A 72,089-nucleotide genomic window follows, 5' to 3' on the forward strand; every position below is an offset into this window, starting at 1 on the left:
TATAAGGGAAAAAATACAGTACCTGCCAATAGGAAGTGTTTTAAAAATGAGTAAAAATGTCTAGAAACAGGTTTAATAATTATATATTTGGTTTACTGTCATTTTATAATAGGAATACTAGATACATTTGAGTATATTCTTGATATTTTTCACTTGCTGTCATTTTTCACAGTGCATGATTGGCTGATTGATTACTTTTGGAGTAAGAGGTTAATGTGTGTGTGTGTGTGTGTGTGTGTGTGTGTGCGCGATGTGAAATGGAGAGTACCACTTTGTACCCATCTTTTCTGCTATTAGCTTCGGCTTCATCATAACGCTGAATTGGGTCCATGTTTATAGACAATAAATGAATGAATCTTCATGATAATTTTTTTCTTGGTTTCTCTCTTTCTACTTCAGGTTTCATTCAGAGAGCTGATCCATGATAGAAGCAATGCCGGTCCTCTCAGCAGGTGCAGGTAAAACACACACACACACACACACACACACACACACACACACACACACACACACACACACACACTCTTTAGCATGCAAATAATTATGATCCAAATCATCTATATGAAATCTTCAGCGCATGTAACATGTTAGATCTCTCAACAAATTTTTTTTTTCCATCAGGAATCCTTTTAACTTCTCATCTCATCTCATTATCTCTAGCCGCTTTATCTTGTTCTACAGGGTCGCAGGCAAGCTGGAGCCTATCCCAGCTGACTACGGGCGAAAGGCGGGGTACACCCTGGACAAGTCGCCAGGTCATCACAGGGCTGACACATAGACACAGACAACCATTCACACTCACATTCACACCTACGCTCAATTTAGAGTCACCAGTTAACCTAACCTGCATGTCTTTGGACTGTGGGGGAAACTGGAGCACCCAGAGGAAACCCACGCGGACACGGGGAGAACATGCAAACTCCACACAGAAAGGCCCTCGCCGGCTACGGGGCTCAAACCCGGACCTTCTTGCTGTGAGGCGACAGCGCTAACCACTACACCTCCGTGCCGCCGCCTTTTAACTTGAAAATAAATTTCATGAACCCCATCAGAACATGTTCTTATTCCAATGATTCAAGGACTATAATACTCAGCTTGTTATTTTAATGTGTACAGTTATATTTTGGTTATTTATTGGAGCTGCAGTATGCTTTACTTCTGAACGTTAACATTATTTATAGGTTGACTTGTTTTTGCATTATTGAGGTTTGAATTAAAATCCACTGAGTTCAAGCGACGAATCAAACAAGCTAACTAGTATAGATATTTAGGCACTACCTAAAAATGGAGCTCATGATGAGTGCATGAGGAAAATATTTGCAAGGGCACAAAATCAACCTGAATAGAATAATAATATTATAGCGCCATGAATGAACCATTGAATTGCGTAGTGTTGTGTATTTCACATCAGTAAATTGCTACATTGTCTTGTCACAGTGACACCAATAATGATATTTATTTGCATCATATTTTACGAATACATATTTATTCCTTTCTTTGACTCCACATGCCATGCGGCAGAAACAACACCAGAACATTTATTATGGTGTGACTCTGCTGGGTGCCTGGTGGACAGTAGTGAACCAGCGCTTTCACTTTACATCATTACTATAGAGTTACGATTGAATATCAAACTTGATGTGGCAAACAATTGTCCGGTTACATCTGTCATGTTCACATGCATTAGCGTGCACACACAGCATCATTAGGACAATTTACCATGCACCTGTTCCTGATTAAAGCTCAATCACAGCGCATACATATAAGGACTCTCAGTAACACACAGACTTTGCAAAAGCCTTGTATTTTGTATTGCTTTTCTGGTTTTGACCCTGTTTGTGTTTTTGGACTGTGAGTATTGCATTCCCTCCAATATCCTGTCTGTGCCTCACTCAACCACTGCCTATTTTTCGACTCTGCCTTTGTCTCCGTTTTGGATCTGTTTGCTAGAGTGCTTTCAATAAAACTCTTCCTGCACTTACATCCGCTTATCGCCCTTACATGAAAGAAACTGTCAACTGCCCAACAAGCTAGTGGACTAATAAAATTGTTTTAACTAGTTTTATATGAAACTGTCGTGAATATTTTCCATAAAATGTTTTAGTAAATAATCCCATGTTATTTTTAAAAAGCAAATAAAAAAATAAGCACTGGATAAAAATCCATCTATCTTATGTAAATAAGATACAGATTTTGTTGTCCAGTGGTCAAGTGTTAATGAGATACGTTGTCTTACACTTACGATTGGGTTCCGTGTGGTGGTACACGTATGTTGCTCGTACGTATAGAAGGCATATGGTCAAGCCATCAAAAATCGGGTTGATCCATCCATTATCCATATATCCTGTGCAGGGTCATGTGCAAGCTGGAGCCTATCCCAGCTGACTATGGACGAGAGGCGGGTTACACCCTGGACAAGTCACCTGGTTATCGCAGGGCTAACACACAGAGACAATCAACCATTCACACTCACATTCACACCTACGGTCAATTTAGAGCCACCAATTAACCTAACCTGCATGTCTTTGGACTGTAGGGGAAACCGGAGCACCCGGAGGAAACCCATGCAGACATGGGGAGAACATGCAAACTCCACACAGAAAGGCCCCTGTCGGCCGCTGGGCTCGAACCCAGGGCCTTCTTGCTGTGAGGTGACAGTGCTAACCACTACCCAAAAACAGATCGATGCATTACCATATTCTCTTAAGTATGGCGCGCCACTATAAAATCTCAGTAACTTGTGGTTTCCATCACTGTCAATGTCATGTCAGTCTAACTTGTGATTTCCACCACTGTCACTGGCTATCAGAACCATTGATACAGACTGTGCTGGTACCACACACACACACACACAATAATCTGCTCTTCTCTCTTAATGTCCATTGTTCAGGGCTGCACGAGACGCTGGCCCTGCTCACCTCTCAACTGCGTCCTGATGCTAATCACAAAGAGGACATGGTCTTCCTCAGAGATGTTTTCAGTGAGAGGAGCCTGACTTACCTCATGAAGGTTTGCGTGTGTGTGTGTGTTATGTGAAATACATGATTTCCTGATGTTAAAATGTATTCAATACCGTTAAACTATACTGTAGTGTAATGTAGTGGAGAGTTGTGTAAAATTTTCCTCCTTTTGGCTTGTGTGTATGTGTGTAAGGGTCCTGATGTTATATAACAGAAGTTATTAGGCCAATATTTGCTCCTGATTTGTCTGGTGTGTGTGTGTGTGTATGTGTATGTGTGTATGACTATAGATCCATGAGAAATTGCGTCAGTATGAAAGGCAGAGCCCCACGCCGGTGCTCCACAGCGCCTCCTCTCTCGCCGAAGACGTAAGAACACATCACACACTTACACACAGTCCCTCCTTCACCCCAGCAGCACTGAGTGTGTGGATTAGATTTGCAGCACTTTGGACATGAAAACTTTTCACTGTAATTCAGTCTGAGATCAGTCACTGTTCTGTAATGGCTATAACAGGAAATGGCTGCAGACAATGTGTTTTTTTTTTCAGCCCATACACATGGAAGTATTCAAATGGAGGGAAGGACGTCATTGGATTTCATTTATTTGCATCATATTTCATGTATTGTGTTAGCCAGCTAGATAACATGAACACATTTTTCAAGAGAGAATTTTTAAACCATATTCACACATTTATAAGCGTCATTGTTTATTGTTAACTAGCTCACAAGAAAAAAACCTGACAGGATTTCTGAGAGGAATTTTAATTCACACACACACACACACACACACACACACACGAATGTGTTTATATATATATATATATATATATATATATATATATATATATATATACACACACACACAGTGGCATGCAAAAGTTTGGGCACCCCTGGTCAAAATTGCTGTTACTGTGAACAGTTAAGCAAGTTGAAGATGAAATGATCTCCAAAAGGCATAAAGTTAAAGATAACTCATTCCCTTTATATTTTAAGCAAAAACAATTTTTTTTTCATTTTCATCTTTTACATTTTCAAAATTACAAAAAAGGAAAAGGGCCCGAAGCAAAAGTTTGGGCACCCTGCATGGTTAGTACCTAGTAACACCCCCTTTGGCAAGTATCACGGCTTGTAAACACTTTTTGTAGCCAGCTAATAATCTTTCAGTTCTTACCTGGGGGATTTTCACACATTCGTCCTTGCAAAAGGCTTCCAGTTCTACAAGTTTCTTGGGCTGTCTTGCATGCACTGCTCTTTTGAGATCTATCCACAGATTTTCAAAGATGTTTAGGTCAGGGGACTGTGAGGGCCAGGGCAAAACCTTCAGCTTGTGCCTCTTGAGGTATTCCATTGGAGATTTTGAGGTGTGTTTTGGATCATCGTCTTATTGTAGGACCCGTCCTCTTTTTAACTTCAACTTTTTTACAGATGGTGTGATGCTTGCTTCTAGAATTTGCTGGTATTTATTTGAATCCATGCTTCCCTCGACCAATGAAATGTGCCCTGTGCCACTGGCTGCAACACAACCCCAAAGCATGATCGATCCACACCCATGCTTCAGAGTTGGAGAGGTGTTCTTTTCCTGGAATTTGGCACCCTTTTTTCTCCAAACATACCTTTGCACATTGTGGCCAAAAAGTTCTATTTTGATTTCATCAGTCCACAGGACTTGTTTCCAAAGTGCATCAGGCTTATTTAGATGTTCATTTGCAAACTTCAGACACTGAATTTTGTGGCTAGGATGCAGCAGGGAAGGTTTTCTTCTGATGACCTTTCTTCATCTCATCTCATTATCTCTAGCTGCTTTATCCTGTTCTACAGAGTCACAGGCAAGCTGGAGCTTATCCCAGCTGAATACGGGCGACCTTTCTTCATGAATGTCATATTTGTTCAGGTGTCACTGCATAGTAGAACAATGCACCACCACTCCAGGGTCTGCTAAATCTTTCTGAAGGTCTTTTGCAGTCAAACGGGTTTTTATTTGCCTTTCTAGCAATCCAATGAGCAGTTATTTCAGAAAGTTTTCTTCATCTTCCAGACCTCACCTTGATCGCCACTGTTTCTGTTAACTGCTGTTTCTTAATAACATTACAATCTGAGGAAACAGCTACCTGAAAACACTTTGCTACGTTATTGTAGCCTTCTCCTGCTTTGTGAGCATCAATTATTTTATTATTCAGAATGCGATGGAGTTGCTTAGAGGAGCCCATGGCTGTTGATTTTAAGGACAAGTTTGAGGAGTCAGAGAATTTATACAGCTTTGAAATCTGCATCATCTGACCTTTCCTAACGAAGAATTTGAACAAGCCACAGCTCAATAAGCAAATTAAGGTCTGGAACCTTGGTAAAAGTTACCTGCGAACTCAAATTTATTGGCGTGCCCAAACTTTCACATGATGTTCCTTTTCTTTTTTCACTCTCCAATTGTACAAAACAAAATTAATACACAAATCCTGCATAAACTGCTGAAAAGAAATGTCATCTTTACCTTTATGCCTTTTGGTGATCAGTTCATCTTCTGCTCACTTAACTATTCACAGTAACAGACATTTTCAGTAAGGGTGCCCAAACTTTTGCATGCCACTGTATATAGGGTCATTCCATACCAAATCAACAAGAGGTTATGCTCGACCATCTCAGATTTCAATGAAATTTGGAGGGCTCAGAGATACTATTAAAAGAAGTTAATCCCCAAAACTTGAGCTTCCTATCACCAATAGTTTCAGAGATACAGGCATTTGAATTTTTCGATTTTTTTTTGTTTTTTGCTCAAAACATACATATTTCAAAGTGCAATATAATCTTTATTATGCAAGATAGAAACCTAAAATTTTGCACAGAGAGACTCAATGTCTTGTACTACAAGCTTCAACTTAGAATTTCAATGATCATTGTATATTAGATGGTGATTTTAACAAGGAAATTAAAAAGACAAATTTGCATTTTTTGCATTTTTAACTCATTCTGGAAGCTTGCCTGTGGCAGTAATGCTTAAACTAAGAATGTTATTCAAATCTACACAGAAATATCTACCAATTTCAGTTTTACCAAGTCACCACTATTCCTAGTTTGTCTGTAATAGGGTTTTGAAATTCGCCGATTTCTAAAACATGCCATTTTCAGTAGCAAGAAATCCAATGTGGGATAGCAGTTAGGAACTTGTAAATTTTTTTCAGTAATCCCCAAGACCCATATTTTATATTTCCAAATTTTTGTTCTGTGTCTCTCAAGTATTTTTAAACTACAGGGGTTTAAAAAATCAATTTTCACCAAATTCGAATTTGATATATTTTCATATAACTGATATTTGAGGGTTAATAAATGCTTCAGTAAAGCTCAAGTAGGTTAGGAAACATGTTTCTTCCTCAATTTTAAATAAAATTTCAATTAATGCTCAGTATTAATTATTTGTAAATTGATTTTAATCTAAGACTGTGTAACATTAGCAATCAATGACCAGCTATTGTGTACTAGTCAACAGCCAGCCTTATCAATATCAACACAGCACAATACGTGACCTTTGATACCAGAACAGGTGGCTCATATCTTATAGTTTTAGAGTCTGTAAATTGCATACTTGTTCAGATAACATTATATTGCTTGGATTATATTAAATACATTGTAATACAGAGCACTGAGAAAATTTACCAATGTTATTAACTGAATGTGTTTCTTTGCAAGGATTGGATATTTTGAATAGTTGACTAGGGAATTTAATTGTAGTTGCTTTCAATTTGAGATCAGTATAAATGAGTTTGTTCTTAGACATCTAGAAATGGCTGAACTTCCTCCCTGTTCTATAGGAATTGGACTAAAGAAAGTTTCTGACTGCCATAAACTAACATACAACAGAAATTGTAAGTTAAATACACTCTATCAGTATAGTTTGGAGCAAATTTCATTAATTAAACAGAGAACTGAACTTGAGAACATTTCAAGCACAGACACAGTATGTCTGCATCAGACTCTAAAACTATAAGATATGAGCCACCTGTTCTGGTATCAAAGGTCACCTATTGTGCTGTGTTGATATTGATAAGGCTGGCTGTTGACTGGTACACAATAGCTGGTCATTGATTGCTAATGTTACACAGTCTTAGATTAAAATCAATTTACAAATAATTAATACTGAGCATTAATTGAAATTTTATTTAAAATTGAGGAAGAAACATGTCTCCTAACCTACTTGAGCCTTACTGAAGCATTTATTAACCCTCAAATATCAGTTATATGAAAATATATCAAAAATTCGAATTTGGTGAAAATTGATTTTTTAAACCCCTGTAGTTTAAAAATACTTGAGAGACACAGAACAAAAATTTGGAAATATAAAATATGGGTCTTGGGGATTACTGAAAAAAATTTACAAGTTCCTAACTGCTATCCCACATTGGATTTCTTGCTACTGAAAATGGCATGTTTTAGAAATCGGCGAATTTCAAAACCCTATTACAGACAAACTAGGAATAGTGGAGACTTGGTAAAACTGAAATTGGTAGATATTTCTGTGTAGATTTGAATAACATTCTTAGTTTAAGCATTACTGCCACAGGCAAGCTTCCAGAATGAGTTAAAAATGCAAAAAATGCAAATTTGTCTTTTTAATTTCCTTGTTAAAATCACCATCTAATATACAATGATCATTGAAATTCTAAGTTGAAGCTTGTAGTACAAGACATTGAGTCTCTCTGTGCAAAATTTTAGGTTTCTATCTTGCATAATAAAGATTATATTACACTTTGAAATATGTATGTTTTGAGCAAAAAACAAAAAAATCGAAAAATTCAAATGCCTGTATCTCTGAAACCGTTGGAGATAGGAAGCTCAAATTTTGGGGATTAACTTCTTTTAATAGTATCTCTGAGCTCTCCAAATTTCATTGAAATCTGAGATGGTCGAGCATAAATTTGTCAGATATTTGTTGATTTGGCATGGAATGACCCTATATATAGAAAATATATATATATATTACTGCTAAACCTACTTATCCAGCTAAGGAAAGCTAATCTAGCTGGAGTTCTGAGAGAACTTTAAGTCTTATTCATAAATGTTCATGTTCATGACTGTAGAGTTCACTGCTAGCAAGCTAATTTGTAAAGTTACACAGTAGATATCACTGCTAAAGCTAGGAAGCTAGCCTGGCTGTATTACCGAGATAATTTCTAAGTCATATTAATCAATGCTATTAAACTTCATCATATTTTTTTAAATAACTGTAAGTGCTAGTGCTAGCTAACATGATAAAACCTAGCAGGATTTCTGAGAGGATTTTTCATGAACAATCATATATTTTTAATAAATATAAGTGTTACTGCTAGCAAACATGAGGAAATCTAGCAGGATTTCTGAGAGGATTTTTAATTCACAATCATATTTTTTAAATAACTATAAGTGCTAATGCTAGCTAACATTAGGAAACCTAGCAAGATTTCTGAGAGGACTTTAAATTCATATTCATAAGTGTTTATACAGTTTTTTACTGCTTAAGTAAACTAGCTAGCTAAGAAACGCTAACGTGGTTCAGTGTCTAAGGAGTCCTATTTGTAACTTAACAAATTAATTTATGAATATTTTGTTCGCCAGATACAAAATTTCTGACTGAATGTTTCAGTCAAATTCATGAAAGTTCAGGAATGTCCCTTTTTTTGCTCGCTAGCTAACTTCAAACAACCTGACAGGATATTTGAGGGTGTTTTTTTTAATTCATGAAGGGTTAAAATATATACGGTATATAAACTGCTAAACCTACTTATCCAGCTAAGGAAAGCTAACCTAGCTGGAGTTCTGAGAGAACTTTGTCTTATTCATAAATGTTCATGTTCATGACTGTAGAGTTCACTGCTAGCAAGCTAATTTGTAAACTTACACAGTAGATATCACTGCTAAAGCTAGCTAGCTAAAGGAAGCTAGCCTGGCTGTATTACCGAGAGAATTTCTAAGTCATATTAATCAATGCTAATAAACTTCATTGCTTTTGCTCTTCAGCTAACATGAAAAAAAAAATACAACAGGATTTCTGAGGGGATTTTTAATTCATATTCACACGTTTACTGTTCTAGATCTTACTGTTAACTCTAGCTAGCTAAGAAAAGCTTCTGTGACTGGATTTCTGAGAGAAGTCATCTTAATAAATGTGTAGATTTCTCCGGTAACACTGAACTCCTCGGATTTGAAAGGAAAGCTCGCTAACAAGAGAAAATGAGACAGGATTTCTGAGGGGCTTTTTAATTCATATTCTGAAATGTTTATCACTGACATTTATCTGTCGGAGGGCGGCACGGTGGTGTAGTGGTTAGCGCTGTCGCCTCACAGCAAGAAGGTCCGGGTTCGAGCCCCGTGGCCGGCGAGGGCCTTTCTGTGCAGAGTTTGCATGTTCTCCCCGTGTCCGCGTGGGTTTCCTCCGGGTGCTCCGGTTTCCCCCACAGTCCAAAGACATGCAGGTTAGGTTAACTGGTGACTCTAAATTGAGCGTAGGTGTGAATGTGAGTGTGAATGGTTGTCTGTGTCTATGTGTCAGCCCTGTGATGACCTGGCGACTTGTCCAGGGTGTACCCCGCCTTTCGCCCGTAGTCAGCTGGGATAGGCTCCAGCTTGCCTGCGACCCTGTAGAACAGGATAAAGCGGCTAGAGATAATGAGATGAGATGAGATTTATCTGTCGTATTCATGAATGCTCACACATTTCACTTATTTTATTTTTTACTAGCTAGCTAACATGAGATGTAGGACTTTTATTGCTAGATTCCTTTTTCATTCTTAGCTAGAAATCTCCTGGGCAGATTTCTGTAAGGAGTTTTATGTCATATTCATACATATATAAATTTATGAATATTTTGCTTGCCAACTACTCACTCACTCACTCACTCACTCACTCACTCACTCCAAATCCTTGTCGCTGGCGACAATAGGGAACTCTGTCACGGCGCTTCTGGCGGTGCTGAGCAGCACGGGTTGTCAGTTGGGCCTCTGAGGTGGTTTTGCCCCATCTTAGGTTGTGACACCACTTGTCTCGGTCTGCGGTCTCCTGGAACCAGGATGAGGGGTTGATGCCATAACACTTGATGTCATCTTTGGCACAGTCTTTCCATCTTTTTAGGGGTCTGCCGCGATTTTGGGAGCCATTCTTGAGTTCTCCAAACAGAAGTTGTTTGGTAATTGCCAACTAGTAGACATGACAGAATTACTGAAATTTTCATGTTATGTCATGTTCATGAATGGCCATAGACTTTACTGCTTTTGCTAGCGCGCTAACACAAGGAAATATGACAGGATTTCTGAGTTGATTTTGTGATTTATATATCAAAAGTGGTTTAGATACAATAGATTTTAAGATTGATGTATCTAATTTCCTCCTTGTATGCTTGTCAGGTTGCTGAAGAGCTGCAGAGCGGCCCCATGAGTGTTGATGAGAAAGAGCTGCTCCAGTTGCTGATGTCGCCTCACTTACGGGTATGCACACACCTCCTGGTATTAAACCTAAAGCACAGACACTGTGTGTAGCTGCGGTAGTGTGTAACTGCAGAAGTACATTACTGCAGTAGTGCTTAGCTGCAGTAATATAACTGCAGTAGTGTGTAGTTACAGTAGAGTGTAACTGCAGTAGCACATAGCTACAACAGTGTAGCTGCAGTCTTGTGTAGCTGCAGTAGTGCATATCTGCAGTATTGTATAGCTACAATAGTGCATAGCTGCAGTAGTGAGTAGCTGCAGTATTGTGTCGCTACAATAGTGCACATCTGCAGTATTGTGTTGCTGCAGTATTGTGTCGCTACAATAGTGCATAGCTGCAGTAGTGCATATCTGCAGTATTGTGTTGCTGCAGTATTGTGTCGCTACAATAGTGCATAGCTGCAGTATTGTGTAGCTGCAGTTGTGCATATCTGCAGTATTGTATAGCTACAATAGTGCATAGCTGCAGTAGTGCATATCTGCAGTATTGTGTTGCTGCAGTATTGTGTCGCTACAATAGTGCATAGCTGCAGTATTGTGTAGCTGCAGTTGTGCATATCTGCAGTATTGTATAGCTACAATAGTGCATATCTGCAGTATTGTGTAGCTGCAGTATTGTGTATCTGCAGTTGTGCATAGCTGCAGTAGTGCAGCTGCAGTATTGTGTAGCTGCAGTAGTGCATATCTGCAGTATTGAGTAGCTGCAGTAGTGCATAGCTGCAGCATTGTGTAGCTGCAGTAGTGCATAGCTGCAGTATTGTGTTGCTGCAATAGTGCATAGCTGCAGTACTGTATAGCTGTAATAGTGCATAGCCGCAGTAGTGCGTAGCTGCAGTATTGTGTCGCTACAATAGTGCATAGCTGCAGTAGTGCATATCTGCAGTATTGTGTTGCTGCAGTATTGTGTCGCTACAATAGTGCATAGCTGCAGTAGTGCATATCTACAGTATTGTGTTGCTGCAGTATTGTGTAGCTACAATAGTGCATAGCTGCAGTATTGTGTAGCTGCAGTAGTGCGTAGCTGCAGTATTGTGTCGCTACAATAGTGCATCGCTGCAGTAGTGCATATCTGCAGTATTGTGTATCTGCAGTATTGTGTAGCTGCAGTTGTGCATAGCTGCAGTAGTGCAGCTGCAGTATTGTGTAGCTGCAGTAGTGCATATCTGCAGTATTGTGTAGCTGCAGTAGTGCATAGCTGCAGTACTGTATAGCTGTAGTAGTGCGTAGCTGCAGTAGTGTGTAGCTGCAGTATTGTGTCGCTGCAATAGTGCATAGCTGCAGTATTGTGTATCTGCAGTTGTGCATATCTGCAGTATTGTATAGCTACAATAATGCATAGCTGCAGTAGTGCGTAGCTGCAGTATTGTGTCGCTACAATGGTGCATAGCTGCAGTAGTGCATATCTGCAGTATTGTGTAGCTGCAGTTGTGCATAGCTGCAGTAGTGCGTAGCTGCAGTATTGTGTAGCTGCAGTAGTGCATAGCTGCAGTATTGTGTCGCTGCAATAGTGCATAGCTGCAGTACTGTATAGCTGTAGTAGTGCGTAGCTGCAGTAGTGTGTAGCTGCATTAGTCAGGGCCCAGTGACAGAAAAACTTTGCAGTGTAAGAGAAAAGAGGATGTAAGTGATACTGTCCTTATTGGACTCACCTAACTTTTTAACATGATCATTGTGTCAGGATGCAGACTCTGTCAAAAAAAAGGCAGCAACTTAATAATAGTTTCTAATCTCTCTCAAGGCACTATTGTCCGTTCATGACACAGTGGCGCAGAAGAATTTTGACCCTGTGCTCCCGCCGCTTCCTGATGACTTCGACGACGAGTTGGAGGAAGAATCGGTCAAGATTGTACGCCTGGTCAAGAACAAAGAGCCGCTGGTGAGAAAAGGAAAGAGGCGGGATGAACAAGGAGGACAGAGATAATGAGAATATTATTTATTATAATTTTGTATACCATACAGGAATGATAAAGGCAGCATAAATGTATAAATCTCAAGTTTGTCAGCATTTTACAGGTTCAGCAGGACTAAGCCTAATGGTTCCTCTCTAATATGTTTCTGGGCTTCTGCAGGATTGATTGGATTTTTTTAACCATGTGACGTAGTCTATAGTATAAAACCTCACAGTGATATATAAGTTATTGGAGTTTCGCAAAGGGCGGCACGGTGGTGTAGTGGTTAGCGCTGTCGCCTCACAGCAAGAAGGTCCGGGTTCGAGCCCCGTGGCCGGCGAGGGCCTTTCTGTGTGGAGTTTGCATGTTCTCCCTGTGTCCGCGTGGGTTTCCTCCGGGTGCTCCGGTTTCCCCCACAGTCCAAAGACATGCAGGTTAGGTTAACTGGTGGCTCTAAATTGACCATAGGTGTGAATGTGAGTGTGAATGGTTGTCTGTGTCTATGTGTCAGCCCTGTGATGACCTGGCGACTTGTCCAGGGTGTACCCCGCCTTTCGCCCGTAGTCAGCTGGGATAGGCTCCAGCTTGCCTGCGACCCTGTAGAACAGGATAAAGCGGCTAGAGATAATGAGATGAGATGAGATGAGTTTCGCAAATGCAAATTTAAAATGAAACTTGGGGTAAGGAGGGGTCCTTGTAGATAATCAGTCATACAGTTTTAATTTATTTTAGATATTGATCATTGATTATTGATCACTGAATTAAAACCAAACCTTACTCATTGTGTACAATCATCATTTTATTTCAAATGGCATTGAATATTTTATATACAGTAGGCCTATCTCAGTGGCTCTTAAAAGGGGTTGGGGGACATGAAATATAGCCAGAGGGCGTGTGATTTTAAATAAATAAATAAAAATCCCAATTCACCATTATCAAAGCTGCATATTATTATTCAGGTTTTATAGTTAAGTCAAAAATATGTTGCCTGTAACTAATGTCAGTAGAAAGTCCAGGAATAAAATAAAAAAAACAACAAGAAGAAATAATAATAATAATAATAATAATAATAATACAGGACTGTACCTATGATCAGATGATGAGCCTCGTTTTTATATGGAATAAATCTGCACTGGGTGGCACGGTGGTGTAGTGGTTAGCGCTGTCGCCTCACAGCAAGAAGGTCCGGGTTCGAGCCCCGTGGCCGGCGAGGGCCTTTCTGTGCGGAGTTTGCATGTTCTCCCCGTGTCCGCGTGGGTTTCCTCCGGGTGCTCCGGTTTCCCCCACAGTCCAAAGACATGCAGGTTAGGTTAACTGGTGACTCTAAATTGACCGTAGGTGTGAATGTGAGTGTGGATGGTTGTCTGTGTCTATGTGTCAGCCCTGTGATGACCTGGCGACTTGTCCAGGGTGTACCCCGCCTTTCGCCCGTAGTCAGCTGGGATAGGCTCCAGCTTGCCTGCGACCCTGTAGAACAGGATAAAGCGGCTAGAGATAATGAGATGAGATGAGAAATCTGCACTGAGATGCTCTATGAAATGTATTTTTTCGTTAAATATGGTCTCTGACTGCACAACTCCAGTAATAAATAATTGCATTTATAATTTATTCTTTTCATCTGTGTGTGTGTGTGTGTGTGTGTGCGTGTGTGTGTGTGTCTTCCTCTCAGGGGGCCACCATTCGGCGTGATGAGTCTACAGGAGCCGTCATTGTCGCGCGCATTATGAAAGGTGGAGCTGCTGACAGGAGCGGTGAGTGACACTTCATCAAAATCTATATTAATTCAATTTATACATTTTGCAGCAGTTTCTTGGATTTCTGGTTTTTGTGACTGATTTGAAATTGCCCCAGGCTTTCTCCTGTTTGTAGACTGTAGAGTGTAGTGCTGTGATGGTAGATTTTTTTTATTTTATTTTTTTAAAAATGGTAGATCCTTTTTGATTGTGCTACCACTGTAGCGAAGTATATTAGTTATATGTTAGTTAACTAGCTGTCTAATATTGTGCTCCAGTCTTCAGCTCACAAAGTCAGGAAATGGAAGCCTGTAACTGATCAGTTCACAGATTTACACACACACACACACACACACACACACACACACACACACACACACACACACACACACACACACACACACACACACACACACCAGTGGCAGCTGGTAGTCTTTCAAACAGGGGAGGCTGGTCGGTTACGATATTTCCAGATTTTAAAAGAAAAAACATCAATTTTGCCCATACTCTTGCCTCTGATCTGGCTGATTGTTGGCAGGGTCACAAACTGTGAAATAACAGGTTCTTTTGGCCCATTAGCCTACTGTCCAATATACATGATGGTGGTGTTGGGGGGGAGGGGTATATTTTAACATTTTATATTTTAAAATTGTGGCATGTTGTTTAAAAATTGATCATTATTGAAAGCAGCTGTTTGTCAGGAACCTCAGCAGTAACAGCAGAGTGTTCTGGAATAGGCACAAGCACTGACCTTGGGGAGCCAAACATAGAGCTGGGTGCCACACATTTCATTCAATGACACTTTCCCTATATTTTACTTATTTTGACTGAGAAATATTTTATTGACAATTTTGATAACCCTTCACTTTTAATCCAGGTCTGTAGTGTGAAATGTTCTCGGCTGTGTTTTTGTTTAAAAATGTTTTCCAAATTGTAGCTGTGTTTAATTCATATCCAGAGAAATATATATTCCAATATAATATACTCAGCATAAATATTTTAAATAGATTCTACATTTTTGGTCCATCCATGACATATTACTAAAGTAGCCTATTTACTGTTGTTGATGTGGGTCACTTCATCTCATTCATCTCATTATCTCTAGCTGCTTTATCCTTCTACAGGGTCGCAGGCAAGCTGGAGCCTATCCCAGCTGACTACGGGCGAAAGGCGGGGTACACCCTGGACAAGTCGCCAGGTCATCACAGGGCTGACACATAGACACAGACAACCATTCACACTCACATTCACACCTACGGTCAATTTAGAGTCACCAGTTAACCTAACCTGCATGTCTTTGGACTGTGGGGGAAACCGGAGCACCCGGAGGAAACCCATGCGGACACGGGGAGAACATGCAAACTCCACACAGAAAGGCCCTCGTCGGCCACGGGGCTCGAACCCGGACCTTCTTGCTGTGAGGCGACAACGCTAACCACTACACCACCGTGCCACCTGTGGGTCACTTGCTGTTAGCCAATTCACTTTCTCATACCAGGAGAGCTGAAAGGAACGAGTATTATTCCCTTCCTTTTACACCAAGTCAATTTGAGGCGTTGGTCTACCCTGCTCTTTAATTTTAATTTTTTCCTCGAAAGGAAGACTGGCAAATGGCTTCGCCAAAATTAAATCAGCAATGCTTGGCATCCGTGCGCAGCTTTCTTGCTAGCTGACTAGCCCCCTCAAGTTCAAGTTCAGTCACTCAAATAAACAAAATTTCTGGAACTAAGATCGCAAACGGGGCGGCACGGTGGTGTAGTGGTTAGCGCTGTCACCTCACAGCAAGAAGGTCCGGGTTCGAGCCCCGTGGCCGGCGAGGGCCTTTCTGTGTGGAGTTTGCATGTTCTCCCCGTGTCCGCGTGGGTTTCCTCCGGGTGCTCCGGTTTCCCCCACAGTCCAAAGACATGCAGGTTAGGTTAACTGGTGACTCTAAATTGAGCGTAGGTGTGAATGTGAGTGTGAATGGTTGTCTGTGTCTATGCGTCAGCCCTGTGATGACCTGGCGACTTGTCCAGGGTGTACCCCGCCTTTCGCCCGTAGTCAGCTGGGATAGGCTCCAGCTTGCCTGCGACCCTGTAGAAGGATAAAGCGGCTAGAGATAATGAGATGAGATGAGATGAGAAGATCGCAAACTTGGCAACACTATATTTACAATGAAAATATATACAAACTAAAAAAGCTGGTAGAAACCGTATGTAATGAATGAAATCGAAATGTAAGCTGATCTCTTACAATACACCACAGCACTTGCAAATCCGCATGGGACTGAACTGAAATTCACCGCTGCCTGTCTATATTTGAAACGAGCTGTCAATCAAAGAAAATATCCGGCTGCTTTCACCAATCACCAGTCTCCTCGCGGAAAGCTTTGCCATGTCCCTCCCACTGTGAGGCTGGGAGTCCGTGGGAGTCCGTGGGGCGGGCGTTTTCGTGGTATTTGTCCAATAACCGTCTTGCATTTTGAGATTGAAAAGCGCATAGCTCCCAAATGCCATTGAAGTGCACTGAGGCTGGGCTGCATCGCGCTGTCACGAGGGGGAAAAACTCACGCACACATTAGGCGAACTGGGGAAAGTTATAACGGAATGATTTTGCACTGTAGTTGGGTTGAGCACATATATTTCGATGATTCTGGATCTGAAATAGCAATGTTATAAGGTCGGCTATAACATAAGTCTAGCGCAATTCATCCTACACGATGTTCGTCATTTTTAGAGGAGGCTGAGCCTCCCTCGTTGTCTTAGAGCAATCGCCCGTGACACACACACACACGTGCCTCATCAAATCCCTATGTCCTGTCCTTTTCTGAAAGAAATTGTTGATTAGACAAAATGTCCTGTCCTGGGTAGCTACATTTGAGGAAAGTGGACAATGTGTGTAGTGTAACTGAGGCCAAGTTTACATTAGACCGTATCTGTCTCGTTTTCTTCGCGGATGCACTGTCCATTTACATTAAACCGCCTGGAAACGCCGGGAAACGGGAATCCGCCAGGGTCCACGTATTCAATCCAGATCATGTCTGGTCCGGTGCTGTGTAAACATTGAGAATACACGGATACGCTGTGCTGAGCTCTAGCTGGTGTCGTCATTGGACAACGTCACTGTGACATCCACCTTCCTGATTCGCTGGCGTTGGTCATGTGACACGACTGCTGAAAAACGGCGCGGACTTCCGCCTTGTATCACCTTTCATTAAAGAGTATAAAAGTATGAAAATACTGCAAATACTGATGCAAATACTGTCCATTGTGTAGTTATGATGGTCTTTAGGCTTGCCATCCTTCCACTTGCAAGTGGTAAGTGACTTGCGCACAGCGGCTCAGTCCCGAATCACTGCTCGTGCACTTCACTCGCGCGCTCTGTGAGCTGCGCAGGGCCGGACTGCGCACCCTCCAGAGGGCACTCGCTGTTCAGGGCGGAGTGATTTGGAGCGCAGCCGCTGAGGAGGAAGCGATGAGCCGCACTGACACATTTCAACTTACGTGCCGAATTAGTCATGTGATTAGCGTATCCATGTATTGGCGTTGCTGTGTGCACACGAATCGTGTATTGGCGTTGCTGTGTGCACGCTAATCGTTTTTAAAAACGTTTATCTGATGATCCGCTGATACGGTCTAATGTAAACACCACCTGAGTCTAAAATCTGAAACAGACTTTGAAAAAGGCCTTCAGGGAGAAAAAAGGTTTCAGGACAGTATTACAAATAAATGATTTATTAATGAATGCTATTAATGACTAATGACTACATTGCTTATGCAGTGTATGATTGTGTGTGTGCAGGTCTGGTGCATGTTGGTGATGAACTTCGAGAAGTGAACGGCATCTCCGTAATGCACAAGAGGCCAGACGAGATCAGCCAACTATTGGTATGACACTCATCACCATCATCATCATTGTCATGAAATTCATTCATTATAGGAATACGAATAAAAAATGATAATCTGCGAATTTCTATTCCATATAATGACTCAGAAGCTGTAACTGCTCTAATTAGCGTATGTTTCATCCCATAAGCCGAAGATTTTGTCAATAAATGGAGCCAAGAAACACCTACTTTCACAGATAGAGCCAATTTGAATGACAAGGCAGATGATCAGTGTGATCCAGGATCGTTTCTTGTAACCATTCAGCCAGCATCCAAGAGCATCGCATTTACACACCGTTGATTGCTTCAAGCAAAAATCCTTCCTATCTTTTGCAAACTTTTTTCGATCTCATCTCGGCACTCTATAGAGATCTTGCAGTCACGTGACCGGAAAGTTAACAGCCGCCATCTTGTCGGTAAAAAACACAGCTGAATACTGCTGCACTCGTGTACAGAATGGATCAATTTCAACCGACGGATTACACGGCTCATTTTTCTAATGAACAGATAACTAGATATATGTCTAAAATAAACGACCTACAGATTAGTGACCCTTATGGCTTACCGGACGTAGTTTTCACGACCGTGTCAGTGGATGTTGAACTGCCAGAGGTGGAATACCCAGACGTGTATAATTACCTCATCAACTTTCCCTCGCTGTTCAGTGGTGAAGCACTGCGTGCTTATAAATCTTTGGACAGTTATCTCTACAGAAATTCAGGATTTGTCAGCCCCCCTAAGATGTGGCATCTTGTAAAGAAGAAAATAATAATCCTCATTGGATGGGTAAGTCACTTAAGTATTGAGCACTAGAACTGATGCTAGATATATCAGTAGTATCTAGCATAGCACTGACCAGCCGATTATGGTTGAATCATACATGGCATATATATTTATTTATAAATCCTTATAAGGATTTATCCTTATATTTATAAGGATTTACTACTAAGACAGTGGTAAATTCTTATAAGTTCTTTACTGTTTTTTTTCGTACCACACCGCTAAAGACCCAATCCACCCCGCCCCAACCCTTTTCTCAGGCTCCCACTTCCCGGAATTTTTTATTAGAGCAAGTCATAAACTTATGCTGCAAATAACCACATGGATATACTGAAATAAATACATGACGAACCTGAGATGAAATGGTCACTGCACAGGCGCCAGTGATCGTTCCTTCCAGTCGGTACCCATGCCTTGTTCTTGTTGTTTGGATCAGCCCGGCCGATAGCAGCAATCCATTTTGCGCGCCTGTCAGGGTCCCGTGGCAGCCTATGAAACTAACTTCCCGTTTTCTGACCTCTCCTGTTGTGGCATTTATATGCCATACAACTCTCCGGCATTGTGGCACGGTAATATTTGAATATTTCGGCGAAAAATAATGAAAGTCAGTGTCGGAAAGACAGCGGAAATATGGTGTTTAACCGACAAGATGGCGTTTGTCTACAATCTGGAGCGGATGTGACGTCACATGCAAGTGCTCCATTGATTATATTTTGCTCTGCAAAGCACGGTGTCACGGTGTTCGTTTTCTAGCTGTAAACAGGAGCACAGAAGTGCTGAGAGCCAATCAGATTGCACCATTCTGAAGCTTGTGACCAGAAAAGTGTACAAAAGCTAGCAGATTATCTGCATTTCATGAGTGGAGCATCTGATCCTGAGATGAAGTTCACGATATTAATTCATAACCTTTTCTAAGAAAATGGGTAGAAATCAAATTACAATTAAGACCAGAGACATTATAACACATCATGATATAGCAAGCTGTTGTTTCTGTTTGCCTTTTCAATTCGACGCCATTAGTTCAGGAAGAAGTTCAACAAGAAACAGAAAGCAGCAACACAAGAGAAGTTAAAAAGACAAAGCAAATCATGTGACATTATTCATTCTGTCTTGACTGTGTAAGTGTGCAACTAGAATTATCCTCTTTTCTGTCTTTGTCTTGCTTTCAGTCTCAATCTCAAGGCTCCATCACATTAAAGATCATTCCTGCCGTTAAAGAAGAGGACAGACTGAAAGAGAGCAAGGTAGCGAACACTGATTATTCTATCCACATTCACTGGATGTGAGAAATCATGCGCTCTGATTGGCTACTCTATTACTAGGCTATCAGCTTATATACCGTGACTAGAGAAAAACAAAAATGGCGGAGCGTGTTGCTAAAGCAACCGAGGACGAAATAAAAACTCTACTCGAAAACAAAACACCAAAAATACAAAAAAAAGCAACAAAATATGGAATGAAAGTATTTGATGGTCAGAACATATATCTTTTTTTATTTTTTAAGAATTATTATTATTATTATCGCATTTTTCACAAATTGCTCCCGTCATTTTGCCGGTTTGTTTACATTCTTCATCTTTAAGCATGAAAATTTGTTGAATTTTTTTAGACTGGTTCAAAAGCTCAAAGAAGTTTTAAAGTTACAGAACTGAAATGTCCAAGGAAGAATTAAATAAATGTCTAAAGCTATTCTATACCTCGGCACGACAGCAAGATGGGACTTTCTACAAAACAACAACACTAAAGTCAATTCATGCAGCCATCAATAAGTTTTTAAGAAGTCCGCCTAAGCGGAAATGATTTTGTCAGATGTTTTGTATCAAGTTTTTATTTATCGAATTTGAAAAAAAAAATTGATCAACTATCGGACTAACTGATATTATTCTATCCACATTCACTGGATATGGGCAATCGCGCACTCTGATTGGCTACTCTACTACTAGGCTATCAGCTCATATACCGTGAGTAGAGAAAAACAAAATAGAGGAGCATGTTACTGAACTAACTAAGGAAGAAATAAAACTGTACCCAAAAACACCCCCCCCCAAAAAAAAAAATACAAAAAAAAGCAGCAAAATATGGAATAAAAGTATTTGATGGTCAGAACGTCTCTCATCTCATTCATCTCATTATCTGTAGCCGCTTTATCCTGTTCTACAGGGTTGCAGGCAAGCTGGAGCCTATCCCAGCTGACTACGGGCGAAAGGCGGGGTACACCCTGGACAAGTCGCCAGGTCATCACAGGGCTGACACATAGACACAGACAACCATTCACACTCACATTCACACCTACGCTCAATTTAGAGTCACCAGTTAACCTAACCTGCATGTCTTTGGACTGTGGGGGAAACCGGAGCACCCGGAGGAAACCCACGCGGACACGGGGAGAACATGCAAACTCCACACAGAAAGGCCCTCGCCGGCCCCGGGGCTCGAACCCAGGACCTTCTTGCTGTGAGGCGACAGCGCTAACCACTACACCACCGTGCCGCCCTGGTCAGAACGTATCTTTTTTATTTTTCAATAATTATTATTATAGTACTTCGCCGGTTTGTTTATATTCTAAGCAGAAATGATTTTGTCGGATGTTTTGTATAAAGTTTTTATTGATTGAATTTGCAAAAAAATAAAAATGCTCTGTTTCTCAAAATCCAGTGAATGTGGACAGAATAAAACAGTTATTCCACTCAATCTCAATCTCGTCGTACATGGATTATAGCCGGCTCAGTGCTATGTGCTTCGTCAGCTAGCAGCTCATGTACGACTCGATTGCGTGGAATAACTGTTAATTATTATTATCCATCACGTAATCCTTAAAGACGAAGCAGAATTTCATCTCTTTTTCTGATTTGATGTTTTCTCCAGGTCTTCATGCGAGCGCTGTTCGACTACGTCCCTTTAGAGGACAAGGCCACGCCCTGTCAAGAGGCGGGGTTACCGTTTAAGCGCGGGGACATCCTGCAGGTTGTGAGTCAGGATGATGCCACCTGGTGGCAGGCAAAGAGAGTAGCGGACAGCAACCTGCGCGCCGGACTCATCCCCTCGAAGCAGTTCCAGGAGAGGTGAGAGATTAGTTTATTCAGCATTGCAGAAATCATGCAAACAGGATACAGGATTAACATCAAATTACTCCCGTTTGCTCTTAGGCGGTTGGCCTACAGACACAAAATGGGCACGTTACCGAATTCCAAATCACCCAAACAAACTGCATGTGAGTATTTCCTTTAATTCTTCCTTTTCATACACAGTGTTATTCTTTTACATGCATGAAAAACTGCAGTCTTTCATCCTGTCTCTTTGCAAATGCATAGCTACTAATTACGGTTAACAAAAGAAGTAAATTCACGTGAAGCCAAACACCCTAAAGATCCCGATGCTATAAATAACATTTCTTGTTGTTCTTGTTTATTTTTTCCCAAGGGTGTGCAAACTTTTGCACACTCATACTCATATGTTTTGTTAAATATGAATACTGTAATCTTAGACTACGTTCAGACTGCACCCTGAAACGACCCATATCCGATTTTTTTGCCCATATGCGACCTGTATCCGATTTGTTATTGACAATCTGAACTACACAGATCCGATTTTTTTCACATGCGACCCAGGCCGCTTGGATATGTGGTCCTAATTCCGATGCATATCCGATATTTTCACATGCGACTGCAGTCTGACCGGACAGGTCGCATTCATGCGACCTACATGTCATCAACAAGAGACAAACGTCACTATTCTGCGTGGGCTAATCCCGCCTCTTTGGTGGAAAACAACAACATTTGTACAGTTTTCAGAATTTAAATAGACTTTTATAGAATTGATCAAGCTAATGGTGGATTTGGTAGGGACCTGGATGTTGATCTGTTAGCCTGATTAAATAAAACAGTTTCTATAACTGATTTATAACTTAAACCATCCTGTATTACAAGATTATAAGATTGTTCTGGAAATTTCCAGTAATTTGACACCTTCGGTCTCATTAGTCTGCTGCCCACATTAATCAGATTATTGTGTGAGTTCCGCCGCCGCTACAAAAACCACATCGCCAGGTCTCGCCTCATCTCCATGCTTTACTTGCAAACTTGAAGAGTGCGCTTTTTTTTTTGTTTACGTATTACGTAGATGTGCTTATTACGTGTCAATTTGCGCATGCGGGACACTTTTGGGTCGTTTTCCGTTCATATTGGAGATCGCATACAAGTCTCGTATAATTGGTAATGTGAACGGCCTAACAAAAAAATCGGATTTCACAACAAATCGGATATGGGTCGTTTCAGGTTGCAGTCTGAACGTACGGTAGTATTTCTCTCTTTCTCTCTCTAACACACATCTGTCTTTCCCGTCACTTTCTATGCCACTTTCTCTTTTGCTCCTGGTGGCAGTTGGAAGTGATTTGATTTTTTTCCCCAGTTTGTGACCAAGACACACAGGATGAGAATACTGATATAATTTTTTATAATTATCTGTAATTACGGCGGCACGGTGGTGCAGTGGTTAGCGCTGTCGCCTCACAGCAAGAAGGTCCGGGTTCGAGCCCCGTGGCCGGCGAGGGCCTTTCTGTGTGGAGTTTGCATGTTCTCCCCGTGTCCGTGTGGGTTTCCTCCGGGTGCTCCGGTTTCCCCCACAGTCCAAAGACATGCAGGTTAGGTTAACTGGTGACTCTAAATTGACCGTAGGTGTGAATGTGCGTGTGAATGGTTGTCTGTGTCTATGTGTCAGCCCTGTGATGACCTGGCGACTTGTCCAGGGTGTACCCCGCCTTTCGCCCGTAGTCAGCTGGGATAGGCTCCAGCTTGCCTGCGACCCTGTAGAACAGGATAAAGCGGCTACAGATAATGAGATGAATGAGATGAGATCTGTAATTACACACATCCACCACACCCAACAAACCAGCAGCACAAAATATGTAACAGATTTTTTTTTTCCTTTAACACGGCTCACGCTAGATGACCAGGGATGTGACAAAGGTAGGTGCAAAGCTAGTCTCACACACACACACACACACACTGGCACACGGACATGATTGCTCTCTTTGTAGCTCACCATTTCCCATGATCCCCCTCTGTCATCCCGTCTGTCCTCCTCTTTTCCTTTCTATGTTCTTCTACACCTTTAATTAAACTAGTCCTCATTCTCTCATCAGTTAATGTTAGCTTTATTGGTGTGATTGTCTGAAATGTAAAAAAAAAAAAAAAAAGAGTCTTAAAAAAGGTCAGCATCAATAACAGCTAAAATGATAATTTGGAAATTCTGAGTATTTCGCCAAGTGAGAAATATTTATCAAAATATCAAACCATCCTGCTGATTTTAGTTTAGATATTTGATTTATTTGTACTTTAAATTAAATGAGCAGAAAAAATGCTTTCACATTATACATTATAAACCTATATTTATTCAAACGTATAAATCTTTAAAGAAAAATAAGGCTGTGCAGACAAGCTGATTGACTAACAGATTTATCTGCATTTTTCATAATCATAAGAAAAACACCCCATTTTACACCACGGTTTTAAACAAAACCCAAATAATAAACTCCGTTTGCTGATCCCCGCACACTTAAATTAAAAATAAAACTTTATAACAATGATTTATCCATTTTAAAAGTTGCAATGTTGCTAAAAACAGGCTTTCGGCTTTCTTGGGCGTGGCCGTTTGCACTGAAATTTTCTTTTTTTTTTGTAGTTTTGTTGTGCAAACATGGAAAATGTTCCTGAACACAAAGCAATTCTATGGAATCAATTTTGCGCCAAAATTTGCATACAATACTTTTGAAATGTCAAACAAAAACGACAAATCAAAATACAAAAAAAGAACAAAAAGTCAATTTTTTTAGACTGGCAAACAAATTATTCGTGTAATCGTGCAAAATATCAGTCTATTACTCTTCAGAAACCTTTTATTTTTGTTCCGCATCTTTCTCAGTTTTGTTTGACGTAATTTATTTTGGTTGCGATTCCAGCTTTCTCGTTTGCGCTCCCTGACTTTTTGCTTGCAGTTTTGGCACAAACTTCACATGTGGGTGGGCTGTCCAGGAATGCATTCCCATTGGCTAACTTGTGTTTGACTGACAGCTACGCTCAGCCATTCCCTACTCGGATTCTGGCGGACTGTTTGACGAGTGACCGATCCATTGACGGTAAACAAGGATCGAGTGGACTTCAGTGGCGACTATGATATTGAATTTTAATTCAATATCATAGTTGCCAGTCCGCCAGAATCCGAGTAGGGAATGGCTGAGCGTAGCTGTCAGTCAAACACAAGTTAGCCAATGGGAATGCATTCCTGGACAGCCCGCCCACACGTGAAGTTTGGGCCAAAACTGCAAGCAAAAAGTCAGGGAGTGCAAACGAGAAAGCTGGAATCGCAACCAAAATAAATTACGTCAAACAAAACTGAGAAAGACGCGGAACAAAAATAAAAGGTTTCTGAAGAGTAATAGACTGATATTTTGCACGATGACACGAATAATTTGTTTGCCAGTCTAAAAAAATTGACTTTTTGTTCTTTTTTTGTATTTTGATTTGTCGTTTTCGTTTGATATTTCAAAAGTATTGTATGAACATTTTGGCGCAAAATTGCTTCCATACAATTCAGCTGTATATGTTTGAACCAGGGCGGCACGGTGGTGTAGTGGTTAGCGCTGTCGCCTCACAGCAAGAAGGTCCGGGTTCGAGCCCTGTGGCCGGCGAGGGCCTTTCTGTGCGGAGTTTGCATGTTCTCCCCGTGTCCGCGTGGGTTTCCTCCGGGTGCTCCGGTTTCCCCCACAGTCCAAAGACATGCAGGTTAGGTTAACTGGTGACTCTAAATTGAGCGTAGGTGTGAATGTGAGTGTGAATGGTTGTCTGTGTCTATGTGTCAGCCCTGTGATGACCTGGCGACTTGTCCAGGGTGTACCCCGCCTTTCGCCCGTAGTCAGCTGGGATAGGCTCCAGCTTGCCTGCGACCCTGTAGAAGGATAAAGCGGCTAGAGATAATGAGATGAGATGAGATGTTTGAACCAGAAATATGATCCCAGGGAGGAAGAAACAAACAGTGAAAGTGATTCCAGCGATCCAGGAAGCGATGAAATGCAGCCATTTTGCTGCTTACACCTTCAAAGTAATACCTTTGTAGGATTGGGGATGGTTAAAAGACATTCCCTTTGCAACATTCTGGCTTATTTTTTTACATCCAAATGCTTGAAACGGGGGCTTCTTCAGGGTTGTTTGCTTACAACAATTTAGTAACGATACACTACCGTTCAAAAGTTTGGGGTCACTTTGAAATGTCCTTATTTTTGAAAGAAAAGCACTGTTCTTTTCAATGAAGATCACTTTAAACTAATCAGAAATCCACTCTATACATTGCTAATGTGGTAAATGACTATTCTAGCTGCAAATGTCTGGTTTTTGGTGCAATATCTCCATAGGTGTATAGAGGCCCATTTCCAGCAACTCTCACTCCAGTGTTCTAATGGTACAATGTGTTTGCTCATTGCCTCAGAAGGCTAATGGATGATTAGAAAACCCTTGTACAATCATGTTAGCACAGCTGAAAACAGTTGAGCTCTTTAGAGAAGCTATAAAACTGACCTTCCTTTGAGCAGATTGAGTTTCTGGAGCATCACATTTGTGGGGTCGATTAAATGCTCAAAATGGCCAGAAAAATGTCTTGACTATATTTTCTATTCATTTTACAACCTATGGTGGTAAATAAAAGTGTGACTTTTCATGGAAAACACAAAATTGTCTGGGTGACCCCAAACTTTTGAACGGTAGTGTATATCCACTAGATCTCAGCCTCGGTAAGTCCAGTGGTGTGTAAGTTCTGTCAAAATCTTGGATTCTCTTGTGTACTGTAATTTGCACTTACAGTGATACTTGAACCTTGGAAAGAGGAAGATGGCAATGCCCAGGGAAGTTTTATTGTAAAAGAAAAACAATCTATATCCAGTATACAGGTGATGTTCGTCCTTCGGGGTCGAAGATGACCATGACTTCAGTTTGGCTGGTGGTGGTTGTGGGTCTGGAGGTGACTGATGAGGCTTTGAAGGTACACCCACATGTTCCACGTGCCAAGGTTGAGTACCTTCACTACCTTTTTGTTGTATTTCGACCTTCATGTGGGATCCCTGTCAGCCGCGGTGTGCTGGCCAGAGTAAAGTGAAGCAGGCTATGTTCTTTTTTAGCCCCATGGAGGTGAATCCTAAACAGGGCTGCTCAGATACCCAGGGGGCTGCTGAACTCCGCTGCTGCTTTATTCCAGCAGAGAGCGATGACCCTATGCCCTGGGCTACCTGTGTGCAGGTTCGTGACTACAGCTTCCAGTGTTTCCACACCTGCTGCTTCGCCAGTTGCCCATCGCCACAGGACTTGAATTTGAAGTCATGACTTGCGCGTGACTTGGATTAGAGTGAGGGAGAGTTGCGTAGCCGTCAGCCTCACTCTCTCATCCTGACCTAAATGGGTCCAGGTGCAAGACGGCTGGAGCTAGATTGGGCAACAGTGTTCTAGGTGTTGCACCGTGCCCTGATTGCGCTCCACAAACGCTTTGCTGGGTTGCCTTCCTGCCTGTTGAACCACCAGGTGGTGGTCTCCTCTGTGCAAGCTGCCGAGTCCAGTCTTCGGTCGTAACCCTGACCAGGGGGAGCAAGTGCTTCCTCAAGGCACCACCCCAAACTAATGGAGGGAAAGAGATGCCTTACTACCCTGTTGCGTGGCGGTCAAGGATGGGACATGCTTACTGCCCTAAACTATTCAGGCACAACTATGAACAAATAAATAATCAAATATGTCTTGTATGGATGTTATTTGTCGGTATAAAGGAGTTTATTTTTGGGCTTTGTTTGGCTTTAATGAATATACATATATTTTTGGGACATTTATGTGCAAAAATGCAAAATACATGGCAGTGTAGATGCAAATACTCTGTGATTTACTGAGTCTTACTTCAAGACCGGACAGTTCCTGGGCAAGTTCATACCACCGAAAGCAGGTATAAAATTTGATGAAACCCATTTCTGCCAATTGAAGATAAAGTAATGCGATCTCTGAGCTTTTCATAATGAGAAGATTTATTTATCAACACTATATTTAGGCTCTCAAAATAACCGGAAAGCTTCTTAAAAGGATTCGCAAAGTCGGTTTCATATTCAGAGCACGTTCTCACCTGTGATGCAGAAACAGCGTTTAAATAGAGCCTGGGAAAGAATTCTCATTATTACGCATTTCGTGAACAAAACATACCTTCATTTTGTATGCGATTTATAGATTTTTTTAGGAGACTCTACTTTTCAAATGACACAAAATGTAAATGTGATAATAGACTGCCGGGTAAAGAACAAAAAGAACAACAATCTACGCGACTCATCTGATGCAATCCTTTCATCAAGCTTGATATACAAAGTGCCATGAAGGATCAGTGCAGCTAATTGTACTGTATATCAATGTCATATCACGATGACTATTTGCCTGAACATTACATGTTGCATAAATATATACACCCTAGGGACATATGTTTACTGTGACGCTGCATATCTGCCGCCTGCATGTGTGTGTGTGTGTGTGTGTGTGTGTGTGCTTTCCTGCCTGCTGCTCCAGAGCTTGCTTCCATGCTGTCTCCCATCTCCTCACTCCTTCCTGTCCTCCTGTCTTCTTCCTGAGCTCACTCCCTTTCTCCCTGCTTGCTTTCCCTACAGAGGACTGTGACTGTGAGGGCTATTTCAATGGACACTACATAGGTGAGAGCCTGCATGCCTTCCTCAGCTGACTACCACACCCACACCCACCCACACCCACATGCGCGCACACACACCCGTGCTCATCTCTTCAGGGTGTAGTAGCAGATTAAAGCTTTCTGAAGCAAGCAGATGGAGAAACAGTGAAGCTCGGTGTGGAGTAAACAATATGAAGTTGTTCCTGAGGAAGAGGCTTTTTTTTAAATAATAGAAATACAGAGAAAGACAGAAAGCATTGTCACTTTTTTAATGTCTGCCATATTAGACCCTCATTCCGTGCAGGGTGTTAATGTGTGTTCTAATGTGAGCCTGATACACCGAGAGGTGTGAGATGAAGTATGAACATAGTGTGAGTAGTTTCAGAGCTTTCCCTTTTTTTTTTTTTTTTTTGCCCTCTCAGTAGGCAGTGAAACATTTATAATCTTGAATCCTTGATCCTGATTGGTCAGGAGGTGTTGATTCATTTTCGAGAACAGCAACACTGACAGTAGTTCCAGCTATAAATCACAGGTTTATATTAATACACATCATTTCTATAGCGATACAATGACTTTGAAAACATAATTTAAAAAAAAAGTGTTATTAGTTACCAAACAAAAACCTAACCCTCGAACACACTGATCTGGTGACGGTTTCTGTAAGGAGTCTCCAGTTTCAGCGCTTTGTAACACTTTTCCGCCATGAGAAAATCCTTATGGATGTTAAATTTACAATTTATAAATCTCCCAAGGTCACCTTCATGCCATATTTCCTTCTGTATGTATGTAGAATTCCACTGTTAAATCCCAGGCAATTTGCGCCCTCTAGTGGACAAAAGCGGAACTCCGCGCTCAAGTCCATGTCCAGTGCAGTATTTAATCCTTTAATACAGAAATTATTCAAAAACATGCAGAATGTTTAGAATTTTTAAAAAAAAATGAATTCAAATTGAACCTTTTTTTCTTCAAAATATCACTCATATTAAAAAGGAGATTGATTGTACTCCCGGTATGACAATGACACAATGACAAAAAATGACAAATATATGTTATAAGAATTACCAAAAAAAAAAAAAAAAGTTCTAGTATGTTTATAAAAATTGTTAATATTATGGATTGAAATATTTAATAGTGATGAGAAATGAGAGAAAAAAATGTTTTCTTTTATATAAAACATAAGATTATTGTTGCTATGCTGTTGCATGGTACAGTTGATTTTATTTATAATAATAATAATAATAATAATAATAATAATAATAATAATAATAATTATAACTTGATAGATACTGTGACTAAAGTCACAGTGAGTTGCGCTAGCTCTTACAAACCGGGATGTCTGGTCACCGTACCCTATAGATCCGGAACGGTAAGAGATAGAGAATGATGCTAAGTGAGGAAAAAAGCCCGTTTTTCATGGATCGTTCTGGTTCAGTGATCCGGATCAGCACCAAAAGTCATAGCAACGTAATTCAGCCCAGAGGTATTCTTCATGTGAAATTTGGTAATGATTGGTTGAAAACTGAGGGAGAAATAACATCCTAAAAAAGTAATAATAATAATAATAAAAGTAGAAACATCCTGAGTGAGAGTAATGATTTGCACCAGTGCTGCTAGAGCAAATTAATAATAATAATTTTTTGTCTTTTTTTACTTTTTAAGCTCAAATTAGGATAGGTTTGGTTAATTTTTTTGATATTTACATATTCAGATTTTTTTTCTTAACACAATTTCATGTTTTTATATACCTTTATTGTATATATCCAGCCAAATTTTAGACTATTAATGTATAACAGAGCAATAAAATTATTATTATTTTAAAAAATAATAAATCATAATAATAATCAAAATAATAATAATTTAAAAAGCAAAGGGATAAGTGCGTGGAACAAAAACACCTTTTATTTCATTTAGAATTTTGTGTAGAAAGTTTGTAGATGATATTTATTTTGCAGATGATATTGTGATCTGTCATGGGAACAGGGAGCAAGTGGAAGAAAACTTAGAGACATGGAGATATGCACTAGAGAGAACGGGAATGAAAGTCCGTAGGAGCGAGATGGAGTACATGTGCGTGAATGAGGGTGAGGACAGTGGACTGGTCCAGCTGCAGGGAATAGAGGTGGTTGAAGCAGACGAGGTCAACTGTACAAAACAATGGCGAGTGCAGACGAGAAGTGAAGAAGAGAGTGTAAGCAGGTTGGAATGGATGGAGGAGTGTCAGGAGTGATTTGTGTGAAAGGAAACGTGTACAAGACAGTAGTAAGAGCAGCGATGCTGTATGGTTTGGAGACAGCGGCACTGACGAAAAGACAGGAGGCTGAACTGGAAGTAGCAGACCTGAAGATGCTGAGATTCTCATTTGGAGTGACAAATTTGGACAAGATGAGAAAGAAGAATATTAGAGGGACAGGACATGTAGGACGGCTTGGAGACAAAGTGAAAGAGGCGAGATTGAGATGGTTTAGGAAAAGAATTCTAGAGATGGAGTTGCCAAGTAGAAGGAAAAGAGGAAGCGCAAAGATGAGATTTATGGATGTGGTGAAGGAGGACATGAGGATGGCTGGTCTGCTGTGGCGACCCCTAACAGGAAGAGCCAAAAGTAGAAGAATAAGAAGTGTAGAAAGTTTGTAAAGCTCTATGAAAGACAAACAGTAGAAATCAGCACTGTGGTTGATGTTAAATTACAGTGAAGGTCTCGAGTGATCAATTTAGAACGGATCAACCGCTTATATTTTTTTCCTTTAAATTGATTATCGATAAGTATGGACACTATGCACGTTACATATTAATAGTAAAGAGCTTGATTTTTTTTTTAGTACACACATAAAAGACAGGATCATATCTGTGATGGTTTTCAGTCATTGTGACCGTCTGGTTGGAGTAACTCAGGCACCTTATCATCAGGGTTCCATCATGTCTGACAGGAAGTCAGCATTCCTGACACTTCCTGTTGAACAAAAACCCAACTGAGGCTGCATTTGTGTCAGATTGAGGCATTAATCTCTTCTCCCTCTCCTTTTCTGAGTCCTTTCTCATCCTTTCTCCATCCTCCTGCCTCTCTTTGCTTTGGCTCGTGACCTTTGCTCTCTGATCCCTCACTGCCCAAGCTGCTGGCCTGCAATCAGCCGACTGGCTCGCACGACTGGCTGCTCGTTCACTCACTGCTCAAAGTGTGTTCAATGGCTGATACACTCTGCCCTTTACAACTGACCCCAGGTCAGGATTACAAAGAAGAGACTAGACAAGGTGATTTGGGGTTAAGCACAGAAAAAAAAAAAAAAAGTATAATAAATCAGGATAACCCTCATGTTCTGTTCATGACAGCAAAAAATTGTAGCTTCTGATTTTAGAATAATCCAGAAAATGAATCTATTGTTGGATGATTGTTTAATATTGTTTTAACATCCAGACAACCTAGAAGCAACTCTACACCTACACCCTGTCTATAAATATAATTATTCTATTCACATTAGGGCTGCCTGTGATGACCTGGCGACTTGTCCAGGGTGTACCCCGCCTTTCGCCCGTAGTCAGCTGGGATAGGCTCCAGCTCGCCTGCGACCCTGTAGAAGGATAAAGCGGCTAGAGATAATGAGATGAGATGAGACATTAGGTCTGCGTACAGTACCTATACGTAACATCAGGTACAGGTACCAGTACAGAGGTTTAGGTACAGGTCCGGACCTGTACCTGAACAATTTGACAAATTCTTCTGAACTTCTTTAATAATGACAGAAGCATTAATAAACTGTTGACAACTTGTCAATATCTTTATTCAAAGAAAACCGAACATAACTAGGTTTCCTACCTCACTTCTCAGTCACCCTCTCAGTCTCACACTTAGTTAACTTGGGACAAAAAGTCATAAGTTGTCTCACAGCGAGAAGTGACTACACTAGAGTACTACAGACTACGCGCAGTCCGCGGCCTTTAACTTACGCGGCAAAATTACACAAAGCAGCAAAGGCTGCCAATGCCAGCAAAGGAAAGATGGCTGACCTGCTTTTGAGTCTTTTTGACCAATCAGAACGCTGGATCAGCCAAGCTCTCGCAATGTCTCGTGAGACTGTGGTGAGAGGATCTCAAATCAAAGATGGCTCTGATTTCAAGTTTCAGCGTGTCTTTTCCAGTGCTAAATTTTCGTCTTTGTGGTAGGATTTACGCATCTTCAGTCACAAAATAAGCAGATACTTGGTGTAAATTTATATCGGTACAGTACCGGTACTTCATGATCTGGTATTTTGGACCTGTACCGAATCGATTTTCACGGTACAGTACTGGTACACAGTACCGGTACGCAGCCCTAATTCACATTCACTGGATATGAGCAATTGTGTGCTCTGATTGGCGACTCTACTACTAGGATATCAACTCATATACCATGAGTAGAGAAAAACAAAATGGTGAAACGTGTTGCTGAACCAACCGAGGACGAAATAAAAACTACTCGAAAACAAAGCTCTGAAAAATACAAAAAAGCAACAAAATATCGAATGAAAGTATTTGATGTTAAGAACGTATCTTTTTCTATTTTTCAAGAATTATCATCATCATCATCATCATCACATTTTTCACAAATTGGTCCTGTCATGTAACTGTTTTTTTTTACATTCTAAGCGGAAATGATTTTGTCGGACGTTTTGTATAAAGTTTTTATCAAATTTGCAAAAAAAAAAAAAAAATTCTTCGTTTCTCAAAATCCAGTGAATGTGGATAGAATAAAACACTTATTCCACTCAATCTTGTTGTATATGGCTTATAGCCGACTCAGCTATCAGCTCGTCCGACTCGATTGAGTGGAATAACTGTTAAATATCTCCTGATGTCGCAAATACCTATCCGACTAGCTAATTACTAATAAACTAATTTGCATTTGTCACAGACACAAGTGGAATTTTAATGTCTCGTTTTGTATTCTCATGAACTTATATAACATCAAACAAATCCGTCAAACAGTCTAAATTCAGCTTATCATGCCATCCTGTCTAATTTCTGTAACATAAGTCTTTTTTTGTTGTTTTAATTCTGAAATCATAAACTGAATCTAAATAATCATATTATTATTAACACAGTTTATTAAACATAAGGTTTCCGTTTAAGTACGTTTTTCCCCCCTAAGAGCGTAGTAAGAGAAATCAAAAACTTAATCTGAAAATATTAATCCGTATCATCAGGATCCAATCATGCAAGTAGAGATGTTTTTAAAAGTCATCTTTTTTTTGGTTCAAGGGTATTATAAAATGTATCTGATATCTATTCTTCAGCTCATTGAAATTTTATATAGTCAACTACTTATGACAAGGTTCGAGGACTGAGTTAGATTTTAGTGACATATAGGGTAAAAAATCAATTTGTGATATATGGACTGAAAATATATCAGTATAGGGTCAAATTTTCTCAGGAATCTGAAAATGACATCATTTATGCAAAATCTTTAATAGTCGATTGGGTCGATTGACTTCATCATTCAATGGTCATGACAATACTTGAAAAATTGGTAAAAACGGATGTGAAATTTTGTCGTAAAAGAAACTTGATCTCATTTCAGAAAAGATTTTTGACCAAAATAATGTAAACTGGTTGTAGTCCATATAAATGGGTATAATTGATTACATTTTGGTAACTCTACATTCAAAATTGAATGAATGCAAGTTTTTTTTTTTACAACAGTGTGTATTTTTTTCACGAACTGAAAATTGATAGGGGTAGGGTTAGTAAAAGTACTAATTTTACTTATCTGGTGTTAGAATTAACTTATGTATTGGGTACTGTCTTATTCCCAACAAAATTACAAAGAGATTGATGTATAATACATGCAGGTTTATCATTATATAAACTCAACAGGAAGAATGAAAAGCCAAATCCTTACCCAGAAGCTCAAAATTCCTAAAAATTTTGTCACATGACGTTCGTTGATGAAACCGGCTGGTATGACATCATTACTTGCTGCAGCCACTGAAACTGATACTTATTTAAAAGAACACAACATAAACTCTTATTCTAAGGTTAATAGATAGCAAGTTTATCACTATTTTGCAAACTGCAACAGGATTAATGTGGATGTTCAAAATATTTTGTCACCAAAAATAGGTCATTTTCGCCTACTTTTTAGTTAAAATCATGCAAAAAGTCAAGTAAGGGCTGATCATACAGCTTTTTAGGTGTCATATTCTGAAACTACAGCATTTTTTCTATAAGGAAAACATAAAACATTGCATATAGGGCCTTTATTTATTCAACAATATTTTTTTCACACCGATGTCACAAAAATCTAACTCAAAGTTTCAACCTTGTCCTATATAAATCTATATAATCATGGTTAGATAAAAAAAAAGTACCTTGGTAAGTACATTGATTAGTACCTAGAATTTTTTGAACATTGGAACTGTTTTGAAACCATTAATTGAACCCTTGAGGGATTTAATTTATCTGCACTATATAATCAGGATCCAGGCAAACTAATTTCAAATCCAAAACATATTTATAAAACTACTTACTTTAATTTAAAATATATATATATATTATTTATAAAGTTCAGGGGTAATTTATAAGCTTATTCATTAGTTATTATGTTTTTTTTTAATAAATTACACTGAAATGTTAACCATCCAACTATCCCTTGAGAAACCTTTTATTCTAAGAATGTAAAACCAACCAACAAACAAAAAAATATATCTGTATCTATGTAATCATGATCTAATCATTCAATCCTACACTACGTTCACACTGCAAGGCTTAATGCTCAATTCCGATTTTTTTGTGAAATCCGATTTTTTGTGAGGTCGTTCACATTAACAAATATATGCGACTTGTATGTGATCCTCAGTATGAACGAAAAGCGACCTAAAAGTGTTCCGCATGCGCATTGCAGGATACGACGACGTCACACGCAGTGAGCATGGCCAGTGTTTACGGAAGTAAAACCGCCCGGTTGCGGTATGACCCATCCAATCTAGCTTGAATAGCTGCATCGCCCCAAATGGAAATCAGCTCCCTAACCTCTGCGTCCTTCCATTGAGAAGATTCAGAACCTTCACAGCCCGAAGCGTCCCTCGCATTGATGTCATGCGCAGGGGCGCAGATACGTTTTTTGAACTGGGGGGGACAAAAAACTGGGGGGGGGGACAAAGCTGCCAGCAAACCAACCCCGATATGCCTGTCAAACTTGTTGTTAGTAACCATAGCAACCAAGCTCGAGCTCGCAACCTGTGCAGCCTGCGCAGCTCAACCAACCGAATATCAGTCTTTGTTTTGTTTTATGTGAGTTGTTGCAACTATGTATGTACTGCTGTGCACCTCAATAAACCGAATGGTAATTAGTCTTTTGATTTTTCCGTGAGGTTTGCCTTATGCAAAGAAAGACAGCATAGACGTTTTTTCCTCCCTATAAGTAGGGGGGGACCGAACGAGGTGAATTTAAATATGACTCGTCCCACCCTCTATCTGCGCCCGTGATTATGCGCCATGTTGTTGTAACTTTTTTGAGAGACCCGCCGCCTACTTCAGCGCAGAATAGTGACGTTTGTGGCTTGTTGATGACGTGTAAGTCGGATGAATGCGACCTGGCGGTTCAGACTGAAGTCGCATATGAAAAGAGCGGATAGGAATCGGAATTAGCACCACATATCCAAACGGCCTGGGTCGGATTTGAAAAAATCGGATCTGTGTCGTTCATATTGTCAATAAAAGATCGGATACAGGTCACATATGGGCGAAAAGATCGGATTTGAGTCACTTCAGCCTGCAGTGTGAACGTAGCCCTAGTTCATAATTTGTAGTTCATGTTTTTAAAATATAAAAAATATTAAAAATAAAATATGTAATGTACATTCCATTCATCTCAGTTTATAGCTATATAAGCAGTATTTCTGGAAATAGCCACACAGTATATAATGGTGCATTTATGTCCATCGATAGACTGAAAAAAGTTCATTTTGACTTGAACACAACATCAGGGTTACTGTTGAAGGCATCGGAGTAATTTGGGAAGCAGTCAAAGCTCAAGTAAGAGAAAGAGAACTGACCCAGGGTTGGTAGTTCAGGGCGGAGTGTGTGCTGTTGCCAAGTGTTTAGTGGTCTAATACGCGTTGTAGTCTCTTCGAAGTGTAAAGCGATGGCGCCCTCCTGTGGCCAGGTGTTTTCCTGGGACTTTTATACAGGTACAGTCCCTGTTCATTCCACTCAGGTGCCCTATTAACCCTTTACACCAACACACTCATTTCTTCTGTTCTAACTAACAGCAGGACTGTCAGCTCAGTTTCCACTGAGACTTTGCTAAGCTAATGTGTTTATAATGATCGAAAATGATTGCCATCTCTAAATATATGGAATGACTAGCGTTAATGAAAAAAAAAGTACATTAAAAATGACTGAAAGTGATGAAATGGATATTTCTTCATATACATTCCAGTCTTATTATGTGAACAGGAAGTTATACAAAGGCCATATTTGATACCCCGGTTTATATCAGGAATTGTTCTTCTCTCAGCTGGTTTGCGAAGGAGTTTCCGTCTGAGCCGAAAAGATCGACAGAGCTCGTCAGGGGAGGCCAACGCATCCGACCCCGCCGAGCCTGAGCTGCTCACTTATGAAGAAGTGACACGATACCAACAACGGCCCAATGAGAGACCTCGGCTAGTGGTGCTCATCGGTAAGACAACAAATTATGCCACTTTTATCACAATGAGAAGCCTCAATCCAGAGGGAAATCACCAGTTTATCAGAATTATTAAAAGCTTAAAAGCTTAAGCACCTGTTTACAGAGATCAGTATACAGTATCTAAGACAAACCCTTGGTTATTATACTGAATAAACAAATCTACAGCTCGGCCTAAAAATACAAACAGTATCATGGAAAAGCCTTAGACACATGAAAATAAATGGTGTAGAGCAGGGCTTTTCAAAGTGTGGGGCGCGCCTCCCCTGGGGGCGCCAGAGTTCTTCAGGGGGGGCGCAACGTGAGGAAAAATAAACCAGAATAAGTTACTATTGCGGACATTTAGCGAACTTCAGCTAGCCTTTGCCAGAGACAAAATGGATCGATTTTTAGGACCTAAAGCTCCAGTGAGTGAGGAGACAGAGTCTGGGCCAAGCAAAAAAAGAAGGAAGTATGACCACGATTATTTAAAGTTTGGATTTTCATGGACTGGATCTGAAGATGCTCCATTGCCACAGTGTGTTGTCTGCCAAGAGGTGCTCGCTAACAATGCTATGAGATGTTTAAAATGTGTAAAACAAGATGTTTTAAAAAGCACAGATGTTTAAAATGTAAAAAAAAAAAAAAAGGTTTTAAAAAAGCTCATGTTTTAAATGTGTAAAAAAAAGATGTTTTCCAAAAGCACAGATGTTTAAAATGTCTCATCTCATCTCATCTCATTATCTCTAGCCGCTTTATCCTGTTCTACAGGGTCGCAGGCAAGCTGGAGCCTATCCCAGCTGACTACGGGCGAAAGGCGGGGTACACCCTGGACAAGTCGCCAGGTCATCACAGGGCCGACACATAGACACAGACAACCATTCACACTCACATTCACACCTACGGTCAATTTAGAGTCACCAGTTAACCTAACCTGCATGTCTTTGGACTGTGGGGGAAACCGGAGCACCCGGAGGAAACCCACACGGACACGGGGAGAACATGCAAACTCCACACAGAAAGGCCCTCGCCGGCCACGGGGCTCGAACCCAGGACCTTCTTGCTGTGAGGCGACAGCGCTAACCACTACACCACCATGCCGCCCTGTTTAAAATGTGTAAAAGAAAAAAAAATGTGTACAACAACCATTTTTTCAAATACGAATGGAACATTAAGTATAGCAACAACAAAAATTGTAAGGGGCACTGTTGTTTATTTGCTCTCTGGGGGGGGGCTGACTCTCCCACACTTTGAAAACCCCTGCTGTAGAGCAAAGACACCTTCAAAAATAATGAAACAATGTTTCTATGTAAAACAAATACTATAAAGAGTAGTAAACAGCAATAAATGAAACAAAGTCAATGTTTGGTATGACGACCCGTTGCTTTCAAATAATAGTCATCTCAGGTAGAACTAGTATGGAATCAATTTTGTGCCAAAATGTTCATACAATACTTTTGAAATATCAAAGAAAAACGACAAATCAAAATACAAAAAAAAAAAAGTCAATTTTTTTAGACTGGCAAACAAAGCATTCGTGCAATCGTGCAAACTATCAGTCTATTACTCTTCAGAAACCTTTTATTTTTGTTCCGCGTCTTTCTCAGTTTTGTTTGACGTAATTTATTTTGGTTGCGATTCCAGCTTTCTCGTTTGCGCTCCCTGACTTTTTGCTTGCAGTTTTGGCCCAAACTTCCCGTGTGGGTGGGCTGTCCAGGAATGCATTCCCATTGGCTAACTTGTGTTTGACTGACAGCTACGCTCAGCCATTCCCTACTCGGATTCTGGCGGACTGTTTGACGAGTGACCGATCCATTGACGGTAAACAAGGATCGAGTGGACTTCAGTGACGACTATGATATTGAATTAATTCAACAAAGTGTAAGTGCGGGAGAAATGTGTTGTATGTGTTGCAGTAGTACACATTATGCAGGTGTTTCGTGGCAAGTCAAATGTTAGCCTTAGCTCCACTACCCAATATAATAGCTGTCTTGCTAACGTTAAACACACCTGTATAATGTGCACTACTGCAACACATACAACACATTTGTCCCGTACTTACACTTTGTTGAATTAATTCAATATCATAGTTGCCACTGAAGTCCACTTGATCCTTGTTTACCGTCAATGGATCGGTCACTCGTCAAACAGTCTGCCAGAATCCGAGTAGGAAATGGCCGCAACAGCCTCCGGGGGAATCGCTGAGCGTAGCTGTCAGTCAAACACAAGTTATCCAATGGGAATGCATTCCTGGACAGCCCACCCACACGGGAAGTTTGTGCCAAAACTGCAAGCAAAAAGTCAGGGAGCGCAAACGAGAAAGCTGGAATCGCAACCAAAATAAATTACGTCAAACAAAACTGAGAAAGACGTGGAACAAAAATAAAAGGTTTCTGAAGAGTAATAGACTGATATTTTGCACGATTACACAAATAATTTGTTTGCCAGTCTAAAAAAATTGACTTTTTTTTTTGTATTTTGATTTGTCGTTTTTGTTTGATATTTCAAAAGTATTGTATGAACATTTTGGCACAAAATTGATTCCATAGAACTAGAAGGGCATTCGGTAGAGTTCATACCTCCACCAAGCCACATACAGTGGTGCTTGAAAGTTTGTGAACCCTTTAGAATTTTCTATATTTCTGCATAAATATGACCTAAAACATCATCAGATTTTCACACAAGTCCTAAAAGTAGATAAAGAGAACCCAGTTAAACAAATGAGACAAATATATTATACTTGGTCATTTATTTATGGAGGAAAATGATCCAATATTACAATTCTGTGAGTGGCAAAAGTATGTGAACCTTTGCTTTCAGTATCTGGTGTGACTCGCTTGTGCAGCAATAACTGCAACTAAACTTTTCCAGTAACTGTTGATCAGTCCTGCACACCGGCTTGGAGGAATTTTAGCCCATTCCTCCGTACAGAACAGCTTCAACTCTGGGATGTTGGTGGGTTTCCTCACATGAGCTGCTCGCTTCAGGTCCTTCCACAACATTTCGATTGGATTAAGTTCAGGACTTTGACTTGGCCATTCCAAAACATGAACTTTATTCTTCTTTAACAATTCTTTGGTAGAACGACTTGCGTGCTTAGGGTCATTGTCTTGCTGCATGACCCACCTTCTCTTGAGATTCAGTTCATGGACAGATGTCCTGACATTTTCCTTTAGAATTCACTGGTATAATTCAGAATTCATTGTTCCATCAATGATGGCAAGCCGTCCTGGCCCAGATGCAGCAAAACAGGCCCAAACCATGATACTACCACCACCATGTTTCACAGATGGGATAAGGTTCTTATGCTGGAATGCAGTGTTTTCCTTTCTCCAAACATAATGCTTCTCATTTAAACCAAAAAATTCAATTTTGGTCTCATCTGTCCACAAAACATTTTTCCAATAGCCTTCTGGCTTGTCCACATGATCTTTAGCAAACTGCAGACGAGCAGCAATGCTCTTTTTGGAGAGCAGTGGCTTTCTCCTTGCAACCCTGCCATGCACACCATTGTTGTTCAGTGTTCTCCTGATGGTGGACTCATGAACATTAACATTAGCCAATGTGAGAGAAGCCTTCAGTTGCTTAGAAGTTACCCTGGGGTCCTTTGTGACCTCGCTGACTATTACACGCCTTGCTCTTGGAGTGATCTTTGTTGGTCGACCACTCCTGGGGAGGGTAACAATGGTCTTGAATTTCCTCCATTTGTACACAATCTGTCTGACTGTGGATTGGTGGAGTCCAAACTCTTTAGAGATGGTTTTGTTACCTTTTCCAGCCTGATGAGCATCAACGACGCTTTTTCTGAGGTCCTCAGAAATCTTCATTGTTTGTGCCATGATACACTTCCACAAACATGTGTTGTGAAGATCAGACTTTGATAGATCCCTGTTCTTTAAATAAAACAGGGTGCCCACTCACACCTGATTGTCATCCCATTGACTGAAAACACCTGACTCTAATTTCACCTTCAAATTAACTGCTAATCCTAGAGGTTCACATACTTTTGCCACTCAAAGATCTATAATATTGGATCATTTTCCTCAATAAATAAATGACCAAGTATAATATTTTTGCCTCATTTGTTTAACTGGGTTCTCTTTATCTACTTTTAGGACTTGTGTGAAAATCTGATGACGTTTTAGGTCATATTTATGCAGAAATATAGAACATTCTAAAGGGTTCACAAACTTTCAAGCACCACTGTATTATCAACATCAAAATCAAATCACTTGAACCTTGGATGATACTAAAGTCGTCCACCAAATTTTATCCAAATCCATTCACTACTTTTTGAGTCATATTGGGAAGTGACAAAGAATATCCTGGATCCACATACATATCCGGATATGCATCAAAATCTAATCAATTGTTCCTTGGTCCATGGCTCACCTTTCCACCAAATTTCATCCAAATCCATTCACTACTTTTTGAGTTACATTGGGAACAAACAAACAAACAAACAAACAAACAAACAAACAAACAAACAAACAAACAAACAAACAAACAACCTGAGGTGAAAACATAACCTCCTCCAACAAAGCTGGTGAAGGTGATTAGTGCAGTTTAATTATAATATTATAAGGAAATGAGCTGTAGGTTTTACTGAGCATCTTACACAACCAGCTTCAGTTCTTCTGGAAACTTTGTCACATTTGCCTCTTATTTTTGCAGCAAAACGCAGCAGCCTTCATTATGGATTTTTTTTTTTTTTTGCTTGAAAAGTGTCTCTTATGTAATATACTGTTTGTTTGTTTTTAATCATTTCATTTTGCGCTGGAAAACTACACTCGCTGGCCACTTTATTAAGAACACCCATCCACCTGCTGTTTGATGCAGTTCTCTAATCAGCCGATCCCTTGACAGCAGCACGATGCATTAGATCATTCAGATACAAATCAAGTGCTTCAGCTAATTAATGTTCACTTCATTCAAACATCAGAATGGGAAAAATTGTGATCTCAAAGTGTGACTTTCTTTCACTGTGGCATGGGTGTTGGTTTGAGCCAGATGGACTGGTTTGAGTATTTCAGAAACTGCTGATCTCCTCGGGTTTTCACACGCAACAGTCTCTAGAATTTACACAGAATGGTGCGAAAAAAAAAAAAAACATTGAGTGAGTGAGCGACAGTTCTATGGGTGGAAACAAATGCCTTGTTGATAAGAGAGGTCAGAGGAAAATGGACAGATTGGTTCAAGCTTTTTTGCTAGGAAGGATATAGCAACTCATAGCAACTCTTTACAACTGTGGTGAGCAGAAAAGCATCTCAGCATGCAACAGCAGAACACATTGGGTTCCACTCCTGCAGCCAAGAACAGGAATCTTAGAATCAAGAACAAATTCCTATTAAAGTGGCCGGTGAGTGTAATGTTGAAAATCTAGAATGTATTTTGTACTGATTCAATGATGTAGAAGTCATAAAATAAAAATCTATAACAAAGCTTGGATAAAAAAGTGCCTAAGACTTTTGCACTGTACTGTATATTGAAATAACAATATAATGGAATAATGAGGCGGCACGGTGGTGTCGTGGTTAGCGCTGTCACCTCACAGCAAGAAGGTCCGGGTTCGAGCCCCGGGGCCGGCGAGGGCCTTTCTGTGTGGAGTTTGCATGTTCTCCCCGTGTCCGTGTGGGTTTCCTCCGGGTGCTCCGGTTTCCCCCACAGTCCAAAGACATGCAGGTTAGGTTAACTGGTGACTCTAAATTGACCGTAGGTGTGAATGTGAGTGTGAATGGTTGTCTGTGTCTATGTGTCAGCCCTGTGATGACCTGGCGACTTGTCCAGGGTGTACCCCGCCTTTCTCCCGTAGTCAGCTGGGATAGGCTCCAGCTTGACTGCGACCCTGTAGAACAGGATAAAGCGGCTAGAGATAATAAGATGAGATGGAATGATGAATTATGAAGCAGACATAGCAACCGAGTTAAAATAATGTAATATCCTGAAATCATAAGTTGTTAGGTAAAAAAAAAAAAAAAAACTTTCGAGAGTGCTTTTCAAAATGCTCGAAGACGCTTTACCAGTTAAAACAAAGTTAAGGCAGGTTAAAACAATAGAATAAACAAGAAATAAATACAATATAAATAAAATACAACAATAAATACGTTTATAAAATATTGACAGTGCTCCTTAACATTTTTTGTACGCTGAAGATTGGTGGTGGTAGCACAGCTGCGGTTTCATTTTTGAGTCACTTTACTCAATACATCTTACGGAGATCTAGCAGATGTTATGAACTTGCACGTTTTTTTTAAATTAATTCATTTTTTCAAGCTGCCTTTATTTTAATCCAGAGATGGAGGCGCTTTTTTTTTTTTTTTTGTACTGGTGATTGTCCACATGCGCAGATTAACAGCATACATGCACCGAATCACCTCATGACTGAGCTACAATCCTGGGGTCTTTATACTGTATGATCTCATCTCATCTCATTATCTCAAGCCGCTTTATCCTTCTACAGGGTCGCAGGCAAGCTGGAGCCTATCCCAGCTGACTACGGGCGAAAGGCGGGGTACACCCTGGACAAGTCGCCAGGTCATCACAGGGCTGACACATAGACACAGACGACCATTCACACTCACATTCACACCTACGGTCAATTTAGAGTCACCAGTTAACCTAATCTGCATGTCTTTGGACTGTGGGGGAAACCGGAGCACCCGGAGGAAACCCACGCGGACACGGGGAGAACATGCAAACTCCACACAGAAAGGCCCTCGCCGGCCACGGGGCTCAAACCCAGGACCTTCTTGCTGTGAGGCGACAGCGCTAACCACTACACCACCGTGCCGCCTATACTGTATGATTTCTTTCACTAACCTCTTTAATCTGATTTAGCTGTTTACATTACGGCATACTGTCGAACCTTCAATTCGATAATCTGCTTTACAAACCATGAATACTGATTCAGAGTCTGTATAGAAGCAAAAATGTATAAAATAGTTTTTTTTTTAATGCGAGCCGCACACTAAGTCTGTTGTAGTTTTTTAACTCTCACAAAAACTTTTGGCTCATTATTTGTTTTGCAATGAACATAAGTCTTAGCGTGAATATAAATTCACAGCTCTCGATGGAGAGATAGAGTTTGGTGTGCAGAGCTGGTGTTTTTGTGCCCGCAGGGTCTCTCGGAGCACGAATTAATGAGCTGAAGCAGAAAGTAATAGCAGAAAACCCCCATCGCTATGCTGTGGCTGTACCCCGTGAGTTCCTTCACATCATCATCATTACACACACACACACTCATGCTATATGGCACTTATTACTGTGTAGGGACACAATTTAAAGTGTTAACAATGAAATTTATCAAATGTTAATAAAATATACACTTGATGTGACTTGTATTGTATTTAGCGGAAAGTCATATCCACTAATTAATGCTGTTCATACTGGATTTAGTTTAGTGAGAAATTTTAAAAACAAATCTTCAGCACCATTTATAAAATAATAAAATGCTTCTATAATCTGTTTTACAGAATGGCCTTTTAATAAGTCTTCTTCATGTTTTGATGTTACAGTACAGCATGTACTGTAGTACGTTATATTATACAGACACGAGTGTTTTACTGGGAAATACACCACTCGTATTTTTCATACGAGCTCCATCTGGGACATGGAGAACTAAAACCGTGACATAAATATATGTTATTTACCAGCTGGGAGGTCCGTATGGTGAAATACCTTGACCGAAGTCTTGAAAGTACTGAGCGAGGTCCTCTGGGCCGAGGTCGGTATTCAAGGCCGAGGTCACGGTATTTCACCATACGGACCGACCTTAAGCTGGTAAATAATATATTTATTTTTTTCTTTACCAAATTCTAACAGAAAACGAGAGCGGCCGAAAGGGAAAACCGAGCCGAGCTGCCATTTTGAATCCTCATTCACGGCTGTAATGCGAATGGCTTCCTCCTCGGTATACAAGTGCACTTCCATGGCAGGAAAAAAACTACATTTTGCCACCTATGTAGTCCCCTATTTATACAAAATTGAGTCATTCAGGATTCAGCCATGTTTTTGCTCGGCGTTAGCAACAGTTAGAGGTTTTTAGCTTTCTCCTGAAATGTTTTCTTTTATTTCTTCTTCCTCAGGGTAGTAAAACCTGCTTGCGCTGTGAAGACTGTCGTTATCGCTATCCATGCTGTAAAATTAATGCTATTCTCCTGAGAAATGCTGGCAAAAATTTACAAGATTTTTGATAATCTTATAAATAAATCTTATAAAAAAAAGATAAATGTTGACAAAAAATTCTACTATGTTTGTTGTTGTTGTTGTGAACGAGCGAGTCGCCAGAGGTCTGTACCATAGGATACGGACCCGCTCGCCAGCCAATCAGAGTGCAGGATTTGATGGAAACCGCACCGCGAAAAAAAAATAAATCTCGATATGTCACTCGTGAAGAAATCAATGAATTGTTTTGATAAATTTGGGGACTTTTTGCTTGTGAATGTGTTGATATAATAAAAAGAAAATCACACATTGGCTTGAAGATATGAAGTTTCTCTTCTCGTGTTGAAAAACTCGCATTTTTCATACAAAATACATCACGGATTTGAGTGACATATTTAAGTTATTTCTCAAAATCAAGTTGTACATAAGCTGATAGCAAGTTGGCTCTAAGCCGTCTATGACGAGATTCTCGTAGTCGGCGTGACGTCACGAACACATGACAACAGGCGCCATATTTGACTAGGTGAAAACATGTTTTACCCAACTTTGTTAGTGTTCAGTGTTTTAGTAAGATTTTAGTAAGATTTTGTTAGTTTTAGCTTAATATACTCGTAGAATGTCCTACCAGTATCAAGATAGTTTAGCTGCTGAGGATCTAGCTCGTTATAAATTGAAAATCAGTGTTGTTGGACTGGACTTATGTCCGTACAAGCAAGGGTGGGACAGGTGTCAAAACAATGGTAACTTATGGGTTTTTGCAGACAGATTTATATTATGAAGCGTCAGCAAGTTTTCAGAATGTTTATTGTGGCAAATTCACCTATTACTGCTCATTTGTCGGCAATTAACTCATACAATAACAGAGCTGTTACTATCACTAAAAACTCATGTCTATTATAAATTCTTTTCTTCACTTACCATTGATGAAGTGCACTGTAAAAAAAGAATAGTTGAGAATACTTGAAATTTCAAGGCAACCGTCTGCATTAGGAATTTTATGTTTTGCCAACGATGTGCCCATGATAATCCAAACTATGATAACACTGTTATCTTTATTAAGAATTCTTAATTAAGTCAATTTTCATTTCCTCATTCTGCCAACATAGATTTCTCTTTTTGCTGAACAGTGGCATTCACAGTAGTACAAAAAGGCAATCACAATTTTTTTTTAGATATTTTTTGGGGTTTTTTCACCTTTATTTGGATAGGACAGTGTAGAGACAGGAAATAAGCAGGAGAGAGAGACAGGGAGGGATCAGGAAATGACCTCTGGTTGGAATCAAACCCAGGTCCCCAGATTTATGGTATGGCGCCTTATCCACCTGAGCCACGACAACATGAATGTCAACTGGAGAGAGAACCACATTGCCCAGCCCTTGCATTTGGGAGAGGAAACCCCGTGTCTTGGTCATTAAGAGCATGCGCTGAATAAACACCTGTGGCAATTATGTATTTTCGATTCAGATTATTCACTATTGTATATTTACACATCATTGAGGTGCACCCTATCAGTTTGATGTGGACTTTTCTGTTCGTTAATAATTATTCATATTTTCTTGTCCATTCAATTGTGAATATGGAATTACTTGAACAAAGCGTAATTCTATTTTTTACAGTGCACCTGTTTACAGCCCTCAACCATTTTTCTCTCCTTTTACCCGAGAATGGTATCATATGAAACTTTAAACCTTCATTTTTTATTGAATTGGCTGTACAGCCTGCTACACAACACCCTTTAGGCATGCTAATAGCATAAAAAAAAACTCTCAAATTTGAACTAAATTGCTACAATACACAAACAGGCTTCTACCTCCCTTTCACCTAAACCAATATGGCGGCTGGGTTGTCATGGAAGTCACATGACCAGTGACCCGGATGTCCGACTTCGAGAATCAAGTGGAATAACGGTTTTATTTGGTCCACATTTACTGGATTTTGAGAAACGGAGCTTTTTTATTTTTTGCAAATTTGATAAATGAAAACTTTATACAAAACGTCCAACAAAATCATTTCCGCTTAGAATATAAACAAACCAGCGAAATGACAGGAGCAATTTGTGGAAAATGCTATAATACTAATAATTCTTGGAAAATAGAAAAAGATACGTTCTTACCATCAAATACTTTTATTCCATATTTTGTTGCCTTTTTTGGGTTCTGTTTTTGAGTTTTTATTTCATCCTCGGTTGGTTCAGCAACACGTTCCGCCATGTTGTTTTTCTCTACTCATGGTATATGAGCTGATATCCTAGTAGTAGAGTAGCCAATCAGAGCGTGCGATTGCTCATATCCAGTGAATGTACTGTAGGTAGAATATTTCCTGATATTTCACTCTGATGATGTCACTCCCAGTGTTTTCCTGCTAAATAGACACTCGCTGTCAAAATGGCGAACCGGTTCAAAATTAAAATTCTTTTGATTAACTTGTGTAATTTTTGTTGTTGTTGATGTGTCCATATAATATAAACAGCGTTACACAGTGGTACGAAGATATGAAGTTTATCTTAAAATATTTTCACTCGGTCGCTTCGCTCACTCATGATATCTATGTTCACCACTCAATGATAAACTTCATGTCTTCGTGCCACCACGTAATATCCTCTGTATATATTGTCCATAGAGATGTCATACCATTATTCATGCTTTGGTACACTGATGTATCGTTTTACATCATATTTTGAAATACGTAGGTTGAAATAACCTGCCATATTGTATTTATGACATCATTTTATTCACAGAATGTCTGGAATCAATCATTTATCTGAAGGTAAAAGGTTTGAAATCATCAGTGATCTATAATTCAACACATTCTTTCATTCTCTAAAGAATATCTCGACTTAGTAATGATTATCTCACACTAAAAACCACTCCGCATGTTTTTGAATCACGAGAATGTTCTAGAATAAATCAGATTTATCTGAAACCAGGTGTGAAAAGGCTGTATACCTTTTTATACTTTGGGGATTAAAAAAATACTTTTTTAATAATTTATTCAATGATAGATTAACTCGTGCAATAATCTCCATGCAGTAATTCTTTATTAAAAAATTGTTATAAATTTGTTACATTTTTCTTGACACCTTTTCAATTTCCTCCAAATTATTTGAAAAAAATATTAAGCTGAACAATGCATCATATTGTATTGTTTAAAGTACTGAATGCAGTGAGATAAAATGGGCTTTATAATAATAATAATAATACAACCCCGATTCCAAAAAAGTTGGGACAAAGTACAAATTGTAAATAAAAACGGAATGCAATGATGTGGAAGTTTCAAAATTCCATATTTTATTCAGAATAGAACATAGATGACGCATCAAATGTTTAAACTGAGAAAATGTATCATTTAAAGAGAAAAATTAGGTGATTTTAAATTTCATGACAACAACACATCTCAAAAAAGTTGGGACAAGGCCATGTTTACCACTGTGAGACATCCCCTTTTCTCTTTACAACAGTCTGTAAACGTCTGGGGACTGAGGAGACAAGTTGCTCAAGTTTAGGGATAGGAATGTTAACCCATTCTTGTCTAATGTAGGATTCTAGTTGCTCAACTGTCTTAGGTCTTTTTTGTCGTATCTTCCGTTTTATGATGCGCCAAATGTTTTCTATGGGTGAAAGATCTGGACTGCAGGCTGGCCAGTTCAGTACCCGGACCCTTCTTCTACGCAGCCATGATGCTGTAATTGATGCAGTATGTGGTTTGGCATTGTCATGTTGGAAAATGCAAGGTCTTCCCTGAAAGAGACGTCGTCTGGATGGGAGCATATGTTGCTCTAGAACCTGGATATACCTTTCAGCATTGATGGTGTCTTTCCAGATGTGTAAGCTGCCCATGCCACACGCACTAATGCAACCCCATACCATCAGAGATGCAGGCTTCTGAACTGAGCGCTGATAACAACTTGGGTCGTCCTTCTCCTCTTTAGTCCGAATGACACGGCGTCCCTGATTTCCATAAAGAACTTCAAATTTTGATTCATCTGACCACAGAACAGTTTTCCACTTTGCCACAGTCCATTTTAAATGAGCCTTGGCCCAGAGAAGACGTCTGCGCTTCTGGATCATGTTTAGATACGGCTTCTTCTTTGAACTATAGAGTTTTAGCTGGCAACGGCGGATGGCACGGTGAATTGTGTTCACAGATGATGTTCTCTGGAAATATTCCTGAGCCCATTTTGTGATTTCCAATACAGAAGCATGCCTGGATGTGATGCAGTGCCATCTAAGGGCCCGAAGATCACGGGCACCCAGTATGGTTTTCCAGCCTTGACCCTTACGCACAGAGATTCTTCCAGATTCTCTGAATCTTTTGATGATATTATGCACTGTAGATGATGATATGTTCAAGCTCTTTGCAATTTTACACTGTCGAACTCCTTTCTGATATTGCTCCACTATTTGTCGGCGCAGAATTAGGGGGATTGGTGATCCTCTTCCCATCTTTACTTCTGAGAGCCGCTGCCACTCCAAGATGCTCTTTTTATACCCAGTCATGTTAATGACCTATTGCCAATTGACCTAATGAGTTGCAATTTGGTCCTCCAGCTGTTCCTTTTTTGTACCTTTAACTTTTCCAGCCTCTTATTGCCCCTGTCCCAACTTTTTTGAGATGTGTTGCTGTCATGAAATTTCAAATGAGCCAATATTTGGCATGAAATTTCAAAATGTCTCACTTACGACATTTGATATGTTGTCTATGTTCTATTGTGAATACAATATCAGTTTTTGAGATTTGTAAATTATTGCATTCCGTTTTTATTTACAATTTGTACTTTGTCCCAACTTTTTTGGAATCGGGGTTATAATAATAATAATAATAATAATAATAATAATAAGGAGAACTTTAAGCTTTGATTTGAGTGTTTGAGCAGTAGTGTGTAGGTCTCTCAGTCTCGTTAAGAAACACTTTGTAAAGGCATTAAGTGGAATTTTCTGTCATTTTTTGTTTCTAACTCTACTAAAGACACGACACGGCCCAGGAAGAGCCACGAGAAGGAGGGGGTCGAGTACCACTTTGTCTCCAAGCAAGCCTTCGAAGCTGACGCTCAAAACAACAAGTGAGTGTGACTGAGCTCTGCTGTGACCGGATTAATCCGAGTAAAAGCACACGTCGATCACCCGAGGCAGAAAATACGTGAGGGATGTTCTCTGAACTGAGCTGTGATTTTGTGAGACAGCTTTGCAATTGCAGTTCACGTCTCAGACAGCAGATAGCTCCAATTTTTTTCCTTTACAAACTGCTCCTTGAATGCATTTTGTTTAACACTTTGTGTTGTTTCCTCCTGTTGTGTAGGTTTATCGAGTATGGAGAGTATAAGGACAACCTGTACGGCACAAGTATAGAGGCCATCCGTTCTGTCCAAGCCAAGAACAAGATGTGTCTGGTGGACGTGCAGCCTGAGGTACAGTGAGGGTTTAACGCCGATCCAAAATCCGTTCATGATCACTCATATTCCTCAGATCAGTAACAGGTGCTCTCATCTTGACTTGATTTTCCTGCTTGAAAGATGCTGTATAATTCACTTTCTCTCATGCTAAATGGAGAGCATTTCAAGTTCATTAACGTGAAATAAAATCAGTTTTATTTTCAACATCAATCACATTAGACTTGTGTATTTGTAGTCAAATGTTTTCAGTCAAAAATGGTCAAAAAATTTAAACAGGCCTGCACTGAAGTGTCCAATGTAACACTTAAAAATAATTGTATTAGTAATGATAATTAGAAAGTGATTAAACACACTGTTTGGTCTTCTGTACGTACCAGTCAGAGCAGACATATTCAAACAGTTTGAGCAGATTAACAGCGAAAATGTTGACCATTTCACAGTTTCTTTCCTCCTGATCTTTAATTAAAGTCATCTGGACTTGTGTAAATATCTGTTGTAAAAGTTGCGATACAAATCAAATGATTTCTGTTGCTGCTGCAGGCGTTACACACCCTGAGGACTGCTGAGTTTAAGCCTTATGTCATCTTTGTGAAACCGCGGATCCCTGAGGGTCGGAGACGTCGCAGTGCATCTTCGCCTGCAGCAGGAGAGCACGGGAGACTCACAGTGAGTCTTTAACCTCGCTGTTCCCTTCAGCCATTTCTTTTGCTTTTCATTCCTCCATTTCCATCCTTTAGCTCAGTCCATGCACCCAGATGTGATGGACATCTCACCTTGGAATCTCCAAGAAATTCCAAGATTAAAAACTGACAAATTTCAGAGAAAAATATCTGAATCTCCAAGATTAAAAAGCTACAAATTTCAGAGAAAAAAAATCTTAGAATTTCCAAAATTAAAAACTCACAAATTTCAGAGAAAAATCTTGGAATTTCTGAGATTAAAAAGTCACAAATTTTAGAGGAAAAAACTTGGAATTTCCAAGATAAAAATGTCACAAATATCAGAGAAAATTTTCAGAAATTTCAAGATTAAAAACTCACAAATTTCAGAGAAAAATCTTGGCATTTCTAAGATAAAAAAAGTCAAATTTCAGTGAAAAAGTTCCTAAATTTCAAGTTTAAAATTCACAAATTTCAGAGAAAAATCTCTGCATTTCTGAGATTAAAAAGTCACAAATTTTAGAGAAAAATCTTGGAATTTCCAAGATTAAATAGTCACAAATTTTAGAGGAAAAAAAATCCAGAATTTACCAAATAAAAATGTCACAAATATCAGAGAAAATTCAGAAATTCCAAGATTAAAAACTCACAAATTTCAGAGAAAAATCTCGGCAATTCCGAGATTAAAAAAAAGTCACAAATTGTAGAAAACCCCCCTCAAATTTCAAGATTAAAAAGTCACAAATTTTAGAGAAAAATCTTGGAATTTCCGAGATTAAAAAGTCACAAATTTTAGTGAAAAAAATTGGAATTTCCAAGATAAAAATGTCACAAATTTACAAGAAAAACTATTTGCAAAAACAGTTTTTTTTTTTTGTCAAGAAACCAGACCATTTCTCTTTGCAAGGTTGGACAACATCATCACATTACAGATGCTACGGCTGAGCCAAAAGTTATCAGACATGCAGCCTTTCTTCTTCAATTGTACAGTATAAAAGAATAAAGCACTAAGAGATTTTCACCTGCATTTCCCAGAATGCACTGCAGCCAGGAAGCATCATATTTTTTTCTCGTAAATTTGTGATTTCTTAATCTTGGAATTTCTGAGTTCCTTTCTCACAAATTTATGATTTTATCATCATGGAAAATATCCAAATTTTTTCTTGCAAATGTGTTGAAGTTTTTTTTTTCCTCAGAAAATTACCCCATGCCTCAGCTCCATTATTATTATTATTATTATTATTATTATTACCTACAATGGTCCTAATACGGCTTTGTATACATCTTACTATGTACCTGTAGTAACCATAATCTCTCTGTCTCAGGAGGAGGATCTTCAGGAGATGCGTCAGTCGGCACAGCAGATTGAGCAGGAGTACGGCCACCTGGTGGACCGGGTCCTGATTAAAGAGGACACTGCGAGCGTCTGCGCGGAGCTGCGTGTCATCCTTGAGCGCCTGGAAAGGGAGACCTTCTGGGTTCCAGTCAGCTGGGTCAGGAACTAAAAGCAGGACAAAATAGGACAATTGGATTTCTCTCCTTTCACTGCAGAGCATAACTGAGTTTTACTGTGGATGATGAAGAAAGACAGACAACTCCAGAACCTCTCCTGAAGGAGAGGGATAAAAGTGATGATCCCTAAAAAAGTTTGATTGACAGGGGGCATTAAAAAAAAAGACCCGGAGAATCTTCTTTACACTGATATGCATACACAGTATGGACAATGATTCTACATATGCACCATGGCTGCTTCTTTTTGAATTTTGTTTCTAGATACAATTTTATTTAAGTTATGTAAATTATTTTATTAGCCAGTTTTGGAATTTTATTTAAAGAACCATGCACCGTGTCCAAAAATATGGCATACTGCACACCCAAACGTAGATGATATTATTTTCCTGGGTTATTTACCAATGCATTTATACTGCTAAACCTTTCAGACTGAAATGTTCGAACTAACTACTCAAACAACCTACAATTGCTGAACATCTGACATGTTCATTTGTGGGCTAAAAAAAAAAAAAAAGGCACCTTTTGATGGAGCAATTTCGCGGAACTGCATTCAGTATACATTTCAGTGATAAATAGCCATGTGATAAATACATTTTAGATATAATGAATAACCTTTAGCTCATGGTAGAGTGTAAAAGTTTGCACACCTGTATAAATTTATAATATACATGGATAAAATGAAGATATTAGTTTTGTTAAGTTTCACAGCTGTGAAAACATTATCAAGAGCGACAAGAACCGGTCAAATTGTGAAAGTTAAGATATTAACAATGGAAAAATTAAACAAACAAACAAAAAAACACTGGATGAGATAAATGTTCTCTAATACCTCATAACAGGCGACAAACTTAATTTCTTCACTTAGAAACCATAGGGGATGTAAACATTTGCACTCAGTAGCATGATGTAAAGCCTTCTTCGTCAGCCGTCTTTTTAAAATTATCAGAGAATTTTAAAAACTATCGGAATAACTGATATTATTCTATCCACATTCACTGGAGGGGCGGCACGGTGGTGTAGTGGTTAGCGCTGTCGCCTCACAGCAAGAAGGTCCGGGTTCGAGCCCCGGGGCTGGCGAGGGCCTTTCTGTGCGGAGTTTGCATGTTCTCCCCGTGTCCGCGTGGGTTTCCTCCGGGTGCTCCGGTTTCCCCCACAGTCCAAAGACATGCAGGTTAGGTTAACTGGTGACTCTAAATTGACCGTAGGTGTGAATGTGAGTGTGAATGGTTGTCTGTGTCTATGTGTCAGCCTTGTGATGACCTGGCGACTTGTCCAGGGTGTACCCCGCCTACTAGGATATCAGCTCATATACCACGAGTAGAGAAAAACAAAATGGCAGAGCGTTTTGCAGAACCAACCAAGGACGAAATAAAAACTCTACTTGAAAAAACAAAAAACAATAACAAAGAAAAGCAACAAAATATGGAATGAAAGTATTTGATATAGTAAGAACGTATCTTTTTTATTTTTCAAGAATTATTGTCGCATTTTTCACAAATTGCTCCTGTCATTTCGCCGGTTTGTTTACATTAAGCGGAAATTATTTCATCGGACGTTCTGTATGAAGTTTTTATTAATCGAATTTGCAAAAAATAAAAATTTCCATTTCTCAAAATCCAGTGAATGTGGATAGAATAAAACAGTGATTCCACTCAATCTCGTCGTACATGGCTTATAGCCGACTCGGCTCATGTACGACTTGATTTCGTGGAATAACTTAAATATACACGTGAATAATGTTGATAAACGTCCAGTTATTTTTAACGTATTCACCGTTTGTTTCCTGTAGCAGATTAAACACATGTTGAATCATGGAGCTGTTGATGAATAATTATTCTGAACAGAAGGGTTTTGGTTTGATAGATCAAAACACCTACACAACCACTCAATAGTAGCATCTGAGTTGGGTTTGAATGCAATAAATCATTTTACAGCTCGGTTTACAGGTCCGTGGTCCCTGTGTATATATACACACACATACATACTCAGTTTAAAACGCCTTGGTGTTAAACTCAGCTAGCAGTCAATGTGGACTCGGAGAAATTCTTGGTGACTAATCGATCTAATGTCAAATAATAGTGTACACAGCTACGGTGTCTGGTGTCAAAAAGTATCTCAAATTTGCACAAATGTGTGTGTGTGGTATCGTGGGAAAACCCTTCACATGGTGAAATGTTCATATTTTCTACTTTAAATCCTTGTATAGACAGCACATCTCATTTACTGCATTGTTTGCATTGTTTCTTGCTGATGCTCCGAGCAGCCATGTTGGTTTGATGTCACATGCTGAACTCTTGGTGGAGAACACAGTTCCAACTTTCCAAGTAGGAATTCTGAGTTGAGAGGGTGTTTGAAGGGCCATTTTTCTGGAAACTTCTGAACTTCTACATTTTCCAGTTACATGATTTCGTCAAATGCGGCATTATTTGTACACATCTCAATCAAGTAAAATTCAAACATTTTAAATTCTGCTCAGTCCATGTTTCATTTTCTTCACGTTGAGTCTCGCAAAGAAATTGCCATTTCTTGTTTTTATTTTTAATATGCAATAACCATTGCCCAGTGCTTAATTTGTGAAGTGGGAGGTCCCGGAACGCAGGAGGTGGGTGGGTCTGGCGACTCAAAAAAAAAAAAAAAAAAGGCGGGGGGCGGTTTACTATAACTTTACGCACACACGCCTATTGCATGACATGTATTGCAACAGCACCAGTTATCAAATCCTGGACAACAATGGACAACGCTCAGAATGTTCTCCAAACAGGCACTCAAGTTCACTCTCGCTCTCCACACATACGTTAAGGCAGGGGTCGGGAACCTTTTTGGCTGAGAGAGCCATGAAAGCCACATATTTTCTCATCTTCCCGATCCTCATCCTCATTCCCTTTGACGGTTGCAGTTGGTGCGCTTACTAGCTTCACCGCCATCATCATTCTTCTCGTCTTCTTTTTGACCATTCCCGCGGACTGGTACACTTGCAGCAGGTGTTGGTGCAGTGTCACTGTGTCCAACGTCGTCCATTTTAGGTCATTTAGGATCCGTCTGTCCTGGGACTTTGAAAAATTTTAGTAAGCTTTCTTGTTTTTTTGCCATTTTTTCCACAGCACAAGCTAACGGCTACAAAAAACCCGGTGTTCTATTGAGTGGAAGTATACACCCCATGTCCCCCCCCCCCTTCCCCTTTCGCATAGATTTTGTGGATGTCATAGGAGAGAAATCAGCAACAGATATCAAAATCAAAACTGAACACTAAACAAATTTTTATTTACTTATTTATTTAATTTATTGTTTGATTTTTTTTCCCTTTGTGATGGTCACGGAGGTGATCTGATCCATTTAAATAGCTGCCGGAACACCAAATGAAATGAAAATAGCTGCCGGATCCGACGACGGAGGTTCCGGATCTTGTTCCGTCATGTTCCGGCTCAAATTAAGCCCTGCCGTTGCCTGTTCATGCTAATACTGAAAAATTCAGTCAGTTCTGTTCTATTGTCTAAATTTCCTATATTTTTACTAGTTCATTGAAACATTTCAAAACTTGGTCTGCGTTCATCCGTACAGAGTGTATCAGTGCTCTTCTCTGTTTTGATGATCATGTGATGGTTTAAGAGCATAACGGACATCATCGTAGTCAGTATCTGATTACAAACCTGATCAATTAGGCTTATAGCTGCAGTCAGAAGTTTACATACACTCATCATGGACATGAATGTCATCGGCTTTCAGTGATTTCCTTGAACTGTTCTTTTTCTGCAGCAGAATGATTATAAAACATTCATCTTTAATAGAAAAAAAAACAAACAAACCAAGAATTCGATGCACAAGTTTCAATGAATTTGTGCTAGCAGCACTGGCGCAAATTGTTACTCTCACTCAGGATCTTTCTATTTGCGTCTTCTTCTAGCTTTTTTTTAGGATGCTATTTCTCGCTCAGTTTTCAACCAATCACCAAACACATCCGGGCTGAATTAAGTTGCTATGACTTTTGGTACGGATCTGGATCACTGATCTGGAATGATCCGTGAAAAACAGGATTTTTTTCAGTCACTTATAACTCTGTCAATTTTCATGATTTTTTCAATCAATCAGGTTTTTTTTTATTTTGTTCAGGGTGGAAGGGTGCAACTTTTCCTCACTAAGCATCATTCTCTATCTCTTACCGTTCATACCATTACAGCTAGTGCAAATTACTGTGACTTTAGTCACAGTCTCCATCTAGTTCATTTTGCGTTTTCTGAAATCAAGACAAGGTCAAAATTATACATTGAGTCAAAAACATACATACACCCACATAGATGATTAATTCAGTGGTGTTGAAAGTTCCAAAGCGTCTTTTAACTTGCCAAGACCAAACCGTCTTAACTTCCTGTTAGTGCTCATGAATGACTACAGCTGGTAGTTTCTCGGTGTCAAAATAAAAAGGGTTTGTTTGACAAGTACAAGTTTTTGGGAGGTGTAGCCACTTTGCCAAGGTCTGAAAGAAGACCCAAACCGTCACCCTCAGCTGAAAGGAACTTGGTTTGATTGGTCAGGAGCAATTGGTAACCTCCGCTCCTGAAAAGTGAAGCCAATGCGTAAGTGCTAAACTCTGTAGTTCCTCGAATGGCCATTTGAGGCTGGATCCAAAAGCGAGTCAATTCCCATAGGCCCCCATATTAAAATGTCCAACTTTACAGCAAAAACAAACATGTTTACAGCCTGAAAGATTATTTCACGGGAAAGCGGTCAGGTTCTCTCTCTTCTGACCGGTTTCTGACTGGATTACTTGTGAATATCAATCAGATAACTTTTATAGGGATGTTCTCTTGTTCTCACTGTTTCTGATGAAGTATTCAGCAAAAATTTCCGTCAGCTAGTTTTGATGTTATGATTCATGGGAGACTTTGAAGTGAGTTTTCATAGCTTTACCTACTTATTTTTTCTCATCAAACTGATTCCTGTAAATAAACAACTATTTTAGAATATAACTGGAGTTGTTTTGATGAAAAATATTGAGATCTTAGTGGTTGGAATGAGATTTTAAAAAACTGGAAGTCAGAAACACGAGTGTCAATTTCATTTACATTAATTGGTATTGTTTATTGGATGGGGCTCACACAGTTTTTTCTAGGTTTGCCTTGAAAGCTGTGAATATTATCATTTATATTCTTTAATGTAAACACTAGTCGGCCCTACTTTTGAGAAATACAAAAGCCTACAGAGCACAAAGAGGGGATTAGAAATAATCTTTTATAACATTTTATTGAGTGTACCGATTTAACGTTTTTACCTAATTATCATTATTAATACTAATTAAATACTAATTTGCATAATTGGTTTTTACTCATTTTTCAAACTTTGTATTCAGTATAAAACCATCTATGTGCTTGCCAATTTCCATATCACACATCACACATCACATTATCTCTAGCCGCTTTATCCTTCTACAGGGTCGCAGGCAAGCTGGAGCCTATCCCAGCTGACTACGGGCGAAAGGCGGGGTACACCCTGGACAAGTCGCCAGGTCATCACAGGGCTGACACATAGACACAGACAACCATTCACACTCACATTCACACCTACGGTCAATTTTAGAGTCACCAGTTAACCTAACCTGCATGTCTTTGGACTGTGGGGGAAACCGGAGCACCCGGAGGAAACCCACGCGGACACGGGGAGAACATGCAAACTCCGCACAGAAAGGCCCTCGCCGGCCCCGGGGCTCGAACCCAGGACCTTCTTGCTGTGAGGCGACAGCGCTAACCACTACACCACCGTGCCACCCCCCATTTCCATATCAATATCTTGAAAAATACAAAAGTTATGAAGAGAAAAACATTTGCTCTCATTGGTTAAAGGATATGGGACATGAAACATAAATGCACGCTATATCAGTTTCTTTCCATTAAAAATATGAATTAATTGCATCAACAAATACAAAATCATCTATTAAATTCAGCAAAATCGTTATATTCGTGATGATTATATGGCATTTCTGCTCGACTTCCGATATGCATTTTCTACAACCGGAAGAGCCGCTGTCACGTGATCATACGTCACAAAAACTTTCGGGCACAGCACAAGCGGGTAGATGAATGGAGAAGTGGATGACAAGAAAATTGTTTTTATAGTCTTTAAAGTACATTGGACATCATACATTGGACATCATGGTGTATTGTGCTGCTTATGGTTGCAATAATTCCAATGAGAAATGCCCTGGAGTAAGTTTTTTTGCATTCCCCAAGGACCCGAAGCTGAGGAAAGTGTGGGCTCACTACTGCCGTAGAAAAAACTTTGCACCTACTGTTTCCCACAAACGGTGTTCGGACCATTTCACAGAGGATTCTTTCAACTTTAATACTCAGGTACTGAACGAAATTAATTGCCAAGCCAAATTTACCTTCACTCGGAGTTGTACCATTATTTTTTAGACAGGGCGGACAAACCAGGGCATTCGCCCGCCTGGCCGTGCCCGACGAGGAGCGCTCTCGGCTGGCTTGGGAGGCAGACGGCAGCCCCTCCTGGAAGTGTGGTTTTACCATGGGCCTCATGCGGAAAAATGCCGAGGTGCATTCGCTAAGCGACTGAAAGCCGAGGTAAGGATTAGTATTATAATTTTGGGTGTATCAATTATTGATTATCATAATTCTGACTCGTTTCGCCATTTTGAATGTTTTCATCTCGGACTCTGGAAGCATTGTATCTCAATCAATCTCGAAAAATATCAGCAAAAAAAAAAATAGCTTGCAATGGACTTTAGCTAGATCTATGATGAACTTTCAATGTATGACACAAAAATAATACTTCTTTCAACAGATCATTAGCCTTTGAGCAGAATTGTTTTTAACTTACCAGGAAGTGTTATCGAGCCGACCGCTTTCAGTTTCATGGGGACTGAATGAACCCTCACTCTCAGAATCATCTGACCCGTCAGAGTAAAGACAAGATCCATGTTCATGTGAATTTCCAGCTATCGGTTCGAATTGATAGGGTCTAACGTCACATCTCTGTGAAACATCGGGAATGTCACTGTCAATGGTGTCCATTTCCAACCTGTTTACATTAGATTCCCAAGCGCTGGCTCCTTGGAAAGTTTTTGTTATGTCACGGGTCACGTGACCACCTAGCTCATTAACGAATCCTTGTTTTACGCTGATGTACACTGAGTGCAGAATTATTAGGCAAGTGAGTATTTTGACCACAACATGCATGTTGTCCCACTCCAAGCTGTTTAGGCTTGAAAGCCTACTACCAATTAAGTATATCAGGTGCTGTGCATCTGTGTAATGAGAGGGGGTGTGGTCTAATGACATCAACACCCTATATCAGGTGTGCATAATTATTAGGCAACCTCTTTTCCTCTGGCAAAATGGGTCAGAAGAGAGATCTGACAGACTTTGAAAAGTATAAAATTGTGAGATGTCTTGCAGACGGATGCAGCACTCTTGAAATTGCGAAGATGTTGAAACATGATCACCGAACAATCAAGCGTTTCATTGCAAATAGTCAACAGGGTCGAAAGAAGCGTGTGGGGAAAAAAAAGGGCGCAAAATAACTGCACATGATCTGCGGAAAATCAAGCGTGAAGCTAACAAGCGGCCATTAGCATCCAGTTCTGCCATATTCCAGAGTTGCAACATTCCTGGAGTGTCAAAGAGTACAAGGTGTGCAATACTGAGGGACATGGCCAAGGTAAGGAAGGCTGAAAAACGACCACCCAAGATAAAACACCAAGACTGGGCCAAGAAATATCTTAAGACTGATTTTTCTAAGGTGCTGTGGTCTGATGAGATGAGAGTGACTCTTGATGGGCCAGATGGATGGGCCTGTGGCTGGATCAGTAATGGGCACAGAGCTCCACTCCGACTCAGACGCCAGCAAGGTGGAGGTGGAGTACTGCTATGGGCTGGTATCATCAAAGACGAGCTTGTTGGACCTTTTCGAGTTGAGGATGGACTCAAACTCAACTCCCAGACCTACTGCCAGTTCCTGAAAGAAACCTTCTTCAAGCAGTGATATAGGAAAAAGTCAGCATCTTTCAAGAAGAACATGATTTTCATGCAGGATAACGCTCCATCTCATGCGTCCAAATACTCCACTGCGTGGCTAGCCAGTAAAGGTCTGAAAGGTGAAAAAAATAATGACATGGCCCCCTTGTTCACCTGACCTAAACCCCATAGAGAACCTGTGGTCCATTATAAAACGTGAGGTCTACAAAGAGGGAAAACAGTACACCTCTCTGAACAGCGTCTGGGAGGCCGTGGTTGCTGCTGCACACAATGTTGGTCGTGAACAGATAAAGAAATTGACAGAATCTATGGATGGAAGGCTTTTGAGCGTCCTCATGAAGAAGGGTGGCTATATTGGTCACTGATTTGTTTTTGTTTTGTGTTTAAATGTCAGATATGTTTATTTGCAGTCTGGAGTTGTCATATCAGTGTACCTGGTGAAAGTAAATAAGTGAAACGGCTACATATTTGGTTTTTATTAAGTTGCCTAATAATTCTGCACAGTGAAAGTTACCTGAACACATACATATTCTCCTAAAATGGCCAAAACTAAAAACGCCCCACTCTAACTTCCATACATATTCAGCTTTGATATTTATGAGTCTTTTTGGTTGATTGAGAACATAGTTGTTGTTCAATAATAAAACTAATCCTCAAAAATACAACTTGCCTAATAATTCTGCACTCAGTGTATAAAAAAACTTGAATAATGTGATGATTTTCACATTTTTGACGCCCTGCGGTGATTTAGATGGCATTTCTTATGTCCTTTATACATAATTATGCCCAGAAAAAAATCCATGTCCCATATCCTTTAATGAGGCTCATTTTGGACCATGTGATCCTCATACAGAATATTACATCAGTTTTCTAAAAATTAAGCCGTTTTTTTCAATCTTTGATTTGTAATATCTCAAGAACGGATAAACATTTTAATTCTGTAAAAAGCATGTTGTTCTGCATTCAATTCTGAATTCAATGAGAGCAGTTTCAGGCAATTTGGACTGAATTTGAGTTTTCACCTGATATGCCTATCACAAATTTGTTTTGTTATCGTATGGGTTTGGTGAAGTAAATGTATAATAACTCAATTATGCAGGAAATGACAGATGACAGACATTTCATCAGGCTGTCTGCCATTTCCTGTATAATTTAGAAGTAATGTGTGTTTGTATGCTGAAAGTTTCAGGATACCATTTGAATCTGTTCGAACAGCCACCGTTACTCAAGACCTTTTCTCTACAAATCTTCCAGTCTGTATATCCAGCAGCAGCCTTCACAAGTCTATAAATAAAAAATTCCTGACATATAATAGTTGAGCAAGTCTTTATAAATGTTTCAACAGGGTGTTCTAGCAGAAAGTGTTTTCTGCTGATGTGTGCAAAACAACCCCCTCCAAACTTCACAGTTGTAGCTGTCATGAGACACCGATCAGTCATAACATTAAAATCACTGACAGGCGAAGAAGTGAATAACATTATCTTATTACAATGGCACCTGTCAAGAGGTGGGATAAATTGGGCAGCAAGAGAACAGTCAGTTCTCGAAGTTGATGTGTTGAAAGCAGGAAAAATGGGCAAGCGCAAGGATCTGAGTGACTTTGACAAGGGACAAATAGTGATGGCTAGATGACTGGGTCTTAGCATCTCCAACATGGCACATCTTGTGGGGTGTTCCTGGTATGCAGTGGTTAGTACCTACTAGAAGTGGTCCAAGGATCCAAAGGACAACCGGTGAACCAGCGACAGGGTCATGGGTGTCGAAGGCTCATTGATTCGCATGGGGCACAAAGGCTAGCCCATATGGTCCAATCCCACAGAAGAGCTCCTGTAGCACAAACTACTGAAAAAGTTCATGTTGGCTAAAACAGAAAGGTGTAAGCATTGACTTTTTCAGCAGTTTGTGCTACAGTAGTTAGTTATCTACACTGCTTATTCATTGAGGGTCTTGGGGGAAGCTGGAGCCAATGCCAGTTGACTTCGGGCAAGAGGTGGGGTTTACCCTGGACAGGTCACTAATCTATCGCAGGGCTAACACAGAGACAAACAACCATTCACACTCACATTCACACCTATAGAGGACTTTCACTGACATCATAGATTTTTGTTTTTCATGCAGCGTCTGCCATATTGCTGGGCAAACAAAGAAACATAGCCACGGCAGCTAATAATGAAAATAGAGATGACAGTCAGTACAATCTATAAAAATTTACATTCTACCAGTAGATCACATTACATCCAAAAGCTGAAACATGCAGGCATCACTGATCCATATAATTTCCCCACAAACATATTTATTTATTATTTATTCTGCACACTGTTCTCTCTCTCTCTCTCTCTCTCTCTCTCTGTGTACGGTATATGTGCGCATGAGTGTTCACCACTTCAGATGGATTAAATGCAGATGAGGAATTTCGCTGTGCTTGAGTGTACGTATGACAAAAATAAAAGCTGTTTCTTCTTAATTTACCCACAAATGCCTTTATTCCACTTGAAAGGTGTTCGGCAAACCAGCTACCGGATTTGGGACACTACGACATCCTGAACTATTTAGTATTTCAGACTTCTAAATACACTGGAGATGCTAAAGGCTTACAAAAGCACAGATGCCTACCAATAGGCAGGTTTCGTGCCAGAACGTTATGGGAAATTCCTGATAAAGAAAAATACCTGATGACAAAGGTAAGCTCAAATGTGGACTTTTAATTAGTAGTAAACAAGCCAGAGCCTAGATCTAGCATATTTTATGGTGTTTTGCCTTGTCTACATTATCGGTACATACCAAACTTGCTGCTAGTCGAGCCAAGCATTAGGTGTAATAAAATATATCGCGTCCAAAGCCCACATCCAGATCTACATTTTAATGTTGCACAGAGCTTTCACAGTAACCTGATATTAAATGTTCTCCACACACATGGGGATGTTTTTATCATCCAATATTCCTGTTTAAAGGTCAACTAAGTTAAAAAAATTAACTTTCATAATATGTTTATTCTTACCTAAAAACACAAAACCCGACTTGGAGGTAAAGCAAGAAAGTTGTTCTTCTCAAAATCGTATATTTTTAGTGAAGTTACAAAATATCCCTTTCGGATTGGACAACAGGTGATGACGTACACTTGTGTTCAAAATAATGGCAGTCCAACACGACTAACCAGATCAATCACTGTTTTTGGTGGAAATTATATTACTACATGGCAAATAATTTACCAGTAGGTGTAGTAGAGTCATAGAAAACCAACAGACCCAACATTCATGATATGCATGCTCCTGAGTCTGTGTAATCGAATAATTAAGTGAAAGGGACGTGTTCAAAATAATAGCAGTGTGGAGTTTAATTAGTGAGATCATTCATTCTGTGAAAAAACAGATGTCAGTCAGGTGGCCCTAATTTAAGGGTGAAGCCAGCACATGTTGTACATCCATTTCTCTCTGAAAGCCTGAGAAACATGGGTCGTTCCAGACATTGTTCAGAAGAACAGCGTGCTTTGATTAAAACGTTGATTGGAGAGGTAAAACGTATACTGTAAAGAAGTGCAGAAAATGATGGGCTGCTCAGCTAAAATGATCTCCAGTGCTTTAAAATGGACAGCAAAGCCAGAGAGACGTAGAAGAAAACAGAAGACTACCATTCGAATGGATCGAAGAATAGCCAGAATGGCAAAGACTCAGCCAATGATCAGCTCCAGGGTGATCAAAGACGGTCTGAAGTTACCTGTGAGTACTGTGACAATTAGAAGATGCCTGTGTGAAGCTAATCTATCGGCAAGAAGCTCCCGCAAAGTTCCACTGTTAAAAAAAAGACGTGCTGAAGAGGATACAATTTGCCAAAGAACACATCGACTGGCCTAAAGAGGAATGGAAAAACATTATGTGGACTGATGAAAGTAAAATTGTTCTTTCTGGGTCCAAGAGCCGCAGACAGTTTGTCAGACGACCCCCAAACACTGAATTCAAGCCACAGTACACTCTGAAGACAGTGAAGCATGGTGGTGCAAGCATCATGATATGGGGATGTTTCTCTTACTATGGTGTTGGGCCCATTTATCGCATACCAGGGATCATGGATCAGTTTGCATATATCTAAATACTTGAAGAGGTCATGTTGCCTTATGCTGAAGAGGAAATGCCCTTGAAATGGGTGTTTCAACAAGACAACGACCCCAAACACACCAGTAAGCGAGCAGCATCAGGGTTCAAGACCAACAAAATGAAAGTTATGGAGTGGCCAGCCCAATCCCCGGACCTTAATCCGATAGAAAACTTGTGGGGTGACATCAAAAATGCTGTTTCTGAGGCAAAACCAAGAAATGCAGAGGAATTGTGGAATGTTGTCAAATCATCCTGGGCTGGAATACCTGTTCACAGGTGCCAGAAGTTCTCAGAAACCGTGGTTATGCAACTAAATATTAGTTTAGTGATTCACAGGAATACTAAATCCTTAAGATTTTTTCAGTTTATACAGTAAATATTTGGAGTTTGTAATGAAAAATGCAGACACTGCTATTTTTTTGAACAGCCCAATGTTCATTTTTCTTCATTTTCTGTAAAGTAATTAAAATATTCATACATTTTTCTTCATGTTTTGATGTAGAATATAATGTGCAGTGTTCCCGATGCATGGAAATAAAAACTATTATAAGGATTTTGAGCTTTACTCACGTTTTTAAATACACTGCTATTATTTTGAACACAACTGTATGTTTCAGAATACAATGCAGAAAGTACCTGAAGAAGTCCCTGCAGTTTTTGTGGAAATGATCGATAAGGATCGAAATAAAAGGGACACATTGTGTTGTGCATTGTTTTCCATTGTGTCACGAAAGGTGTAGGCCTGTGTAGCAAATAAGATGTTATTTCAATGCCCTGATTTGTAGGTTGACTATTTTCATTCCGTGACACAGGTGCACATGCTCTGCCTGTGCGTCAATGCCGACTGCCGTCGAATCAGTGTGCTGCAGAGAGATCCCCGAAGTGGCTGCAAAAATACAAGCCTACAATGAGCAACAGAATGCACAACTAGAGTGCATTACGTCTCACCCAGGCTTTCAAACAGTCTGCCTGGATAGATGGGTACTGGAGACAGCACACTACCAGTAGGGGAGAGCGGGGTAAGATGAGCCAGGGGGTAAGATGAGCCACCCCTTGTTTCTAAGAAACAGTAAACAAATGTGACCATGTGACCACATTCAAAGGGGGCCGGGACCATTTACTTACACTTGTGGAGAGGAGCACCACATGTCAAACTAGGTGAGGGACATATTTATAAAAATGTGTTTTTGTGCTTTCTAAGTCAATTCCATGTTTGTCCACAGTGAAGATGATTTAGAGAAGACAAAAGTAGAATAATATTTAGACACATTAGGGTTAAGTTAGTGGCTTTCTAAGCTATGATATGAATGCTAATAAAAATAATTTTGATTAGCCTAATCCCCTTTATTAGCATTTTTCTACAAAATGGTGGCCATGGGGTAAGATGAGCCATTAAATGTGGGGCAAGTTGAGCCACTGGCTCAACTTACCCCATTGGTGGCTGAGCTTACCCAATATGGATGACACTTAAGTTTTCACATTTACTGGTCATATATGACAACAACATATATATATATATATATATATATATATATATATATATATATATATATATATATATCACAGGTGGCTTCTCCAGTGAGGAGAGGGAGGAAGATCCTCCTTAAAAATTCTAAGAATAAAAAGTTGAAATTGTCTTGACCAATTTAATGAATTGCTGTCCTTGAATATTACTATTTTACTGCCAAATACGACATGTACATTATATTCGTTTCTCTGGGTGAAATTACATTAGCACCCCCTATCGCTCGCTATTAGAAATTACTGCACGGAGGATCTTCCTCCCTTCGGCTCCCATTCACTCCGATTCAAACAGTCTCCGGCACTGGCGGCTCGTGGTTAACATAGACTTCAATGAGAGAGAGGAGGAAAATCCTCCTCTAAGAGGGTGGGACTAGCTAAGAGATCTGACAAGTGCTACAAAATATCAACCAATAGGCTGCAGCCCTAGTTGCGCAATGAACCAATAAGTAGAGGCCTTAGCTGCCTGGGGGGAGGGGTTATCTTATCAAACTTAACTTCTAGATCCGGTGACTCGGGCACTTCGGCAGTCAGAGTGAGAACGGCGAGGTGGAAGTGGATTGACTATGTTATAGATATTCTACGAATAATGTAATGGAAACAGAGGACGTGGTGAATGTTTTGCTTGCAAAACCCTTCCATGGGCTGAGCTACAAACATGGCCGCCAGGTTTGCTTCATTAAATACGGAAGATTTTGAGAGAATTTTGAAAGAGAAAGATGTGTTGAACACCTGAAAGTAATGTGTACAGCAGCTATAAAAAGTGTACACACCCCGTTAAAATGATAGGTTTTTCAACTATTATCAACTCAACCCGTGCGTGTAACTATAGCCGGTCCAGCAGGTGCGGTCGCATTGGGGCCCGTGACCTTCAACCAAGCATTCCTTCCTCCCTCACTTTTACAAAAGCCAGCCGCTACTGATATATATATATATATATATATATATATATATATATATATATATATATATATATATGACATCAGATGAGGAAGACCAGTTGTTAGATGTGGGGGATTATGTTGTGGCAAAATACACGGGGAAGAAGAAAGTGCATTTCTTCATTGGCCAGATAATCAAATTGGATGTCTTCGAAATAGAGGCAAGATTTCTCAAAAGAAGCCGGTCATGCCATGGCTCTGCAAGAAAGCCAACCTTTGTCTTCAAAGAGAAAGATGAGGCTGTCCTGTCAAGACAGGATATTGTGAAAAAATTGCCCCGCCCCTTTACTGTTGGGGGGACAGCACGGAGGGAGAGGCAAATGGTGTTCCCTTGCCATTTGAACGCTTGGAACATTGAATAATGATGAAATGATTGAATGATTGATGGAATGATTGCTGCATGTTTTAGCAATGTTTTAACCTACTGAAAGAAATAAGATTCTTTTGGCACTGTTCTACTGTTTTAGTAATTTCTATAATATAGTATATCTCTCATTCCCTCTCTAACCATCCCTCTTTCTATCTATCTACGCATCTCTCTCTCTCTATCCATCTATCTATCCCTCCCTATCCCATCTCATTCTATCACCTCTCTCTTCATCTCCCCTTCTCTATGCAACGGCCCTATCCCCCACTTGATTGACTTGACTTGATTCATTGATTGCATTTCTAATAATAAAAGTTGTTTACTTTGTTAACCTAACATGTTTTGTGTTGGCTCAGTTTACCCCACACAGTGGCTCATCTTACCCCGTGCATGGGGTAAGTTGAGCCACTTGACATTTTTTTTTCAAGAGGTAATATCACTCTAACCATAAGAGCTTATCAATTATGTTTTGCTCAGATAGTAACAGTACACTTTGAAATTTGGTATGGTGTGTAGACTGGAAGCAAAAATGGCTTTAACATGTAGTTATGATGAAAAATGTAAAAAGTGGCTCATCTTACCCCACTCTCCCCTATGTGCAGCAGTATGGCGCAGTGTTCGAACTATGCCGATGTTTTCGGGGGGTCCCTTTTTTTCCCTTGGGGGGTGCTTGCGCTTGTCTCAGAGCATGAGAAGCCTATCTTACGCACATATCACGCGGACTCCACACCTCCACACACGCATCACGTCTGAAGTCATAACTCATCAGGGGAAATCGTGTCCGCATTGGCATGTTCAAAAAACAACCTCGCGTCAACAATGATACCACACGCAAGAAAAAAAAAAAAAAACAGTCAGGCTACTCAACACATCTGATCCACAGCAGCACCAAAGCATCACTGGAAATCATGTCAACAACCAATCTTCCACAACACTTCGGATATGCAAATGCTTCCCGTTACACGATTGCTATGTCAATAAACATCATTTTGCCAATATTTTAGAGACCCCCCAACATTTCCCAAATCATGTTTTCAAGGGATCTCATGTCTGTTTCAGGGGATCTCGGATCCCCCGAGTACCCCCGTAGTTCGAACGGTGATGGTGGGCATGCAAGGCAGGATCCATCTGAAAATGAGTGAGTTGTCCCCCTAGAATTCTGATTGGTAACAAAAGTGCCGAGATTTCATGTATTGCTGCAGCTAAAGTCATCACTACTGTAGTAAAATAATAATAATAATAAAACCACACACAAAGTAAATTCACAAAGTACATTGAATTTAGGGCGGCACGGTGGTGTAGTGGTTAGCGCTGTCGCCTCACAGCAAGAAGGTCCTGGGTTCGAGCCCCGTGGCCGGCGAGGGCCTTTCTGTGTGGAGTTTGCATGTTCTCCCCGTGTCCGCGTGGGTTTCCTCCGGGTTCTCCGGTTTCCCCCACAGTCCAAAGACATGCAGGTTAGGTTAACTGGTGACTCTAAATTGACCGTAGGTGTGAATGTGAGTGTGAATGTTGTCTGTGTCTATGTGTCAGCCCTGTGATGACCTGGCGACTTGTCCAGGGTGTACCCCGCCTTTCGCCCGAAGTCAGCTGGGATAGGCTCCAGCTTGCCTGCGACCCTGTAGAAGGATAAAGCGGCTAAAGATAATGAGATGAGATGAGACATTGAATTTACAGGAAATTCAGACATACTGCATATCGGCAGCTGGCTAGATGGTGCTGGGAGTACCTAGGCCGTCATGTTCGCGTTCCACTGCCATCCTGTGCAGTCACAAAGATCCAGGAGACATTCCCATCCACTGAATATACAGGTTTCCAGGATGTGGTGTCTCATCTCATCTCATCTCATCTCATCTCATCATCTCTAGCCGCTTTATCCTTCTACAGGGTCGCAGGCAAGCTGGAGCCTATCCCAGCTGACTACGGGCGAAAGGCGGGGTACACCCTGGACAAGTCGCCAGGTCATCACAGGGCTGACACACAGACACAGACAACCATTCACACTCACATTCACACCTACGGTCAATTTAGAGTCACCAGTTAACCTAACCTGCATGTCTTTGGACTGTGGGGGAAACCGGAGCACCCGGAGGAAACCCACGCGGACACGGGGAGAACATGCAAACTCCACACAGAAAGGCCCTCGCCGGCCACGGGGCTCAAACCCGGACCTTCTTGCTGTGAGGCGACAGCGCTAACCACTACACCACCATGCCGCCCAGGATGTGGTGTAATGTGGCAAATAAAGACGTTTGAATGTATACTTGAATCAGATTTATTTGTTCTAATGCATTTGTTAACCCTATAACAAAGACAAACCAGAGGTCCAAAGACCTGGGAAAAGGATTCACACAGCAATCCTTCCCAATCCAGTGTGGATACATTATATGTCCATAATCAACACTAACATTTGCCTGAAATAACCTCAGCAATGATAAAAAAAAAAAAAAATAATAATAATAATAATAAATATGTATGGTGTTGAAACAGAACTGAAAAAGTTTTCAAAGACCCAAAAAGGCACAAGATCATACATGACACACTTTTGCCCATCAAAAGTTTCTCTGATGTGTACATACAGCACAATACAATCATTTTTTGGAAAATCGGCTGTGATGGCATTGGATGATCTCCTCTTTGGGGAGGGGTACACATGGCCGCTGCTCAAAGGTGGTGGTGATGGCTGCCTCTCTAGTGGTGAAGTGTCAAAGTCTTGCTCCGATACATCAGCCATGAGTTCCTCAACATAGGCTACACACGTTAAAAAAACGTGTCAAACATTCAAAAGAAGATTACTGCTTTTAGTTTTGGTGGGCTGTCTGTTTTGTAACACTAGGTAAAGCGTTTTACAAATCAAAGCCAATATGTGACAAATGTATGGGGGAAATCACAACCTACATAACGTGACATTTTCCACCTTTGACTTACAGTAGTTGCATGGTTCTTTGACTGGCTTAGCTGAAGCACTTCCTGGCTTGTACTTTGGTTTTCGAATACTATAGCGTAGGTCCCCTTTACTTGTCCTTGCCTGCTCTCTGTCACTGTTTGCGTTGTAGTGTAGTGCTGCCAAATGAATCCTGAGATAGAAATGATAGGAAAGAAACAATGATTTTGTTGATGCTGTTAATATTGATACTGAATGTGATGTTATCTATTATCAGCATGAAAACAGCAACATTCTGAGTTATCAAGATTAGCGAGAGGTATGAACTTACCTGCTGAGGATGCCATGATATCTGTACGACTTCATTTTTGGCGCAAATTTTTTGATGGTCTCATCTTTGGGGAAGCGATGAAAGCTTACCCCGTCTTTATACAGTGGTGCTTGAAAGTTTGTGAACCCTTTAGAATTTTCTATATTTCTGCATAAATATGACCTAAAACATCATCAGATTTTCACACAAGTCCTAAAAGTAGATAAAGAGAACCCAGTTAAACAAATGAGACAAAAATATTATACTTGGTCATTTATTTATTGAGGAAAATGATCCAATATTACATATCAGTGAGTGGCAAAAGTATGTGAACCTCTAGGATTAGCAGTTAATTTGAAGGTGAAATTAGAGTCAGGTGTTTTCAATCAATGGGATGACAATCAGGTGTGAGTGGGCACCCTGTTTTATTTAAAGAACAGGGATCTATCAAAGTCTGATCTTCACAGCACATGTTTGTGGAAGTGTATCATGGCACGAACAAAGGAGATTTCTGAGGACCTCAGAAAAAGCGTTGTTGATGCTCATCAGGCTGGAAAAGGTGACAAAACCATCTCTAAAGAGTTTGGACTCCACCAATCCACAGTCAGACAGACTGTGTACAAATAGAGGAAATTCAAGACCATTGTTACCCTCCCAAGGAGTGGTCAACCAACAAAGATCACTCCAAGAGCAAGGCGTGTAATAGTAGGTGAGGTCACAAAGAACCCCAGGGTAACTTCTAAGCAACTGAAGGCCTCTCTCACATTGGCTAATGTTAATGTTCATGAGTCCACGATCAGGAGAACACTGAACAACAATGGTGTGTATGACAGGGCTGCAAGGAGAAAGCCACTGCTCTCCAAAAAGAACATTGTTGCTCGTCTGCAGTTTGCTAAAGATCATGTGGACAAGCCAGAAGGCTATTGGAAAAATGTTTTGTGGATGGATGAGACCAAAATAGAACTTTTTGGTTTAAATGAGAGGTGTTATGTTTGGAGAAAGAAAAACACTGCATTCCAGTATAAGAACCTTATCCCATCTGTGAAACATGGTAGTGGTAGTATCATGGTTTGGGCCTGTTTTGCTGCATCTGGGCCAGGACGGCTTGCCATCATTGATGGAACAATGAATTCTGAATTATACCAACAAATTCTAAAGGAAAATGTCAGGACATTTGTCCATGAACTGAATCTCAAGAGAAGGTGAGTCATGCAGCAAGACAACGACCCAAAGCACACAAGTCGTTCTACCAAAGAATGGTTAAAGAAGAA

General features: G+C 40.1%; 1 protein-coding gene across 2 annotated transcripts; it reads left to right on the forward strand.

Moving 5' to 3' along the window:
- The first annotated feature begins 418 nt into the window (after positions 1–418).
- Positions 419–52,715, forward strand: mpp3a (MAGUK p55 scaffold protein 3a). Of its 2 annotated transcripts, none has more exons than XM_060902670.1 (18): positions 419–458; positions 2,891–3,009; positions 3,251–3,348; positions 10,323–10,407; positions 12,146–12,283; positions 13,966–14,047; positions 17,810–17,895; positions 19,844–19,918; positions 21,540–21,736; positions 21,821–21,885; positions 23,618–23,638; positions 28,348–28,389; positions 36,853–37,014; positions 44,118–44,198; positions 50,128–50,221; positions 50,458–50,566; positions 51,092–51,217; positions 52,536–52,715. In XM_060902670.1, the coding sequence occupies exons 1-18, from the start codon at positions 422–424 to the stop codon at positions 52,713–52,715; spliced, it is 1,797 nt and encodes a 598-aa protein (XP_060758653.1). In that variant the 5' UTR covers positions 419–421. The 2 variants fall into 2 exon arrangements, with proteins under 2 accessions (XP_060758653.1, XP_060758654.1); XM_060902671.1 differs by having other exon boundaries at positions 3,251–3,328; positions 10,327–10,407.
- Positions 52,716–72,089: the final 19,374 nt, after the last annotated feature.

The sequence above is a fragment of the Neoarius graeffei genome, chromosome 20 (assembly GCF_027579695.1).
Source record: "Neoarius graeffei isolate fNeoGra1 chromosome 20, fNeoGra1.pri, whole genome shotgun sequence".
In the NCBI taxonomy this organism is placed as follows: domain Eukaryota; kingdom Metazoa; phylum Chordata; class Actinopteri; order Siluriformes; family Ariidae; genus Neoarius; species Neoarius graeffei.

What these genes read in the sequence shown, in the direction of transcription:
- mpp3a (XM_060902670.1), top strand. Translation starts at nt 422, where the DNA reads ATGATAGAAGCAATGCCGGTCCTCTCAGCAGGTGCAG. An exon ending in GCCTGACTTACCTCATGAAG is followed by an intron (nt 3,010 to 3,250) that starts GTTTGCGTGTGT and finishes GTATGACTATAG; the next exon opens with ATCCATGAGAAATTGCGTCA. An exon ending in ACAGACTGAAAGAGAGCAAG is followed by an intron (nt 19,919 to 21,539) that starts GTAGCGAACACT and finishes TGTTTTCTCCAG; the next exon opens with GTCTTCATGCGAGCGCTGTT.